This window comes from Tursiops truncatus, chromosome 8 (genome assembly GCF_011762595.2).
Source record: "Tursiops truncatus isolate mTurTru1 chromosome 8, mTurTru1.mat.Y, whole genome shotgun sequence".
NCBI lineage: Eukaryota > Metazoa > Chordata > Mammalia > Artiodactyla > Delphinidae > Tursiops > Tursiops truncatus.
Window position 1 is genome coordinate 11,305,476 of NC_047041.1, and position 72,089 is coordinate 11,377,564.

Below are 72,089 nucleotides of genomic sequence, written 5' to 3' on the forward strand. Positions count from 1 at the left end.
AAACTGCCGACTTTAATATAAAGTAGAATAATATGAGTACTAAATAAAAATATGGAATCACCCCCTTCCAATTTATCCTACACGTGGCCAAAAGTTATCTTTCTAAAACACTAATCTAATCATGCCTTCCTCCCAAAGAACTTTATTCTCTTCCCATCATATATTGCCTACAGGATAAATTCCACATTCCCTTGTCTGGCATCTGACTTCTGCAGAACTCCACAGGTAGAATCCTCACCCCCAGTAGTGTTGAAACCAGATATACCTGGGTATGAATGCCATATCTATCCCTTACTAAATGTCTGGCCTTTGAACAAATGATTTACCCACTCTCAATTTCAGTGACCATATTTATAACTAGAGGTGTCTTCACAAAGCCTGTAAGGTAAAAGATAATGTACGCAATGCACTTTGCCCAGAGCTTCGCACATACTATTTTGTGAGTGGTAACTATTAGATATCAAATCATTTTGAGCTGCTTATAATTCCCCAAATTCAATGTTATCCAACTATTACTTTTGTTTGGGATAGTCTACTCCACCTCTGCCTCTCATCATTTTCCATTTGGTTAATTTCTACCTGAAATAGCAACCCTTGAGTTTTGGTGCCCCTAGTGAGGAGACTGTCTGGAGATGCTCTCTGTTTAAGAGAAAGAAGAGAGTTTTGTAAGATCTGGAGTACCGAGCTGGAGCGTATGATGTCCTACTGAGGATTCTATTTTGTGTGAGCTCTTAAAAATGCCAGATAATAGAACTTAAAAAAAAAAAAAAAAAGGTAGATGTGTTTATACACCCGCATCTGGAAAGAAAAGGCACAGGGCTCTGCAATGCAAGAATTAAGCTGGTATTTGTATTTGTATTATGGTGATTGGCTTTACCTTCTCGTTTTGCATAATCTCTTTTTCAATGGTGAGGAGTGTAATTTCCCTTCAGTTCATAGAATAGTACTTGGAGAGGACAGAGAGGAAGTCTCTGCATTTTGTGAAAGAGAAAATTACCGGCACCCCTTTTGTTCCCTTAGGCAGGATTTGGATGGATTACTCATACTTAAAAAGGAAGGCGGCTTTTAACCTTAAAAAAAAAAAAAGAAAGAAAGAAAAGAAAAAAGAAAAACTCCTTGCATTAACACAGTGCATTGACATGTTACTAAATCTAAGGAATTTTGAAGGATAAATTCCCAGACTTTATCCAAAACATGAAACAAATTCTTCAAACACAAACTGCCAAGCTCATCAACTTGTTCAGATCCCTGCAACTTTGGTCTCACCAAACTGCTCGCTTAGCTCCTTGATTGGCTGCTTTAACCCTTCCAGGCTGATTGGGTGCTGGGCAGGGGGTGGCCTGGAGGGACTGTTCAACAAGCTCAGAGCATTGGCCCCTCTTGGAAGATCAGACTTCTGGAATCGATTTGGGTCCAGAATTGCATTACCCAAGGAATGTGGAGTATGCACAGTCCTTGACGGCTTGTGAACCACACTTCCTGAAGCTGGCCACCAGCCAGAGCTGAGGCCATCAGCATCTTAAAAATGAATTCTTTCTGAGACAAAGAACAATCCACCCGATTTCTGAAATCACTGAAGTAGAAAACTTGCCTGTAAGTAACCTAAAACCTGGTTGACGTTTAGACTCCTTTGTGTTTCTAGTCGATGAGGGGATCAAATGTCACCCCAAAATGTCTTTTCCTTTCTATAGGCAGGCATTGTAAGGCACTGAATAGCCTGGGATTGTATCTTGCTGAAACTTAACTGCTCTACTCAGAAGACTGTTTCTCTGTCAAAAATATTGCCCACCAACTGCTCAAAAGACAGGACAGAAAGGACTAGATGTGGTAAGGAAAGATAAAGAGGTGGGATGATTCTCCCTCTCCAAGAACTTAAAGTCTAGGGGCAAGAGGAGACAAATATCTGTGAAGGATGCTCCAAGATCCAAAAAAAGCAATAGTTTGGAGGGATGTCCTGCAGAGTTCTTTTAGGAGAGCGTGAGTTGCAGAGACATGACTAGAAATAAAGAGGACATTCCAGCTGTTGAGAAAAGATGGGGACACAGGCTCAGAAGCAGGAGTCAGCAAAATTGGCTCTGGGTGTGCCTGGCTGAGTGGAGAAATCCTAGCCCAGGATTATGGCAAGATACGCATAGGATGGGGGGAGGTGGGGGGTGGAAAGAGAGACAGTGGGGGCTTAATTGTGCTTTATTTTTGCAAGATTATAATTATCATGTGGTTATTTTCTTACTCTCTACTTAGGCAAGGAGTATTTTCACCTGATGTCTTTCCAATGATCTTATTTCATTTCTCTCTCATGTTTGGATCATTTCCTTCAAAGTCAAAGTTATGTGCTGAAAATGTGCTGTTGACCCATAAAAATCACTTTGGCTCTCAAATTCTACAATATAGGCCACCACACTAAGCAGCTGTCCTTTATCCAAGGAGAGAAGTATATCTTTTGAACCAGGTGATGCACACATGGGTCAGACTTCTGTCCCCATAGTTGAGTAATTGATTAACACTCTGCAGGCATATCTGACAGTTTTATTCTCCCACTACCAAATCCTGGCAGCTTAGATGATAATAATAGTGACGCTTTACTGTCAATGGACATTTTCACATATATTTTCTACTGAATTCCCCTTTCTATTTTTGAAGAGGTCTAAGAAAAATCTACCTGAAAGGTAAATAGCTTATATTCTGTAGTGTCAGAATTACACACCTATTCAGCCAGTTCCTCGTCAAATCAATAAAAAAAGTAACATACTCAAAGCATATTAATTGAGATTCTATTGAGGCCAATCTTTCCAAGTAAACCCCTAATATTGATCCCAATGAATTGGATCACATCTTTCACGAGTGTTTTTTTCAATTTCTGCTTTTCAAAATACCACAAGAATTGTGATTTTTGACCCTGCTTCTAGACAGAGTTTAACCCATGAAATTAAGTTAGCTTGAGTATAAATTCTTTGAGGATATGGAAAATGTCTAGCACTGTCCTTTGGTGAACAAAGTAAGGAATAAGTGAGTGAGTGAATGAATGAATTTTTTAATGAAACTCTTTTTCATTAGTCAGGGATGGGCCAAATAATATGAAATGGCTGGAGACGGTAGTAAACAAAACTGGTTAAATCACTCAGTGTCTTAAGGTGGTATTAACCAGAGTGTCATAAAAAATCATCAGTCTACTTCATCAGAAATCGAGGTAATTGTAATTGTTATCATTATGGACTACTAACTAGTCCATCATGACAAAATGTAATTGTTATCATTATGGACTACTAGTTAGCCAACTGATTCGACTAACTTTCCACTGAGCAGTATATTCCAGGACTTTCAAAAGACCCCAACGTTTCACAATGTATGAAATGGGGAGCCGGCAGGAAAGGCCCCTTAAAGATAATCTGATCTAGTCCATGTGTTTAGAAGGAAAAAACAAAGGTCCAAGGAAGTGCTATAACTTGCCCAATGTCACACATTTACTACAGAGCATGAAGGGTCTCCTCCTTCCAACCCAAATAATGCTCCTTCAGCTGTTCCCGGGCTCCATGCTGTGAACCCGTGGGAAGGAAGAAGAGCCAGGCCAAGGGGAACCAAGGAACCCAGGATGCAGGACCCAAAAGGTCTTCTGAGGAAGGGCTGAGGTGGTCGTAAGTATTCAAGAGCAGTTGAGCCGTTACTGAGGGATGTTAAACTAGGGTGCAGAGAGCCAGGAGACCCTATCCAAGTGAAGTAAAATGCAAGAAAAGCTTTGTTGGTGAAAACATGGGGAGGGAACGTTGCTGAAATCCAATCAGTAACCTCCACTGCTGCAAGGATCTGCCCAAATGCAGCAACATGAGAGGAATTTGAGTTTCTTCTGCAGTTGTCTGGGAGAAGGATAAACTGGCTCATAAGAGCTCATAGCTAACATTATTGAGTGAGACGCCATGATTTCCAGTGATGCCAGAGCAAAAATAAAACTGAGGACCACAAAGAAATGACAGGGTGCTCAGATCCAAGCAGAACAAAAGGGCAGAGAATTGCCAGGAGTTGTTTTAAAAGAAAAATATCTTCACCCTGATGTCAAGGATAGAAAATCACAAAGAAAAGAATAGAGATTGTGTTAAGATTTATCTTGACATGTTACTGTGGCAGATAAAGGCAAGGAAGCAAAGAGCGCTATGAAGAAGAGGATTAAACAGTTTTCATAGCATGAAAAAATGGGGCTGAAGTGGAATGTGAGGGAAAGGTTTTCAATATCAGGCCAGAGTTTGGGAGAGAGAATGTCTCATTCCCCCACAGGGAGGAAGCAGCATTCCAAGGGGTAGGGTCAGTGGAACCCTGGGATGAGAAGTATTTCTCCCCATGATTGCCTCACCCAAACCGCTGGATGGAAATATTAAAACTCAGATTGTGCCTACAGACATAGCAGCAGAATGTAATAACCCAAAGGAGGGAAATAAGGCAAGGTGAAATGAACTGAATCAGGCAGATGGGCCCTCTTGCTACAACCATACAGTGGTGGAATTAGCGAGGGTCAAAACTATGTAGTCATTCTGGGGCCAGGGCTGAACAATTTGGCCGAAATGGCTCAGTAACACTTTGGTTACCATGTGTTTAGATGCAGCTTTGGTAAATTATCTGGATGTTTGGGCTACCTGAGGTCAAATATTTGGAGAATTAGAAAAATCAAAGTAATTGACAAGATTATTTTCTCTTTGGATTTCTGCCCAATGCTTTGGTATCATCATCCTTAGAGTCAAGGGGAAAAAGCATGATGAATGTAAATATACAGTTAAAAAAAAAAAAGCAAAGTTATGTTACTGTTTGTCTGGGTTTTTTTTTTTATTGCAGTACGCGGCCTCTCACTGTTGTGGCCTCTCCTGTTGCAGAGCACAGACTCCGGACGCACAGGCTCAGCGGCCATGGCTCACGGGCCCTGCTACTCCGCAGCATGTGGGATCTTCCTGGACCAGGGCACGAACCCGTGTCCCCTGCATCGGCAGGCGGACTCTCAAGCACTGCGCCACCAGGGAAGCCCTGGGGTTTTTTTTTAGCTTGATGTTACAGTATGAGTCAAAGTTATGTCTATCTGTCACAGGTAGAAGGAAGGCATTACATGAGAAATCTCCTTAAAGTAACCTTAGTGCATCTCATCTAACTGATTGATCGGAAACGGGCATATTGAGGCAGATGAATTATCCAGAGGGGATGATTTCGGCTTTATTCTTTGTGTGGGATGTGGTTGAGAGCTTAGAATTTGAAGTCAAATATACTTCAAGTCATAGTGCTCTTGTGTGTCCAAAGGCAAATTGTTTAACCTCCCTGAACCTCAGTCTATACATCTTTAAAAATGGGGCAAAAATGGCAGAACTTTATAAGATTATCATGAGCATTCACTGAGAACACACATATGGAGCATAATATAATACGGTGCCTGGGACACCGTAGGTGCTCAGTAAATGCTAGCTGTGACGTTAACAAGGTTGGACTGAATTGAGGAAGGGAACTAAGACATCTAGATGGATTTTTTTAATTTGTTTTTAACTCTGGAGTATTCTGCAGAAGACGTTTCCATCTCATACAGAACTGAGCTACATAACTTGGAAAGACCACTGCAGTTCTAAAGTTCTAAGTGTTTATTATTTCATCAGTAAATATCTGAAGTCATCACTCACCTTTCCTATCAGTTGTCCAATTATCATTAATTTGTTAATAGAGGACCGCCAACAAGTGCTGAGCAAGTGTGGGGCCACTGTGGGCATGACAGTGAAGAAGAGACTGATGAAGCATGCTCACTGTATACAGGTCAACAAATGCATAAATCAGGACACACTGAGTCATCATCTCATACGTGCATACAAGATAATGACTGTGCTCGGCACGTTGCAGTGCACTATCTGACTTAAATCTCATAACCCTGAAATAGGTACACTCATTATCCCCACTTCACAGAAAGGGAAGCTTAGGTTTGAAGAGGTTTTCAAATTTACCGGGGGTTATATAGCTAGGAAGTAGCATAAACCCAGATTATCAAACCCTTGTTTATGCCACTACCTGCCTCTCACACTTCCACCTCCTGCCTTTTGAGAGAATAAATATCACACTGATTTTTTTTTAAATCTGTGCAGTGTTATGAACCATTTTTGTAAGGTGGAAATCAGCAAGTACTATGAATGAAGTAATGGACTGGAAAACTAGATTCTTATCATAACCTGAGCACTAAGTAGTGGACAAGCCATTTACAAGCTCTGGTCCTGTGTGTCCTCTGCTTTAAAATACAGTTGTAATGTTTTACCTGTAGAATCCATTTCATCTCCACAAATTTGCTTAGACTAAGAGCCGGTCTCATGGATTAAAAGCATCCATTTTCCTGACTGTCATAAAATGTCTAGAGGATGACTCTTTGGTATTGACTCAGAAGGACCATTAAAACAGAGCATTATCTCATTAATTTTTTTTAAAATTGTGGTATAGTTGTTTTACAATGTTCTGTTAGTTTCTACTATAGAGCCAAATGGAGTTCCCTGTGCTATACAGCAGGTTCTTATTAGTTATCTATTTTATACATATTAGTGTATATATGTCAATCCCAATCTCCCAGTTCATCCCTCCACGTTTCCCCCTTTGGTGTCCATATGTTTGTTCTCTACATCTATGTCACTGTTTCTGCCTTGCAAACCAGTTCATCTGTACCATTTTTCTAGATTCCACATATATGCATTAATATACGATATTTGTTTTTCTGACTTACTTCACTCTGTATGACAGTCTCTATGTCCATCCACGTTTCTACAAATGACCCAATTTCATTCCTTTTTATGGCTGAGTGATATTCCATTGTATATATGTACCAGAGCTTCTTTATCCATTCGTCTGTCAATGGACATTTAGGTTGCTTCCACGACCTGGCTATTGTAAATAGTGCTGCAATGAACATTGGGGTGTATGTGTCTTTTTGAATTATCATTTTCTCTGGTTATATGCCCAGTAGTGGGATTGCTGGGTCATATGGTTATACTATTTTTAGTTTTTTAAGGAACCTCCATACTGTTCTCCATAGTGGCTGTATCAATTTGCATTCCCACGAACAGTGCAAGAGGGTTCTCTTTTCTCCACATATTCTCCAGCATTTATTATTTGTAGATTTTCTGATGATGCCCATTCTGACCAGTGTGAGGTGATACCTCACTGTAGCTTTGATTTGCATTTCTCTGATAATTAGTGATGTAGAGCAGCTTTTCATGTGCCTCCTGGCCATCTGTGTGTCTTCTTTGGAGAAATGTCTGTTTAGGTCTTCTGCCCATTGTCTGATTGGGTTGTTTGTTTTTTGATATTGAGCTGCATGAGCTGTTTATATATTTTGGAGATTAATCTATTGTCTGTTGGTACATTTGCAAATATTTTCTCCCATTTTGAGGGTTGTCTTTTTGTCTTGTTTATAGTTTCCTTTGCTGTGCAAAAGCTTTTAAGTTTTATTAGGTCCCATTTGTTTATTTTTGTTTTTATTTCCATTACTCTAGGAGGTGGGTCAAAAAAGATCTTGCTGTGATTTATGTCAAAGAGTGTTCTGCCTGTGTTTTCCCTCTAAGAGTTTTATAGTGTCTGGCCTTACATTCAGGTCTTTGACCCATTTTGAGTTTATTTTTGTGTATGGTGTTAGGGAGTGTTCTAATTTCATTCTTTCACATGTAGCTGTCCAGTTTTCCCAGCATCACTTATTGAAGAGGCTCTCTTTTCTCCACTGTATATTCTTGCCTCCTTTGTCATAGATTAGGTGACCTTAGGTGCTGCATGGGTTTATCTCTGAGCTTTCTATCCTGTTCCATTGGTCTAAATGTTTGTTTTTGTGCCAGTACCATATTGCCTTGATTACTGTAGCTTTGTAGTATAGTCTGAAGTCAGGGAGCCTGATCCCTCCTGCTCCACTTTTTCCCTCAAGATTGCTTTCGCTATTTGGGGACTTTTGTGTCTCCATACAAACTTTAAGATTTTTTGTTCTAGTTCTGTGAAAAATGCCATTGGTAATTTGATAGGGACTGCATTGAATCTGTAGATTGCTTTGAGTAGTATAGTCATTTTCACAATATTGATTCTTCCAATCCAAGAACATGGTATATCTCTCCATCTGTTCGTGTCATCTTTGATCTCTTTCATCAGTGTCTTAGAGTTTTCTGACTCCTGGTCTTTTACCTCCTTAGGTAGGTTTATTCCTAGGTATTTTATTCTTTTTGTTGAAATGGTGGGTGGGATTGCTTCCTTAATTTCTTTTTCTGATCTTTTGTTGTTAGAGTATAGGAATGCAAGAGATTTCTGTGCATTAATTTTGTATTCTGCAACTTTACTCAAATTCATTGAACAGCTCTAGTAGTTTTCTGGTGGCATCGTTAGGATTGTTTATGTATATCATGTCATCAGCAAACAGTGACAATTTTACTTCTTTTCCAATTTTATTTCTTTTTCTTCTCTGATTGCCATGGCTAGGACATCCAAAACTATGTTGAATAATAGTGGTGATAGTGGACATCCTTGTTTTGTTCCTGATCTTAGAAGAAATGCTTGCAGTTTTTCACCATTGAGAATGATGTTTGCTCTGGGTTTGTCTTATATGGCCTTTATTATGTTGAGGTAGGTTCCCTCTATGCCCACTTTCTGAAGAGTTTTTGTCATAAATCGGTGTTGAATTTTGTCAAAAGCTTTTTCTGCATCTATTGAGATGATCATATGGTTTTTATCCTTCAATTTGTTATTATGGTGTATCATTGATTTGTGTATACTATAGAAAACTTGCATTCCTGGGATAAATCCCACTTGATCATGGTGTATGATTCTTTTAATGTATTGTTGGATTCTGTTTGCTAGTATTTTGCTGAGGATTTTTGCATCTATATTCATCAGTGATACTGGTCTGTAATTTTCTTTTTTTTGTAGTATCCTTGTCTGATTTTCTATCAGGGTGATGGTGGCCTTGTAGAATGAGTTTGGGAGTGTTCTTTCCTCTGCAAATTTTTGGAAGAGTTTAAGAAGGATGGGTTAGCTCTTCTCTAAATGTTTGATAGATTTCACCTGTGACGCCATCTGGTCCTGGACTTTTGTTTGCTGGGAGATTTTTAATCACAGTTTCACTTTCATTACTTGTGATTGGTCTGTTCATATTTTCTATTTCTTCCTGGTTCAGTCTTGGAAGGTTATACCTTTCTAAGAATTTGTGCATTTCTTCCAGCTTGTCCATTTTACTGGCATAGATTTGCTTGTACTAGTCTCTTATGATGCTTTGTATTTCTGCAGTATCCATCATAACTTCTCCTTTTTCATTTCTAATTTTAATGATTTGAGTCCTCTCCTCCTTTTCCTTGATGAATCTGGCTAAAGGTTTATCAATTTTGTTTATCTTCTCAAAGAACCAGCTTTTAGTTTTACTGATATTTGCTATTGTTTTCTTTGTTTCTATTTCATTTATTTCTGCTCTGATCTTGATGATTTCTTTCCTTCTACTAACTTCGGGTTTTCTTTGTTCTCCTTTCTCTCGTTCCTTTAGGTGTAAGGTTAGATTGTTTATTTGAGGTTTTTCTTGTTTTTTGAGATAGGCTTGTATTGCTATAAACTTCCCTCTTAGAACTGCTTTTGCTGCATCCCATAGGTTTTGGGTCATCATGTTTTTGTTGTCATTTGTCTCTAGTTATTTTTTGATTTCCTCTTTGACTTCTTCAGTGATCTCTTGGTTATTTAGTAGCATATTGTTTAGCCTCCGTGTGTTTGTGTTTTTTACATTTTTTTCCTGTAATTTATTTCTAATCTCATAAAGTTGTGGTCAGAAAAGATGCTTGATATGATTTCAATTTTCTTAATTTTACTGAGGCTTGATTCGTGACCCAAGATGTGATCTATCCTGGAGAATGTTCCGGGTGTACTTGAGAAGAAAGTGTAATCTGCTGTTTTTGGATGGAATGTCCTATAAATATGAATTAAATCTATCTGGTCTATTGTGTCATTTAAAGTTTGTGTTTCCTTAGTAATTTTCCGTCTGGATGATCTGTCCATTGGTGTAAGTGAGGTGTTAAAGTCCCCCACTATTATTGTGTTACTGTTGATTTCCTCTTTTATAGCTGTTAGCAGTTGCCTTATGTATTGAGGTGCTCCTATGTTGGATTCATATATGTTTATAATTGTTATGTCCTCTTCTTGGATTGATCCCTTGATATTATGCAGTGTCCTTCCTTGTCTCTTGTAACATTCTTTATTTTAAAGTCTATTTTATCTGATATGAGTATTGCTACTACAGCTTTCTTTTGATTTCCATTTGCATGGAGTATATTTTTCCATTCCCTCACTTTCAGTCTGTATGTGTCCCTAGGTCTGAAGTGGGTCTCTTGTAGACAGCATATATATGGGTCTTGTTTTTATATTCATTCAGCGAGCCTGTGTCTTTTGGTTGGAGCATTTAATCCATTCACATTTAAGGTGATTATCAATATGTATGTTCCTATTAACATTTTCGTAATTGTTTTGGGTTTGTTTTTGTACGTCCTTTTCTTCTCTTGTGTTTCCCCTTAGAGAATTTCTTTTAGCATTTGTTGTAGAGCTGGTATTGTGGTGCTGAATTCTCTTCACTTTTGCTTGTCTGTAAAGCTTTTGATTTCTCCATCAAATCTGAATGAGATCCTTGCCAGGTAGAGTATTCTTGGTTGTACGTCCTTCCCTTTCATCACTTTAAATATATCATGCCACTCCCTTCTGGCTTGTAGAGTTTCTGCTGAGGAATCAGTTGTTAACCTTATGGGAATTCCTTTGCATGTTATTTGTCATTTTTCCCTTGTTGCTTTTAATAATTTTTGTCTTTAATTTTTGTCAGTTTGATTACTGTGTGTCGGCATGTTTCTCCTTGGGTTTATCCTCCCTGGGACTCTCTCTGCTTCCTGGACTTGGGTGGCTATTTCCTTTCCCATGTTAGGGAAGTTGTCGAGTATAATCTCTTCAAATATTTTCTCTCTCTCTTCTCCTTCTGGGACCCGTACAGTGTGAATGTTGGTGCATTTAATGTTGTCCCAGTGGTCTCTTAGGCTGTCTTCACTTCTTTTCATTCTTTTTTTCTTTATTCTATTCCATGGCAGTGATTTCCTCCATTCTGTCTTCCAGGTCACTTATCCATTCTTCTTCCTCAGTTATTCTGCTATTGATTCCTTTTAGTGTATTTTTCATTTCAGTTATTGTATTGCTCATCTCTGTTTGTTTGTTCTTTAATTTTTCTAGGTCTTTGTCAAACACTTCTTGCATCTTCTTGATCTTTGCCTCCATTCTTTTTCCGAGGTCCTGCATCATCTTCACTATCATTACTCTGAATTCTTTTTTCTGGAAGGTTGCCTATCTTCACTTCATTTAGTTGTTTTTCTGAGGTTTTATCTTGTTCCTTCATCTGGGACATAGTTCTCTGTCTTTTCATTTTGTCTATCTTTCTGCGATTGTGGTTTTCGTTCTGCAAGCTGCAGGGTTGTAGTTCTTCTTGCTTCTGCAAGAAGAATTTAATGTACCAAGATCTGACACATTTCTTTTTCTCCTTGAAGCCTTGGCTTCTGGAATTTTATCCACTGTTTAGACTTGCAACACCTCTTCTCAATTCTCATTATCTCTTCCCAGTCTCACTGTGTAATCAGAGTACAGTTAAAGGAGCAATTCCATGACACAGTTCATCAGCTTTGTCTGGCCAAGGCTGAAGACTCACTTCAAGACCAAAGGCATTATGAAGTTGCTGACTACTCTACCTATGAGTGCTAGTCCTTGCTGTTCCTGAGAAACCATAGCATAATACCATTAATGGTGACACATATGATCCAGCAATCCCACTCCTGGGCATATATCTGGAGAAAACCATAATCTGAAAAGATACATGCACCACAATGTTCATTGCAGCACTATCTACAGTAGCCAAGACATGGAAGCATCCTAAATGTCCATCAACAGAGGAATGGATAAAGAAGTTTTGGTACATATATACAATGGAATATTACTCAGCCATAAAAAAGGAATGAAATCATGCCATTTGCAGCAACATGGGTGGACCTAGAGATTATCATACCAAGTGAAGTAAGTTAGTCAAAGACAAATATTATATATCACTTATATGTGGAATCTAAAAAAGTGATACAAATGAACTTATTTATAAAACAGAAACAGACTCACAGACTCTGAAAACAAACTTATTGTTACCAAATGGGGAAGGTTGGGGGTAGGGATAAATTAGGCATTTGAGATTAGCATATACATACTCCTATATATAAAATAATCAACAAGGACCTACCGTATAGCACAGGGACCTCTACTCAATATTCTGTAAGAACTCATATGGGAAAAGAATCTGAAAAAAAATGGATATATGTATAACTGAATCATTTTGCTATACAGCTGAAACTAATACAACATTGAAATCAACTGTACTCCAAAATAAAATAAAAATTAACTTAAAAAAAAATAGTGACCAAATCATTTGAGATTATTAAGGAGAAAAAACCCTTATTCCCAAAGTAGTCACAGGAGGAGGGAGAAGAGAGGAGTTTCTCCTAGTCAGTAATTATTGATCTCCTCCCACCAAAAAAAAAATTTTTTTTTTTTTTTTAGTGGTTTGGGAAGTGTTAACTTCCAACCCTTAGGAATGGAGCAGGGGTGTACAAAGTAATCAGCCCAGTGGCATTATTTTTATTTCCATAAAAGTCACAGCTTTCAAATTCCCCCCAATGGAAAATTCTCTGAATGTGACTTTTGAATACACATTAATGTTGACAAGTTGGACTGCGTGGCCTGTTGTTAGGTTAAAGCTGATGAACTGGCCCATCCCTTACACTGTCAGTGCAAAAAAGACTAACACTTATTCTTAGTATGAGGCAATTTTATGACTCTGGTAAGTGACTACGTGGAAGACCAAAATATATCACATTTTTCCCCCAAATTTTGATAATACCAAATGACTTCCCCAAGGGGTTTTCAAAGAAGGAAAACAGCGATGCCACAGATACTGCATAGAGTAAATCTGAAAGCCAATATTTCAACCATTGCCACCTCTTAGGAAGTTTACTCATTACTTTTAAAGCTATTACTGACCACTTATTTTGTGCCAGGTGATACAAAGATAGTGAATGTTATTCTTGCCTCAAGGCATTCACAGTGTGAGGAAGGAGATGGTGAAGTAATCAGACAATTCTAATTTAGAGTTGAGTACTTTCCCCACTACAACCCAATGCTCCCCCAAAGTGTTGGACAAATTCTAACTTTAGGCATCAGCTCACACCAGCTTCTAGAACAGCTGGATCTACAACTGGAAACCACAAGATTAGGGGTGAAGCTTTGTTCAGACATCTCTGTAACAGCTACTCTGGCCATCACAGGCCCCAAAAGAAGGCTAGAGCTGTGCTGGAGAGTCTGCTGCCAAAGCTTCTTGCTGACTCCATCTGTGTCATCAGCACTAACATCACACCTCCTCAGCATCTCAGGGCAGAGCCCAGTTCTGACATTTTCACACTCAGAGCCAGTCAGAAGCAGAAACTAATGTTTGTGTTGCTGACATGTCATTCTCTTTTATCCTCTGACATCAGCCAGTCCCTGTGTCTCTCCTCCAGCCCCCCTTAGTGTGGATCACAAGACACTTGAAAAACAAGACAGGAAGTAACCCTCACGTCATGGAGTCCATCCACAGGAGATGAGAAATTTGCAGGGACATATTAGGTGTGCTTATTGTCCTCATCCCATTCTTTCTGCTTTCAAATTTCTACTCCTGTCAGACCATGAATTTGATTCTTCCACATCCTTTACCCTGATGAAGAGAAGCCTGGAGAAGCTGACTTAGCTGCTCCTTTCAAGGACACTTCAGCCTTTGCCTTCAACCTGCTAGCCCTTCGGTCAGGATATCACTACTTTGCTTCCTTGTGTCCCATTAGAAGTTTCCCCTCACAGTTTCCTTCTCAAAAATAATCACCTCAGATCCCTGAAAGGCACTTTAGACCCTTGGGAATGTTTGAATGCTGAGTGCAAAGATGCAAATCACAAGAGTCTCTTTAGAAGACATTCAAGAAAAGGCATCTTCCAACTTCAAAGTATACAAAATGTTGTTCTTCCTCTTCAAGTTAAAATGCTTTCATACTTTACCAAATATGTATACAATTTCTGTGACTATTATAAAAAGAGCTCAAGTTTTATATCTATTTTGAATGCCAGTTTTAAAAATCTTCTTAACATAAAAGTAAAAATGATCAATGATCCTACCGTTCAGAGATAGTCAACATTTGCTCAAATTCTGTTTTCTTCCTATTGCCCTTTAATTGGCAGCTAGAAACTCATACTGAGGAAAAGAGGAATCAAGTACCCCAGGTTCCAAAAGAAAGCTAAAATTATTTGGAGTCAAGTACTTCCTCAGAGTTGTCTGCCCCAATCATGTCACATGCATACATACACACAACAACATGCTGTATAGACTAGTGGGTGTATAAAATGATTACTAAAAGGAAGAAAGACTTGGGTTAGGATTGAAAGAATTGACTAGAAATAAATATGGTTCACGAGCCTCACAGGGAGTGTGTGTCATTTTTTCTCCCTTTCCTTTGGGACAGAAGACCTAGTTCCCCCACCATGCCGGTAGGGGAAGCTCCAATGGCATGGATAGAGGAAGAAGGAAAAAAACAGTGCTTTGGGCTAAAACTTTGCTGTTGCTGGGGCAGGGAGGATTGGAGATGAGCATTAAATTGGAAATTAAATTGAAATTTTAAAACAAATTAAATTCACTGGATGGGACTGCATTTACTAGTAACTGAAAATGAACAGAAGTAGTATCTGTCCAAGATATTGTTAAGAGGCAAAAAAGAGACATTTGAACATTTTCAGATGAAGGGTTTTAATGCTCTTGAGGGAGCTTCTGCACATAGAAAAGATTAATTTTGGTTTAAAATTTTTGACTGATATTCAATTTATTTAACTTATAAACTCAAACACCTCATTAAGTTCAAATTATAAATCTTATGGAATCATTTGCATGTCATAAGTTTTAACAATAATTTTTAAGTGTCTATAAATAATGTTTGCTCCCATTTATTAATATGTTTGCTCCCATTTATGAATATAGTTAATTAGACACTTTAACTATGTTAAGCTAAGTTTGTAGCTGTAATATATTATGATTCCTTTCTAATACTCAGTTGTATGACTCCACAAACAGAACCTTTATGAGTACTAAATAATTCTTATACACCTTAAATAATTCTTATAATTTAAAAAGATGGTGCCCCTAAAATCTTCTTATATAGCCTAATACTTTGCATAACATCTCAACTTAAACCTGCAAGTCTAAATTAATTACTCAATTATATTGTTTAAATTGAAGTTATAAGGCAATTAATCTAAGAGAAAAGTTCTATAAAACATTTTAAAGTATATGGAATGTATTATATATGCAGATTCTTGTTATTATAAAATTATTAATATTATGGATTTTAGCCTCTTAAATATTTCGATACTTCATTTAACATTTTCCTAGGATTAAAAGATGGACCATCATTCAAGGAAGACAGTTATTTGAGGTTGCCTCCCCATGAAGCAAGACACTTTCCACCATAGCTAACTGGAGTTCCTTACAACCAGAGATCCTGGCCAGGTAGAAATTCTGGAGCCCTGGACGTCTACTGAGAACAATTCTTCTCACACACCCCAGCTATAACACAGAACCCCCTCTTTTGAAATATTATGAAAAGTTTTTCATTCTTTGACTACTCTCAGAAAAGCACATCTTTCTTTTAGACTGAAGAGTTGATTAGAATTTTCATTTTTCTTGCTCTTAATTTGTGAATATGTATTTTTCATCAAAATCTAAAGAACTTTGTGCTTGATGGCGCCCTCCAGATAAGTAAACATATTTTCTATTTATTTAATGACTATGAAGAGTTAAAATCTTTCTAATTGTAGATTTGTTCATTTCTCCTAGTAGTTCTGTCCATTTTTACTTCATATATTTGTAAGACTATGTTATTAGGCACATGTGAATTGAAATTTGTTATATATTCATGGTGAATTTAAGCTCTAACAATGCCAAAGAGATGTTCTTTATCTCTGTTATTACCTTCTAAATTAAAGTATATTTTGTTGATATTAACAAAGCTATATATTTCCTACTTCTGATTTGCATTTACATGATTTACATGGTATTTCTCTTTCCAAGGTTTTAATTTAATCTTTTTTATATCATTCATTTTAGATGCTCCTCTTGTAAACAAGTGTACATTTCAATTAGTTTTAATTTGGAGAATTTAACTTGTTTCCATTTAATGTAGTCACTGATATATTTGGATTTAAACCTAACATCTTATTTTTGCTTTATTTTGCTTATTTTGTCCTTCTTGTTCTTATTTCTCTCACTCTCCTTCGTAATATTTTTTAGTAGATTACATTTTATCATTTCATTTCTTTCCCGTGTTTGGAAGTTACATACTAGATTTCTTTCCTACAAGTAGATAAGCTAACAATTAAAAATCTAAAACTAATACCTCTACCCTCCTCCTGGGCAATAGAAAGGTCTGTGGACATTATAACTTTTTTCCTCAAATGTATATACTGATGTTGTAATGTTTTAAAATCTATGATTTTTTTTTGTCATGAGTCAATATTATTTTTGTTTTACACAAATTAATTTACATTTACCACATATTTACTTTTTCTTTACTCTTCTTTCTTGCATTTTAGAAATTCTATCTAAAATCAATTTCCTTTCTGCATGAAGAATACATTTTAGAATATCCTTTAGAGAAGGTGTGCCAGTGACAAAGTCAGTTTTTGTTATTTGAAAATATCTTTATTTACTTCCATCTTGAAAGATACTTTTCCTGAATAAAGTATACACAGTTGGTAGCTACTGCATAAAATTGAGAATAATATTCCACTACCTTCTGGCTTCCATTTTTGCTACTGAGAAGTCAACTTCAGACTAACTCTGAAGATCATATATCTTTTTTCTCTGTTTTTAAGATTTTTCTCTTTGTTTCTGATGTTGTGCAGTTTTACTATGATGTGTGTAGGTGTAGGAGTTTTTTATTTATTCTGTTGAGATTCATTGGGCCTTTTAAAACTGTGACTTCGTTTTTTCAGATGTTCTAAAAAATTCTCAGCAATTATCTCTTTAAATATTGCCTCTCTCCCATTTTCTCTCTTCTCCTTTTTTGGAGAGACATTAAAGTTCTTAGCCCTTCTTACTCTGTCCTAAATGTCTCTTACTCTTTCTTCTGTGTTTTCTATCTTTTTGTTGCCTAATATTGCATATTGTATAATTTCTTCTGGCCTATCTTCCAGTTTGCTAATTATTCTTTCTTCAGTTGTGGCTAATCTGTTGCTCAACCATTGAGATTTTAATTTAAGTTATGGCATTTGTATTTCTAGGAGTTTTCTACTTGGTTTTCCATCAAATTTGTGATATCATTTTTTTATGGTATCCTATTGCTTGAAGCCATTCCAAACTTATCTTGTTTCTTGAAGTATATAAAACATGGCTCTTTTATAGGTTGTGTCTGATATTCCAATATCTCAATCTTTACATGAATTTTCCCAACTTGTTTTATTTCTGTTGGTTCTTATTCATGTCAGTTTGGTGTTTTGTTTGTTTGTTGGCTTAGTTATCTCTGACAGCCTGCTAGTCTTTGTACTTGAAAAAAATTTTGTAGGAATGATCTCAGGCCTTCTCCATAGAATATCTGCATTTTCTTCTGCCAGGTGGCCAGGAGTACCACCAGCCCAGGATCACCATATATTGTCTTCTGTGAGACTCCTCGCTTTTTGGGCTCTGGGTTTTATTTCTATACCCCACACCTCACATCAAAATAATAGTTTACATGAGCAAGGACACCCTTGGGGCAAAAGAAACCTCCATATTCAGCTTCTCTTTTTGGATTATCGATATTTAAAATTTTTTTTCATGGAAGAGTTGGTCTGCGTAACCTAGAAACAAAGACCTTTGAGTTTATTGTGATTTTTGCTTTTTTCAGTAATTACTTAGATCATACAACTCTTGAAGATATTTTCAAATATAGCCAATTGAAATCGACTTGTCACATGGCTTTAGCTGACTTAAAGCCCCAGATTATGAAGACTTTCTTCAGATATAATAAACTATAAACTATAATTGAAGGTAATAAATGGAGAAAAATGAAAGCATTTGTAGTTGTGTACCACCAAATACTACAGATGAGACAAAATGCTCCTAAAAATATATTAAATCAGGAGCATTTGTCTCATAAATTTACTTTGAACTATTTATTTTTAATGTCTCCAAGGTATCTAATTACATAACTAAACCACAATTATTTGATTATTCAGCTTTTGTCAACCATTATATTTTCCAATTTTTCACTATAACACCTAACACTGTGTTGTATTTGTACATAAATCTCTGTGAAAATCTCTGATGTTTTTTCAATACAAATACTTTGAAATGAGATTACTTGATCAAAGAAGGTGAGCATATATGCCTCTCAATAAGCACTGCCAAATCACCCTTCAGTGAGGTGACTATAATTTTCACCTGCCAGCAACAAGACCTGAGTTTCTGTTTAAATAGTCCTTACCAACATTGATTATTATCACTGAAAAAAATATATTCACTTACTTATTGGAAAGATGAAAAAAAAATATTTTGTTGTTTTAATACCAATTTCTTTTATTATTATGTACTTGAACTTTCTGTCTAAGCTTATTAGCCATTGGAATTTCTTTAATAAATTATCTGTTCACTTCTTATGCTATTTCTAACTTTGAATGCTTATCATGTTCCTTACTACATTAACTTTACTAGTTAACTTACTGCAGTGCTTTATAAATTAAGTATATTGACCCATTGGCTTTCACATAATTTGCAAATACTTTTATACTTTGTCTTTCAGATTGATTTACAGTGCTTTTTCACATACAGATTTTTGTAGTTAAATATCCTAATTTTTTCCTTTATGGTTTCAATAATGATCATTGTCAGAACATTCATTGTATAATTTATTACATCAATAATTTTTGAAGACCAAGAATAAACAAAACAATCTTGAAAAAAGAACAAAGCTGGAGGACCTACACTTCTTGATTCCAAAGCATACTACAAAGCTACAGTAATCAAGACAGTGTGGTAATGGCATAAAGATAGACATATACATCAATGGAATAGAACTGAGAAGCTGGAAGTACACCCTTACAGTGAAGGCCAATTGATTTTAGACAAAGATGCTGAGATTTAAATGGGGAAATAATTGTCTTTTCAACAAATGGTTTTGAAAGAAATTAATATCTACATATAAAAGAATAAAATTGGACCTCTTCCTTACACCATACACAAAATTAACTCAAAATAGAGCTTAGACATGAATATGAGAACTGAAACTATAAAACTCTTTTTAAAAAGAGAGTAAATCTTCATGACCTTGGGTTAGGCAATGACTTTTTCAGAACAACACCAAAAGCACAGACAGCAAAAGAAAAAAAACTAGATAAAGTTAGACTTGATCAAAATTAAAAAGAAACCTTTGTGCTGCAAATGAAATCATCAAGAAAGTGAAAAGACAAACCCACAGAATGGGAGAAAATATTTGCAAGTCAGATATTTGATAAGGGACTACCACTGCATAACCACTAGGATGGCTAAATCAGAAAGACAGATAAGAATGTGAATGAAATTGGAGCTCTCATCCATTTCTAGGCAGAATTTAAAATGGGAAGGATACAACCTAAATGGGAAAATAATTTGAAAAAGAATATACACATGTATATGTATAGCTGAATCACTTTGCTATACACTGGAAACTAATACAACATTGTTAATCAAATATACTCCAATATAAAATAAAAAGTTAAAAAAAAACGGGAAGGATGCTTTAGTCTAGAAAACTCAAAAGATGTTAAACATACGGTTACCATATGACCCAGCACTTCCACTCCTAGGTATATACTCAAGAAAGAAAAACATATGCCTACACAATGACATATATGAATATCAAAGCAGCATAAACAAAAAGTAGAAACAACCCAAATGTCCATCAACTGATAGATGGATAAACAAACTGTAGTATATCCATACAATGAAGTATTATTTGAGAGTAAAAGGAAATGAAGTACTGATACATGCTGCAACATGAATGAGCTTTAAAAACATTATGCTAAGTGAAAAAAAACAGACACACAAAATATATATTATGTGAGTCCATTTATATTAAATTCCCAGAATAGGCAAATTTATAGAGACAGAAAGTTGATTAATGATTGCCAGAGGATAGTGGGAGGTGAAATGGGGAGTGACCACTAATGGGCATGGAGTTTCTTTTTGGAGTGATGAAAAAGTTTAAAATTAGATTCTGGCGATGGTTGCAGAACTCAGTGAGTATACTAAAAACCATTGAATTCTACACTTCAAATAGTATGGTATGTGAATTGTATTTCAATAAAACTGTTAAAAATAAATGTTGGAAAGTAATTTGATAAACTTCTAAATCTATCCAAGATAGAAACAAACCTTTGCAAAGTGAGACTTAATTAACAAAATAAACATATCAAACCAAGATCATATTTCAATCTACTTAATGATGAAATACTGGAGGCACTCTCATTAAAAGGATAAAAAAAAGTGCACTAGAATCTGATATATTTCTGGAATATAGAACCAATGAAATAAAGCATGAAAAAGTAATGAAGTATATATTTTGACATTCTTTTTTGATGGATACAAGTTTAATTTACTATAATCAACTGAATTTCTATATACCATCAACAATCAGAAAATGATAGTTTAAAAATAGCATTAAAATAGCATCAAAAAACTCAAAACACATGAAATAGGGAAAATAGGTAACCTTACAGTTGAGAAGACTGGCAGATACTACTTCAACCAAGTGGGCAAAATTAACATTACCAGCAAAGGGAAAAATGGACATTATGTACCTCTTGATATGGTGCACAAAGAGAGAGACAAAGTTACTTTCATGGTTTTTTCTTCCCCAAATGCATAACCTACATCCAACCATGAGGAAATATCAGACAAAACCAAATCAGGGATGTTATTATCTATATATAAATTTTAATTAAAAAAAGAAATAATATAAATTCTACCCAAGTTCTTCCAAAAACAGAAGCAATGGAAATACTCTCCAACCCATGAGCCATGGCCGCTGAACCTGCGCGTCCGGAGCCTGTGCTCCACAATGGGAGAGGCCACAACAGTGAGAGGCCCGCGTACTGCAAAATAATATATATATATATATATATAAAGGATAATACATCATGATCAAGAGAGATTTATCTTAGAAATCCAAGACTGGCTCAATATTCAAATATAAATCTATGTAATTCACTATATCAATAGACTAAAAGGGAAAATACATGATAACCTTAAAATATGTACAAAAGGCACTTAACAAAATGCAACATTCTTTCATGATAAAAATTTTCAACAAACTAAGAAGAGAAGGAAACTTTCTTAGCCTGATTGATAAAAGATGTTTAGCAAAAAACAAAAACAAAAAAACCTTAAAGGTAACAGACTGAATGCTTTCCTCCTAAGCTTTGGAACAAGGCAAGGATATCCTCTACCACTACTCCTATTCAACATCATACTGAAGGTCATAGCCAGTCAATAAGGTAAAAAAAGATAAATAAAGAAAGAAAAGGTACATAATATTGGAAGGTAGGAACTATTTCTATTCACAGATGATATTTAAAAACTACTAGAATCAATATGTGATTTAGGAAGGTTTCAGGTTAATATTTTAAAAAAGCAATTTTATGTCTACATACTAGTAATAGATAATTGGTAATTGAATATTTTCAAAAGACCACTTACAAAATCAGCCAAAAAAACACCATATAATACTTGGGTATAAGTGTTTCTAAAAATATGTTCTAACTCTGTTTGCTGAACACTGAAAAACACTGTGAAAGAAATCAAATATCTAAATAAATGGAGATGTGTATCATATTCATGCATTGGAAGACCTATATTGTTAAGATTTCAATTCTCCCCAGTCATCTATAGATTCAACACACTCCCATACATCTTCAGGACATCATTTCCTTTCATTGATCAGGGAGAATGTTCACTGCAGTAATTCTTAACCTTTTTGGGGTTATATATCCTTCTAGTAAAGGATAAAAAATTTAAAGCAGAAAGGAAATAGGGAGGGTATTCTTAATGCCAGAAGACATGAGCAGGGATAACAATATGAACCATAGAGATCTGTTTAAGGAATATCAGAACTGAGCGCTTGGAGATCAACTTGCCCAATACCCTACTATTAGAAAAAAGAAAGTTGAGACAAAGAGAGCTGATGCAACTTTCTAAAAGTCATGCAGCCTCAGCATCTGTGGTACGGCCCCCCCCAGAAAGTAGTCTCCTGACTACTTATCCAATGACTTTTCCAAGGACAATAAATTACATATTTATTAAAAAATTATTTCTACCTGCATAAAATACCTTGAAGCCTGGAATCATGACTCTTTGTCACCCTGCAGCACTTGTATGCAGTAGAAAAACTATACAGTTATACTAAACTGAGTTCAAAGAAATGTATAATGAATTAGCCTATACTCAGAAATTTATACTTGCCTATTTTAAGGTGGGGTTAGTGGAATTCACTAGAAGTCTGTTTGGCCCAAGATTATCTGGATTATCTGGAACCAAGAACTTACCTGGAACCAAGAAAGTTCTCCACATCACCAATGGTAATGGATGAAAAAGGAAAAAAAAGTAATTCAGACTCACTGCTACCAAGGCATAAATCAGAGAAAATCAAGTTGAGATTTTCTTATTAGTTAAGACTCAAGGCAAGAGTCTTCAAAAAGCCTTTAAAAAAAAAGAAAAAGAACCAAGTATCCCACCTCAATTTCAGAGAATTATTGGGGAGGTGTGTGTCATTTACCACCTTAATGCTTATTGAATGGTGCCAATTCAGAAGACCAGCCCTACCAGAAACTAGTACCCCTATTAAGCTCTGTCAATAAGAGGAGAGAACCTGATGAAAGAAGCTGTTCAGGGTCATCGCAGGGCTTGTGAAGAGGAGCTATTCCCTGCCTCATTTTAGAGGAATTTTTTCCCCATACCCAAGAGCGAATCACTTTGTAAAGTCTAAGGGTGTTGGTAAAATAAGACAGGTATTTAATAATTCCATTGCTGGACATCTGCTTCACCAAAAAGATGTCTTTTGGGGTCCTGGATGTAGTAGAAACAAGAACTATGGAGAGATGTCAAGGCGGGAGACTACCAGTGATGAGTGGAGACAGGATTGACATCCTTTCTCAGTTTTGAAGAGATTCAGAAAATAATCCTACATGCCTGAAGGCCATAGGGATTTGAAGAAATTAAGTGCTACAATCTCTCTTCAACTGACACAGCAGGTTGAGGACAGCAGACCTTCAGAGAAGTGAAGCATGGTACCACCTCCTGGGAGTCAGCAGGAAGATACGGCCAAGTCTTACGGGACATCACCAATGACTAGGAAGGAGTTCCTCATCAGTAAGGCAGGTGAGAGCAACCATCCATGTACTTAGAGTTCACAGGCAAAGAGCTACAACAGCCATCAGGACCACCCAAGGGCAAGACCGCAAAATTGTCCAGTTAAAAAGGAAAGTTGTCTTCTTTTTCTCTTTCTGCTATCCCAACACCTGAGAAACTATTGCCAGGAGGAGGGAGAGGGTAGAGCTACCTGAGAGCCAGGCCACACAACCCTCGCCCTCACTCCAAGACAGTGAAGTCCCAGCACTGGGTGGAGGGGAAAAGACCACTTTGGAGAGAATATGAGATGGAAGTTTTAAGATGAAAGTACTGGATTTCAGAAACAGATATCAAACCATTTAAACAGTCAAAAGCAGAAGTGGTTATAGAAGGGCCAAATAATATTAAGTGGGTTACTATCCAGGATGAAAAGAAAATTCAACATTATACAGAGGTCATTTATAGAAAATTCAAACCCTTTTAAATGTACATCTCCAACAAAATGCAATCCATCAATAAATTAGTTACATATATTAATGTATTATATATGAATGTAACCCTAAAAGATTGTTAGTTTTAACCTTCCCTAAACTCTCCATCTACCTGGTTCTTAAATAAAAATTGACCAGGGAGAAAAAAATATCTGGTCTCTCAAATGCTTTCATTGATCCCAGCCTCAGCTATGACTATACCTTCATTGATCCCAGCCTCAGCTATGACTATACCTTCATTGATCCCAGCCTCAGCTATGACTAATCTCACATAAAACTTTTCATCTGGCTTCAAATGGTGCAAGTTTTATGCCTTTGACTCACCTTTCCATTTACAACCTCATTTAGCCCTTAGACCCAACATTTGACACCACTTCCCTGGATATGACCTTTTGGTTTTTTTCTTCAACTATGATTCATATTTTCCCTCCAGCTGCAGAGCCATCAGTCACCCGGGGTCAGCACCTCACCTGATTTGCCTTGACATCTGGGCTTGCAGGCTAGAGTGCAACTTGTTTGCCAAAGCTCCCATTAGTTTTATCTAGTCCAGATCTAAGGAGTCACACCATGCCAGAACATAAAGAGGGCTCCTTCACCAGAGAGACATGTTTCTTGTTGTTTTTGTTTTTAGATCTTTACTGTTTGATACTCTCTCCAGCATTCAGATATTCCTGTACCTAAGGAGTCATTAGTCAGAAGGTATCACAAAGGTTTAGCCTCATTAGGACCAAGCTCTATCCAACATTGATAGCTAACAGAAACACACTCCAGTAGAAACCCTGAGTTTCACAGTTAATCAGAAAAGTCATTCAAGTTGATGATTTATAGAGACTTATCAAAAAGTACCATAAACATTAATTCTAACTAAAAGCAAATAGAAATGTAAATTTATTTACCAATCTTATAATATAGGAGCACAACTTTTTCTTTGAGTATAGATCGGCTGATGAATGTTCTGCCTAGTTTTTATTGCATAAATAACACACCGTGCATGTGGTGGGGGAGGGCGTATATAAGAACCTTCCCCTCAATTTTGCTGTGAGCTTTAATTAAACTGCTCTTTAAAAATAAAGTCTTAATTTTTAAAGTGTATTATTTATGCAATAAATAGTTGGAATCATACAGTATTTAACCTTTTCGATTGGCTTCTTTCACTTTGTAATATGCAGTTAGAGTTCCTCCACGTCTTTTCATGGCTTGAGAGCTCATTTTCTTTTTAGTGCTGAATAATATTCCGTTGTTAGGGAGTAACACGTTTATTTACCTACTCACCTACTGAAGAACATCTCAGTTACTTCCAAGTTTTGGCAATTACAAATCAAGTTGCAATAAACATCCATGTGCAGGTTTTTGTGTGGACACAAAGTTCTCAATTCCTTTGGGTAAATACCAAGGATCTCAGTTATTAGATGGTATGGTAGGAGTATGTTTAGTTTTATAAAACAAACAAAACACTGCTATACCATTTGGTATTCCCACCAGCTACATATGAGAGTTCCTTTTGCTCCACATTTTGACTACCATTTATTGTCGTCAGCGTTCTGGATTTTGGCCATCCAAACAGGCGTGTAGTGGTATCTCATTATTATTTTAATTTGCATTTCCATGATGATATATGACGTGGAGCATCTTTTCATATGGTTATTTGTCATCTGTATATCTTCTTTGGTGAGGTGTCTAGTAAGGTCTTTGATCCAGTTTTTAATCAGGTTTTTGGTTTTCTTATTGTTGAGTTTTGTATATTTTGGGTAATAGGCCTTTATCATATATGTCTTTTGAAAAAATTTTCTTTGTCTGTGGCTTGCCTTCTCTTTCTCTTGACATTATCTTTCACAGAGAAGACATTTTTAATTTTAATAAAGCCCAGATTATTTTTTCTTTCACGGATTGTGCCTTTGGTGTTGTATCTAAAAAGTCATTGACATACCCAAGGTCAGATAGGTTTTCACCTATGTTATCTTCCATGAGTTTTATAGTTTTCATTTTACATTTAGGTCTGTGATCCATTTTGAGTTAATTTTTGTGAAGGGTATCAGGTCTGTGTCTAGATTTGTTTTTTCCATGTGAATGCCCAGTTGTTCCAGCTCCCTTCTGTTGAAAAGACTATCTTTGCTCCTTTGTATCACCTTTGCTTTGTCAAAATTCAGTTGACTATATTTACATGGGCCTATTTGCGGGATCTGAATTTTATTTCATTGATCTATTTATCTGTTCTTTCCTCAATACCACACTGTCTTGATTACTGTAGCTTTCTAGTAGGTCTTGAAGTCTGGTAGTGTCAGTCCTCCAACTTTGTTCTTCTCCTTCGGTATTGTGTTTGCTTTTCTGGGTTTTGTCTCTCTCTAAATGTACATTGTTGATATTCACAGCATAACTTGCTGGGATTTTGATTGGGATTGCATTGAATCTATAGATCAAGTTGGGAAAAACTGACATCTTGACAATTAGCTGATTTCAAATGTTGAGCCAGTCTTGAATACCTGGGATAAATTCCACTTGTTCATGATATATAAATCTTTCAATACATTGTTAGATTTAATTTGCTAATGTTTTGCTGAGAATTTTTGCACCTATGTTCATGAGATCTATTAGTCTATAGTTTTTTGTCTTCTTGTTATGTCTGGTTTTGTTGCTAAGGTAATGCTGGCCTTATAGAGTGAGTTAGGAAATATTTCCTCTACTTTGATCCTTTGAAAGAGGTTTTAGAGAAGTTGTATCATTTCTTCTTGATGTTTGGTAGAATTCACCAGTGAACCCATCTGGGCCTGGGCTTTCTGTTTTGGAAGGTTATTAAGCATTAATTTAATTTTTTTTGATAAAGCTTATGCAGATTGTCTATTTCTTCTTATATGAGTTCTGGCAAATTGTGTTTTTCAAGAACTTGGTCCATTTCATCTAGGTTAGCACATTTGTGAGATTTATGAGCATAGAGTTGTTCATAGTATTTCTTTATTATTCATTTAATATCCATAGGATCTTTAGTGATGTTCCTCTTTCATTTCTGATATTATTAAGTTGTGTCCTCTCTGTTTTTTCTTAGTTAGCCTGGCTAGCAGCTTACCAATTTTATTGATCTTTCCAAAAAAGCAGCTTTTGGTTTAGTTGAATTTATCTATTGATTTCTTGTTTTCAATTTGATTGCTGCTCTAATTCTTATTATTCCCTTTCTTTTCTTTACTTTGGATTTAATTTGCTCTTCTTTTTCTAGTTTTAAGGTGGAAACTTAGATTATTGATTTTAGATTTTTCTTCTTTTCTAAATATATACATCCACATATTAGAATGCTATCACTTTCCCACTAAATACTGCTGTCACTGCATCCTTATCAAAACACATTTTGATAAGTAGTATTTTTATTTTCACTTAGTTCAAAATATGTTAAAATTTCTCTTTGAGATTTCTTCTTTGACCCATGTGTTGTTTAATATCCACATATTTGGGTATTTTCCAGTTATCTTTCTGTTTCTAGTTTAATTCCATTCTGGTCTGAGACCAGACATTGTACTGGGTTGGCCAAAACGTTTGTTCCAGTTTTTCTGTAACATGAAAATCCCGACTGAACTTTTTGGCCAACCCAATATGATTTCTATTCTTTTAAATTTATTAAGGTGCATTTTATAGCTCAGGATGTAGTCTATCTTGGTGAATGTTCCATGTGAATATGAGAAGGATGTGTGATCTGCTGTTGCTGGTTGAAAAACAATAGACTTTTAAAGCATCATCCACAATCTCATTTTTATTTCTTTAAAGTGAAGGCGAACTTAAAGTTGTTTGTAAAGAAAGCTAAATGCAGAATTCTAGATTTTTTATCAAAATTGCTATAGCTGTCTCACCCATATGTAATCAATAGAAATCGTTTAAAATAATCTGTCTTTATTGAGTCTTCTGAAAATATTTCAATTCTGCTTTCAGATAAATAGTACTTTTTCACATTCATAGTCCACTGCTTTGTATAATATCAAATTAAATTTTATAATTATAACTCCAAGTACAACTGGAATAAATAGGTTTGGGAATAAATTCAGCTGTCTCTTACAAACAATAAATGCTGGAGAGGGTGTGGAGAAAAGGGAACCCTCCTGCACTGTTTGTGGGAATGTAAATTGATACAGCCACTATGGAGAACAGTATGGAGGTTCCTTAAAAAACTACAAATAGAACTACCATATGACCCAGCAATGCCACTACTGGGCATATACCCTGAGAAAACCATAATTCAAAAAGAGTCATGTACCACAATGTTCATTGCAACTCTATTTACAATAGCCAGGACATGGAAGCAACCAAGACATGGAAGCAACCTAAGTGTCCATCAACAGATGAATGGATAAAGAAGATGTGGCACATATATACAATGGAATATTACTCAGCCATAAAAAGAAACGAAAGTGAGTTATTTGTAGTGAGGTGGATGGACCTAGAGTCTGTCATACAGAGTGAAGTAAGTCAGAAAGAGAAAAACAAATACTGTATGCTAACACATACATATGGAATCTAAAAAAAAAAAAAATGGTTCTGAAGAACCTAGAGGCAGGACAGGAATAAAGATACAGATGTAGAGAATGAACTTGAGGACACAGGGAGGGGGAAGGGTAAGCTGGCATGAAGTGAGAGAGTGGCATGGACATATATACATTACCAAATGTAAAATAGATAGCTAGTGGGAAGCAGCCACATAGCACAGGGAGATCAGCTCGGTGCTTTGTGACCTCCTAGAGAGGTGAGATAGGGAGGGTGGGAGGGAGACGCAAGAGGGAGGAGATATGGGGATATATGTATATGCATAACTGATTCACTTTGTTATAAAACAGAAACTAACACAACATTGTAAAGCAATTATACTCCAATAAAGATGTTAAAAAGAAAAAAACAAGTAAAAATAGAACTACTATATAATACAGCAATCCCACTCCTGGGCATAAATCTAGAGAAAACCATAATGTGAAAAGATACATGCACCACAATGTTCACTGCAGCACTATTTATAATAGCCAAGACATGGAAACAACCTAAATGTCCATCGACAGAGGAATGGATAAAAAAGATGTGGGACATATACACAGTGCAGTATTACTCAGCCATAAAAAAGAAGGAAATATTGCCATTTGCAGCAATATGGATGGACCTAGAGATTATCATACTAAGTGAAGTCAGACACAGAAAGACAAATATCATATGATATCACTCATATGTGGAATCCAATTTTTAAAAAAAGATGCAAATGAACTTATTTACGAAACAGAAACAGACTTACAGATATTGAAAACAAACATATGGTTACCAAAGGGGAAATGTTGTGGAGGGAGGGATAAGTCAGGAGCTTGGGATGAATATACACACACTACTATGTATAAGATTGATAACCACCAAGGACCTACTGTATAGTACAAGGAACTCTACCTCAATATTTTGTGATAACCCATATGAGAAAAGAATCTAAAAAAGAATGAATATGTGTATATGTATAACTGAATTACTCTGCTGTATACCTGAAACTAACAAACGTAAATCAACTATATTCCAACAAAATTAAAATATTTTTAAAAATAAATAAATTCAACTGACTCTTAGTGAACACATAATTTTTCTGAGCAAAACTGCATAGGCTTACTAGAAAGTAGACTACTAGTTACAAGTACTCACTGTGCTTTGGGCATCAGTTAGAATGTCTTACAGAGAGAATGAAGAACGTTCATTAACCCAACAAGTCAATTAAGTAAAAGAGCTCTTACTATACACAGTAACATTAATAGTGATACTTTATAAAATTCTCTATGCTAAATGATATGCTATCATATGCATTACCAGACACACACATACAACACTCTTGGCATATCCTTTTTTCTCAAATGTTTACTCAGCGTAACAAACAACACTCAAACCAGATCGTGAATGGTTGTTTTTAGAGTTATTTCTATTCTTTTTACTTCACTTTAAATTTATTAGGATTAGGGTGTCTTTATAGCTTTGATCTTTCTCAAAACAATTTCCTGGAACTATGCCTCACTTCAAAAAGTGAGACAATTTAAGGTTTCTACTAATTATAAGGAAATAAGAACTGATGTGGCCAAAAAAAAAAGATAGTGTATTAAGAATAAAGATATGTTTAAGGAATTGTACATTTAACTTCTTAAAATCAAGGAAGTCTTCATGGAAGATGAGTGAGCTCTCTATATTAAACTTTGAGTAACATAAGTCATTTATTATTTCAATAACAAGGGGGAAGGTGAGAAGAAAAGGCAGTTCCTCCAAAGTGAATGGTCTAAATAGAATACAGGTAAGTATTAGAATGTTTTAAAATAGAGGGTTTGTGGAAAGGCAACGAGGTTAAGAAACTCAGAGAGATGGTTTAGAATCGTGCTGTAGAGCAAAACTCCAACAGTCCAGGAGGAAAATAGGGAGAACCCAAAGGCCCATTCCTGAGAGACAGATAAGTAACTCTCTCCAGAAGCCACCAACGTGGATTTTATTGGGTTTAGATTTTCTGAAGCAAACTGAGAAAGATTTATCTTTTCTGAGTCTAGTGGTTTTACGTTTTTGAAACCAAAGCCTCAAAGACAGAAAAACAGAATCGTCAGGCAGTTGGGGCCACCCAAGCAAAGGCGTGACGCCTCCAGGCCATTTATTCTGGTCATGTTTTGGGGTGTAAGACAATTGTTTGGAACGAAAACTTGGGATTCCACACCAAATGTAATGTAATATAGAAATTATTGTTAAGGGGATTTTGTTTTTATAGTGATCAAGGTCTCCAATCATTAAAAGCGTGATCAAGTGATATAATTTAGGGATTCTTTTGGCATAATTTCTCAGTGGACTATGTGGATGTACTGTCCTTCTCTTCATAGGATATTTTAGAATTTAGTTTACTATAAAATATGAACTCTAAAGTTAATAAACAGGGTGGCATGTGGTACCACGGATTAAATATTTACCGGTAAAATACACAGCGATGAAAAGGATTTTCAAACAGGCCATAAATCAAGTGCTCTGAGCTCTGTATTAAATATTATTTTTACCAGGGAAAAAAATAAAACTTAGCCCAAGGAAAAAAGTTAACCCATTGTTGTAGCTTCCTGGGGCTGAACTTGTGAGGAGCACCAGATATTCGTTTTCAAAACCAGGTAAATGGCAGAGAGATTTTATGAAATGATTCACTTATTTGGTGAAATGAAGAATGCTAACCTCCCATCCTTCACTCAGCCATAGTTGGTTCTTTCACAGGCCTCTTCCATCTAGCCTCTCCTGTTCCACCCCCCTTGTTTACCATCAGGAGTTCAATTGCACAGTGGTTAAGAGCACGTGTCCTACAGCCCATCTGTCTAGGTTCAAATTCTGACTCTGACAGTTCCTAGCTGTGTTACTTAATCTCTCTGTTCTTCAATGTACTCATCCACAAAATGAATAAATATATATATGGTACACGGGCCTCTCACGGTTGTGGCCTCTCCCATTGCGGAGCACAGGCTCCGGACGCGCAGGCTCAGCGGCCATGGCTCACGGGCCCAGCCGCTCCGCGGCATGTGGGATCTTCCCGGACCGGGGCACGAACCTGCATCGGCAGGCGGACTCTCAACCACTGCGCCACCAGGGAAGCCCCAGCTTAATTCTTTAATGAGCTTTTTTTTTTTAAAATCAATGCAAACCTTCCCTAAGTGTGTATACCCTCTTAGGCTTTTACCTCTTTTAATATCTAATTGCTTATTATGCACTATTTCAAACTGGTTCAGGCTCCTAGAGAGAGAGAGAGACTTTTTTTTCAAACTGCTTTCAGCTAGATATGCCTCTGGAAAAAGCAATATATCCATAGTGCGTGCCCACCAATTTTGCATTTATGGGGAGCCTTGTATGTGCATTCCACTGAAAACTGAACACAGCTTCCATCCTCTGGCTTCCGTGGTGAGGGAGGGAGGTGCAAAGTGTAAAGCACGTTCCCTGTGTGTTGGCTAACCCTTGGTCTGAATAGATCTGCTCTTGATAAACTTTTAGTTAAGATGGATGGATGAATAAATGGATGGATCAACATGAGAGCTGAGTGGGGGGAAAAGTCCTGCAGAACAAAAGAGAAGAGTTTGCCTCTGGAAATGATTTATTACACAAAGCAGAAGTAACTTTGGGAAGATATCTGCTTCACATTATGTGTAAGGCATAGGAAAAGACTATAAAACAAGGAGTGGAGATGAAAATCTAACGGGCAAGATGCTGGTTCGGAATATTAAGTCAAGGGAATCATTGTGGTAAGGAAGTGAGGACACAGAGAGAGGAGAGAGAAGGAGATGGAGAAACGGATACTGTGATACCACTCTGCATTTTAATTCTATTTCCTTTAAGCTGAGTGCTCATGGAGAGCAGCTAAGCGATTTTCTGCAGTCTGAGACTTATGTTCCTAATTAGACTCATTTACGCAACAACATTAAGAACATGCAACCAGTGGAGGCAAGAGAAAGAAATGGGGAGCAGTCGAAGGTCAATGCTTTGCCTGGGTAAATAAAGATAATAAGAATGGCTGCGTGTGATGCTCTCCTGTTTCCTTTATCACTGTGGAGACAAGAAACCCTACTCAACGGAATCTCAGGATCAGAGATCTTGATCAAGAATGTGTTAGACATGCTCCTGCTTCAGGATAGGGAAGCCTTCTTTTAAGTCGTATCCAAAAGATAATTTTCCTTCTAGGTCTCCAGAGAGGGAGATTCTGGTTTTAAAAACAAGTTCTGCAAACTATTCTGCCAATCATATTTCTACCTGAAATCCTATATTCCGCAGAGAGGTTTTCCCAAGAAGTGAAAACAGGGTACAGACTGGTGGCAAGATCTCTTGTAAAAATCACTGGATGGAAAGTCATAAGACCTGAATTGTACTTCCATCCTTTTCTGTTAATTTTTTCAGGGATTCTGTCCACATCACCAAACTTCTGAGGCTTGGTTTCCAGAGCCTGAAAAGGACAAGTATAAACCTTCTCACCCAAAACAAAAGTGGGAACCACAAACCAGTCACCAGGACTTTATAAGGCACAAAGCACTTTTGGTGTATATATAATTTCTTATGAAGATGATAGATTTGAATGGTAAATAGTAAAAATTTTCAATATTAACAGTGGAAGTTCAAGTGAGGATAGAAATTATGCAAATATGCTAGTTTGTTTCCCTCTTCAGCGCCACTTCCCACATTCTCATCCAGTGCCTCCTGCAAATTAAACTCCTATAAATGTTCAACCTTCTAACTTAATTTCAGAGTTTCCTGGATTCTTTTATGCATCCTGCATACATATCTACATGTTTCTGTTTGACCATATTAATACACGTTCCAAAGAGTTTTCCCCCAGGGGGCATAACCCACGGTCCTGTAATGACAACAGAAGTCCACAGAACCCATTGCTGAAAATGATGACCTCGATGATGAAAATGGTAACACTTTACTGAAGGTGGTAACACAGAGAGATGGAATCCTGTCATTTATTTCCCAAGGGAGGTAGCTCTCCAGCAGCCTTTGTGACCTGATTTTCCAGATCTGCCATGAGGTTCCACTTAAACACACAACAGACACACACAAAGCCTCGGCGATTGCCAAATTATATTATTTTAACTGGCAAACGAAATCTGAAAGCCTTAGGCAAAAGTTTTCACAAAGCGCATTGGGGGAAACGCCAGCTTCGATGATGGTAGAAGTTTTGATTAAGGGTTTGCCCACATCTTAAATAGTCACCCTCCTTACCACCCAGAATGGTTTTTCCTTGGATGGAATTATTACTCAATGGAAAGACAAACACTGAAATTCGGAGAAGTTTTCTATGCATTGGTATTAAACCGTAAGAAATAAACCAAGAAAATGAAGAGGGAGGGGAAGCGGCTCCTTGCCTGCGGCTTCTCCTCGGTTCTACTTGATGCCATTTTATGTGCTCTCCCCTCGGCTGGGGGAGACTCCCTACCGTCACTCTGACTCCTGGTAAGTTCCTCATCCATTTTCACATATCTCTTCTCTATGAAACCTGTTCCAGCTTCCTCACCACGGTCCTTTCACCACAGCCTGCATGTCCAACCCTATCGCATAACACTGTTCATCTCACGAGGCAAGAGCGCGAGCCCTGGAGTTAAGATCCCAGGCTTCAAATCCAGGCTTACTTGGGAAGGTTACTTAACCTCGTGCCTCATCTGTAAATTGGGAAATTAACAACTGCCTCCTTGGGGTGTGTTGAAGAATAAAAAGACAATCTACGTCCAGGGCTTTGTGCAGTGTGTGGGACAAAATAACCAGGCAATACAGTGCTTACTTTCATCACACTTTTTTTTATTCGGGTATATTTTGTTCACCTTTGTATCCCCAGCACCTAACATGGTACCTAGCAGAGCATGGGCACTTAAAGTATTTTTTTCTTTCTTTTAACAAATGAATGAATACGTACAGCGCTTCACACTTTAAAAAGAATTTTCGCATATGTGGTCTCACCAGCACCTCCCACTAACCCTCAGAGAGAAGCAAGACGGGCACAGGACCTCTCCCTGGGAGAAACACTTTTCTCTGTCTCCATGTACAACTGTCAATCATGGGGCACCTTGTGAGCTCAAGGATGATCACAGGACCAGACTGGACTAAATAAATCATTGCTGGTGATGTTGCCGTTTGAAGAAAACACAGGGGGTGCAAAACAGATGGAATGATTCCAGTCATTGGAATTACTGTGGGAAAATTTACCCACACCTGGAACTGACATTCCAGAAGCTGCCCTTATCCAGTCTTCCCTTCTCTTGAGTTTCGGTTCTTTCTAACCAATGTTATTGAGTCAAAGGATGTAGGAGATAGAGCCCTGAACTGGGTATCACTAGCCCTGAGCTCTAGGTCTACCTCTGCCATTAGTAATGGTGGGCAAATCTCTTCATCTCTTTTAGTCTGAGTTTCAAAATCAATTAAATGGGAACAACACTCCCTGTTCTGCTTATGTCGTTGGGTTGTTGAAGGCACCAATGAGAGGATTTGGGCTATGAGATTTTGAAAACTGCAAAGCAAATACAAAGCATTAGTATTCTCCATTTCCAGAGCAGTAGACCATTTCCTTGGTATAGAAGATTAAAAAATTAGGTTGGACCCAGCACACTTTTTCAGGAAGGGGGACCCCTCCCAGGGACCGAGAGTGGGCTCTTGTCTATCACTTGGAAATGAATTGTCTGAGGAGAAACACATGCTGACAAAACAAAAGGCTTTATCGGGAAGGGGTGCCCAGACGGAAAGTAGCAGAGTAAGGGAACCCAGGACACCTGCTCTGCCACGTGGCTCACAGTCTCAGGTTTGACGGTAATGGGGTTTGTTTCCGGGTTGTCTCTGGCCAGTCATCTTGTTTGGCTTATATTTGGTCTGACTCAGCGTCCTTCCTGATGATGCACGCATCTCTCAGCCAAGATGGATTCCAATGCGAAGGATTCTGGGAGGTTGGCAGGACATATTATGGGCTGGCATCTCCTCCCTCCCTTTGGCCCCTCCCAAATTATTCCAGCTGGCAGTAGCTTGTTAGTTCCATGTTCCTTATCAGGACGTCCTGTTGTGAGATAACTCATGCAAGCGGTCATTATCATGCCTGGCGCAGACGGGTGATTTTGGTCATTGGTTCCCTAACTCTTCCATATGCCCAATACCTAGTAAGTACAGATTCTCTCTCACTCTTTCCATGTCCTCACCTTGTTTCCTGAACCTTTTTGCCTTAGACCCACCTCACAGTCTCCTTTCTGACCTATTGCTGATCTCCTTGGCCCCTAACCCCTAAACACACTTCCTGTCTGTAGCCTGAAATGCTCTCCGCACCTTGGCTGACATTTGATACTGCTCCTCCAGCACTGCTGGCTTTGAACCATCAGAGTGTCAGGATCTTTGGCTTTTCTGGGTACTTTGTATGTGGCAAGGGTGGGTATACAGACCCAAGGCTCAAGCCAGGTCATAAGGTCAATGGGGAGCTGCTTCTTTGGTCATTTTGTGACCACTTTATCTTCCTTGCTCAGAACATGGTTTTTGGGGTTTTTTTTGTTTTTGTTTTTGTTTTTGCGGTACGCGGGCCTCTCACTGTTGTGGCCTCTCCCGTTGCGGAGCACAGGCTCCGGACGCGCAGGCTCAGCGGCCATGGCTCACGGGCCCAGCCTCTCCGCGGCACGTGGGATCTTCCCGGACCGGGGCACGAACCCATGTCCCCTGTATCGGCAGGCGGACTCTCAACCACTGCGCCACCAGGGAAGCCCCAGAACATGTTTTTTAAAAGCATTTTCTGTTACCCAATGATAAGTCTCAATGACGAAGTTCAAAAGCCAAGCTTGGGGATAATTTGTGCTGGGAAGGGTTATTACCTTTCTCTAGCTATATTAGTTTTTGTATTGATGAGGAAACTCCCTTGAGGTCAAATCGCTGGGCTCTGTTCCCAGAGCTCAAGCCACTCATTTTCCTCTAGAAAAACTGAATGGAGAGAAAACAAATGGAGATTCCCTTCTCGTGCCTGGGGGCAAATATTTCACTGGCCATGGGGGAAGTGCTTCCTACACCCCCTGCCAAACATTCTTTTGGAACTTGCTTTGGCTTCAAGAGTTTTGCCCCATTTCTTTTGGAGCCCACAAAAGGCATCTTCTAGGTCTTGAGAGAGACAATTTGCAAGTCAGACGGAGTCCAACGGTGAGGTGGTCTCAGGAGGATAAAATCATGGGAAATTACGAAAATACAGAACGAGGGCTGAGGGAAACCTGCTCTGGTTCCCAGGGGATTTGGTTCTGTAAGTTCTACTGATGGGTTCGGTTCCCTCAGGTAAATGAGGAAGGCAGCAGAAGCCCCGGACAAGCCAATGCAAGCAGCAGCTCCTCCCAGCCCGCAAGCCTTCCCTCCTGTGGCCTCAGGCCTGCGAGCCAGAGTTCACTTCTCCGGGATCCCCTTACAGTCCAGCCCTCCAGCTGTCTGCAGCTGCGTGCCTTCCAGCAACTCACAGCTGGCTTTGCAAAGAGAAACGGCCTCTCTCTAAGGCAGTTTACCAGAAGAGATTGCTTCAGATGTGCCATGTGTTAAAACACGATTCTAAAAGCACCATTAAACGCAATGAATTGTGATGTTACATAGAAAAGGTGCACTCTGACCAGTGCCTCACCCGCAGTAGGTGCTGGCCCAGTAAGTGGCAGGTTTTTCCTTCATTTCATTTTTTAAATTATTTTTATTTATTTATTTATTTTGGCTGTGCTGCGAGGCTTGCAGGATCTGAGTTCCCCAACCAGGGATTGAACTCTGGACCCTCGGCAGTGAAAGTGCAGAATTCCAACTACTGGACTGCCAGGGAACTCCTTTCCTTCATTTCCTTGTCTCTTCTCCTTTTTAGTCATGCTGAGATGCAGAAGAGCTGGAAATACCATAAAAGCATCTTCCCTGGTGGTGGGGGGGGGGGGTGTGGGGGGGGGTGCTGCAAACAGTTCATCCCATGTGCTCATTGGTGCTTGTGTGGTGTGTACACACGTGGGGGCCTGAGTGTGTGGACACTCGGGCACAGTGCCACTGAAGTTCTGTGTGCGCAGGCGTAAAGCACACCTTAGTTTCCTAATATTGATCAGACCTATTCTACACTTGAAGGTCAAGACCCTGTAGGAGAAGAAAGGGTTTAGGGACTTTTCCTCCTGAAAGCAGCCTGAAGTTGAGTTTCAAGCTTTTATGAGGTAGATCGGGTTGGGTTCAAGATAATAACCCAGTTAGAAGTCCTGGTGCAAACAATAGCTCACTCGGTATTCTCTTTCCATTTAAATCAGAAGCTTTGCTTTCATGGCTGTTCTTATTGATATACTTTTCAACTCTCTTCTGGTTGCTTTGAGTATGAAGCTCACCACACCCAGGGGAATCTCTGCATAGACAACAGGGCTTCTTGTTGTTGTTGTTTAAAATGCTTTAAAGGCCATCAACTTCCAATCTGCCTGTTTGTGAAGGTTAAGTTCATGTCTATGTGAGGCTGTTTGTTCAGTGCTCCATAACTCTGACAGTGGTGTGAAATTTTGAAACATGCATTTATATTATACTAGTTCCTTCTACTCCTTTCCCCCATTTACTCATCCTCCTGGGACATCAAGCTATGGTTCTTTACCCTTTCTTTCTCTCTGTCCCTTCCCTCCTTCCTTCCTCTTTCCCTTCTTGCTTCCTTTTCTCCTTCCTTCTTTCCTTCCTTTCTCCCTCCCTTTCTTCTTCTCCCTTCCTGCCTCCTCTTTCTTACTCTCCTTTCTTTATTTCCTGAGCACTGGCTTCTGTCTCTAGGCCCAGCCTCCCTTCGGCCAGGTTATGTAACCACCAGGCAGCCTGCTCTCCGTCCCTCCACGAAACACCGCCTTCCAAACTGTGTTTTCCCTCTGATTTAACTCTTCAAAAGTAGCAGGGCTTAGGGGGACTGGGAGACCCAGGCATGAGGGAAGATTGAGACAAAAGAGCTCGTTTGCAGAGTCACAGGTATCCCAACAGTAAATCTCCCCAAAGCCCTTTTCAAATCTGGAATGATTTTCATGCAGCTGAAGAAGGTCAGGCCGCTGAGCTGTTCCTTCCTCCTTCCCTGATGCTCTCCCCTCTCCCCGCTCCTGCCCCAACCTCTCTTCCCCGCAGAGCAGAGAAACGGAGCACACAGTCACGTAAAAGAAAGAAATGGATAAAGTAGGAAAGGAGTTGAAAACCTAAGGGGAAAACAATACAACGTCTTGCAATTTGGGAGTCAGGTACAGAACCCAGAAGCAATATGGTTAATATCCTCCCCGCCTTGCAAACCCTTAGTCTTTCTGAGCCCCTGGGCGCTGGCCCACTCTCCACTTGGGCTGGGAATTCTGTTATCCCTGGTCCATCCCCTGTGCAGGCAGATTTCACCTACAGTCCTTTATTGCCCTGGTGGGGAGGGGGAATCACGGGGACTCAGGGGAGGCAGGGCAGACCCTGGGGACTGTCAGACACACAACACCACTCTCTGTACCACAGCTAGGATGTTAGCCCCTTCATTCTCAAGTCTGCCCAAAGTCGCAGAGTTGAAACGTCTGAATTTAACACCACTTCCCTCACCACTCTCTCAGCCAAATGTCCTTGGCTTTTCAACAGGCCTAACCTCTATCGAATCTTGATGTTTTGCATTCTTTTTCTCTTACATATTTAACCCTCAACTTGCCCTTCTCTGACTAAAGCTTCTATTACACAAATGCCTTACTTCCTGGGAAGAGAGCCTCCCTTCCTTCCTTCCTTCTTTCCTTCCTTCCTTCTTTCTTCCCTCTCTTCCATCTTTTCTTTTTACTTATTTCAGCTTTTCAGGAGGAGGGAGGGAAAGCAATGAAGGAGCCCTTGGAAACGCTGCCCAGGGACATGGCATTCCAGGAGTGTTTCCAATGTGAGTGGTGAGATGTGGGGAGGTGGCACAGGGGCTGGCTTAGCCACTCTGTCCGGAGAACAGAATTCTCTTTCCCTACGACGCCCCAATTCCTTTTTGCTGTATCTGTTGAAGTAGCCTCAGAAAGCTACGATCTGATCCTTGTCCCCAGGCTTGTCCCAGGCTCTGGCACTGAACACAGTCTTCAAGTGTTGCCCCTTGAGTAGCAAAATGGGCTTATTGTCGAGTTGGCCCCTTGTGCCCTTATAAATGACCTTCTGGAGACCTTCTCTTGGCCAGTGTCTACCATGGCCAAGTCACTTCATTTACTGCCAGCTAGGACTGGTGTAAATTTTTTAAAGTTTAGATGCTTTTCATAGCTTTGCCAGCCTCGGTTTCTTTCCCCTAGGAAGTCCAATGGACTTGCCGAAGGGCACAGTCTTAGTGAAGAGCAGAGCAGCAGTAAAGACTGACCCATGCACCACTGTTGTTTTCACACACAGGCTGTGTCTCAATGAAGACAGCGAATCAATAACTAAGTGAACCAGCAAATATGACATACCTAGGTATCTTTCCCAGAACCAGCCTTTTGTGAAATCATAAAATTGATCCAATCATTTTTTGGGGTTTTTGGTTTGTCTGTTTTTGTTTTGTCATTATAAAGCTCAGTTTACTCTTTTTTTTTTTTTTTTTTTGCAGTACACGGGCCTCTCACTGTTGTGGCCTCTCCCGTTGCGGAGCACAGGCTCCGGACGCGCAGGCCCAGCGGCCATGGCCCACGGGTGCAGCCGCCCCGCGGCACGCGGGATCCTCCCGGACCGGGGCACGAACCCGCGCCCCCCGCATCAGCAGGTGGACTCCCAACCACTGCGCCACCAGGGAAGCCCCACGCTGAGCTTACTCTTAAACCGCAAACTGATCTTTCTCGACCTCCTTCTTGAGCAAGAAGCCCTTTCATGGGGTTTCTCTGTAACGAGTGTTACATTCCATCCTCTATGCATGCTATCAACAGTGATTATTCCTGTGCTTATTAAGAACTTTCTATGCATCATGCCAGGTACTGAGGGCTTTATATAGATTAGCTTATTTAATCTCCAAATAATCCTATGAAGTGGGTACTCTACTACTTAATTTTTCAGATGTGGAAAGTGAGGCCCAAGTAGGTTATGTCATTTACCTAATGGCTATACTTGTTCACCTGTGACTTCAAGCACCTTGTGGGAAGCACAACATTCTCTTCTTTAACTTTCCATCCACCGCAAAGTATATGTCATCAGCTCTGCATATGGTAGGTGCCAGGTTAATACGTATGAATATCCACTTCCCAAGAGGAAAAATTTTAAACCAAAGACCAAGAGAAAATCAAGGCAGGTTGTACTATGGTTCCTTCCAAGCTGACTGTGTTTAGATCCCCAGAAACCACTCCCAGACTTGAACAGAGTGGCAGTGATTCTGTAAGCAGCTGACAGTGAACTCTGGTGTCTCACACTTCAGATCTCAGTGCCACAATTGGGAATTCCAAACCCATGGCTATGTACTATAAATACAGACATTTATATCCTCTGTCAGCTAAAAATGTCACCTTTCTCATGACTCAAATTATGAACCTCTTGAGTCTGTGAGGAAGAAGTATCTGAATGCGGTTAGTATATCTACAGGAGCCTTCAAGTCAAGCAAATTTTGAGTGTTTACTTTGTTCCAGGTCCCAGCACACCAATGCCATGTTAGATAGCTTCTTATGTCTAGAAACCCAGATTTCATTGGCATTAAGTCTATCTGTATTCTTGAAGTTTCTCTCTCTTTCCATCCCCCACTTCACTGGTTAGAACAATATGACCAAAAAAGAAAATTACAGGCCAATATCACTGATGAACATAGACACAAAAATACTCAACAAAATACTAGCAAACCAAATCCAACAATACATTAAAAGGCTCATATACCATGAGCAAGTGGAATTTATCCCAGGGATACAAGGATTCTTCAATATCCGCAAATCAATCAGTGTGATATGCCACATTAACTGAAGAATAAAAACCATATGATCATCTCATTAGATGCAGAAAAAGCTTTTGATGAAATTCAACACCCTTTATGATAAAAACTCCCCAAGAAGTGGGCATAGAGGGAACTTACCTCAAAATAATAAAGGCCATATATGACAAACCCACAGCTAAGATCATATTCAACAGTGAAAAGCTGAAAGCATTTCCTCCAAGGTCAGGAAGAAGACAAGGATGTCCACTCTCACCACTTTTATGCAATATAGTTTTGGAAGTCCTAGCCATGGCAATAAAAGAAGAAAAAGAGGGCTTCCCTGGTGGTGCAGTGGTTGAGAGTCCGCCTGCTGATGCAGGGGACACAGGTTCATGCCCCGGTCCGGGAAGATCCCACATGCCACGGAGCAGCTAGGCCCATGAGCCATGGCCGCTGAGCCTGCACGTCCGGAGCCTGTGCTCCGCAACGGGAGAGGCCACAACAGTGAGAGGCCCGTGTACTGCAAAAAAAAAAAAAAAAAAAAAAAAAGAAGAAGAAGAAGAAAAAGAAAAAGAAATAAAAGGAATCCAAATTGGAAAAGAAGAAATAAAACTGTCACTGTTTGCAGATGACGTGATACTGCACATAGAAAATTATAAAGATGCTATCAGAAAATTACTAGAGCTCATCAGTGAATTCAGTAAAGTTGAAGGATACAAAATTAATGTACAGAAATCTCTTGCATTCTTATAGACTAACAACGAAAGATCAGAAAGAGAAATTAAGAAAACAATCCCATTTACCACCACATCAAAAAGAAAAAAATACCTAGGAATAAACCTACCTGAGGTAAAAACCTGTACTCTGAAAACTATAAAACACTGATGAAAGAACTCAAAGATGACACAAAGGGATGGAAAGATATACCATGTTCTTGGATTAGAAGAATCAATAGTGTCAAAATGACTATACTACCCAAGTCAATCTACAGATTCAGTGCAATCCCTATCAAACTACGAATGGCATTTTTCACAGAACTAGAGCAAAACAAAATTTACATTTGAAAAGAAAGACAAAAGACCTCAAATAGCCAAAGCAATCCTGAGAAAGAAAAATGGAGCTGGAGAAATCAGGCTCCCTGACTTCAGAATATACTACAAAGCTACCATAATCAAAACAGTATGGTACTGGCATGAAAACAGTAATATAGATCAATGGAACAGGATAGAAAGCCCAGAAATAAACCCACACACCTGTGGTCAATTAATCTATGACAAAGGAGGCAAGAATATACAATTGAGAAAAGAGCAGTATCTTCAATAAGTGGTGCTGAGAAAACTGGAAGCTACATGTAAAAAAATGAAATCAGAACACTCTCTAACACCATACACAAAAGTAAACTCGTAATGGATCAAAGACCTAAACGTAAAGCTGAATAATATGAAACTCTTAGAGGAAAACATAGGCATAACACTCTTTGATATAATCGCAGTAAGATCTGTTTTGATCCACCTCCTAGAGTACTGAAAATAAAACCAAAAATAAACAAATGGGACGTAATTAAACTTAAAAGCTTTTTCACAGCAAAGAAATCATAAACAAAATGAGAAGACAATCCACAGAATGGGAGAAAATATTTTCAAACGAAGCAAACGACAAGGGATTAATCTCCAAAATATACGAATGGCTCATGCAGCTCTATGTCAAAAAACAACAACAACAAAAACAAAAACAAACAACCCAATCAAAAAAATGGGCAGAAGATCTAAACAGACATTTCTTCAAAGAAGACATACAGATGGCCAAAAGCACATAAAAAGATGCTCAACATCACTAATTATCAGAGAAATACAAATCAAAACTACAGTGAGGTATCACCTCACACCAGTCAGAATGGCCATCATTAAAAAGCATGCATACAAACAATAAATGCTTGAGAAGGTGTGGAGAAAAGGGAACCCTCCTTCACCGTAGGTAAGAATGTAAATTGGTACAACCACTATTGATAATAATATGGAAGTTCCTTAAAAAACTAAGAATAGAGCTACCATATGATCCAGGAATTCCACTCTTGGGCATATATCTGGAGAAAACCATAATTTGAAAAGATACATGCATCCCAATGTTCATTGCATCACTATTTACCAGTAAAATAGCCAAGCCATGGATACAGCCTAAATGTCCATTGACAGAGGAATAGATAAAGATGTGGTGCATATACACAATGGAATATTAATCAGCCATAAAAAGAAGGAAATATTGCCACTTGCAGCAACATTGATGGACCTAGAGATTATCATACTAAGTGAAGTCAGAGAAAGACAAATATCACATGATATCACTCATATGTGGAATCTAATTTTTTAAAAATGATACAAATGAACTTATTTACAAAAAAGAAATACACTCACAGATTTGGAAAACAAACTTATGGTTACCAAAGGGGATACTTGTGGGGGGTATAAATTAGGACCTTGGGATTAACATATACGCACTATTATATGTAAAACAGATAACCAACAAGGACCTACTCTATAGTATCTATAGCATAGGGAACTATAGCACAGGGAACTCTACTCAATATTTTGTAATAACCTATATGGGTTAAAAAAATCTGAAAAAGAATGAATATATGTACATGTATAACTGAGTCACTTTGCTGTACACCTGAAACTAATAACATTGTAAATCAACTGTACTCCAATTAAAAAAAAATAATAATATGACCAAAGAAAACACAGGGTCTAGCCAACACTCAGTGCTTCAGAGTTGAGTGGAGATCATGCTATTTTGGTCCCTGTTTTACCAGTTCGTTGGAAATTGTTAGTATATTCCTGAATTATGTCTCAGATGTCTGTTGTTGGCTCCATTTCCAGCTCAGGCTCAAAGGCAGTCCCAAGCCTAGTTCTCTAGATCAGGTGAAGGTACTTGCTGCAACCCACAGTGACAGTGGTTTTACCCCTAGATGTAGTTTATTGCAAGCTGAATAACTCCAGAGCAATCTGTTGTCAGTGTCTACCAACTGCCAGGGTTGGGTGCTAAGAACCCGAAAGGGCAGAGGAAAGAGGAAAGGCCTCTCTGGCAACACTCAGTTATTCCAAGAGAGACTCTTCTAAGAAATAATCAATACCAAGAGTGCCCTTTACTGGAACAAGAACCAGAAGACACAGAGGAAAGAAGAGACAAGGTGTCCTAACACACAGGAAGCTTCAAGACTAAGATGGTGGCCTGAGAAATAGGATGCACCTCCATAAAAAGACATAGGACACAAAGAAAACATGATTTTAAATAAATAAATTGAAAATTATATGCATAATTTGTCTCTCCTCTGCTCCCAGAGATGAAATCAGGCCATGAGCTCAAGTATGGAGCCAGAGAGGTGAGTGGGCCAAGCACATCATTTAATCCCCTTGGTAAACCGTCTGGACTCTTCAGTTTGAACAACTCATATGAATGTACAACAGGGAAGAAAACAAACAAAATATTTCCTTCAAAGCGGTGACTATAATTTCACTGTCGTCCAGAGCATTCTTCTAATAAGGTCACAGTGCTATGATGCTGCATTCTCTGACCTCCCCTATCCAGACTCCAGGGCTTTTTTCCATATTCACATGGAACCTCTCTGTCATCCTTCCTTTCAACCGCTATTTATTCTGAACCTCTGGACTCCAGAAAGCTGACATTTGGGATGCAGAGTGATCTAGACCTTCATGAGTGGTTGGTTCCCATTCAATCCCAATTGAAATGTGACTTATGCCTGCTCTCATCCCTATTGGTGGCCTGCTTCCCTGCTCACCCAACCAATGGCAAAGAGGGAGATACCGTAAGTAGGTATCAAAATGGAATCTCAAGGGAAAGATGCAATGACCTTGAAGAGGAGGCCACACAAATAAGAAACTGAAACAGCTGTGATGCCAACCTAGCAAAAATGATATCAAAGGAAAGGCTGATCAAAGAGCAATCCAAGGGCTCTGAGATAAAGATGCAGAGGGGAGCATTAAAATCCCTCCTCCAGCCATGCTGGTGGATTTTACTTCCACTGAAGCACAAAGAAGACCTTTTAAAAGACCAGAACTGGAGCATGAGAACCCTGGTTAGGAGCTCAGACTCTGCCTGATTCCCAGTACTGCCTCTCACCAGCTAGGTGATCTTATAATTTGTTGAATTACAGGTTCCTGTCTGTAAAATGGGGATAATCCTACCAACCTCAAAGGAATATTTCCAGGTTTAAATGAGATCATAACACGAGCACTTCTGTAGCACCTGCTATATGCCAGACATCAATAAACACGATATTTATTAAGTAACTTGCCCAAGGTCACACAGCTAGAAAGTGGCCAAGTGGTGACTGGAACCCAGGAAGGCTGGTTCCAGTCTGTGTTCTTATCTACCACACCTCTCGATACAATGCCCATAAATCACTCAGCCTGGTGCCTGGGATGTGATAATCATGTCGTACGTGTCAGCTATCCTTTTATTATTTTTCTTGGCATAAGAAAAAAATGCTTATCAATAGAGACTGAGGGAGGAAAGAGGCTCTGGAATGCAATACCTGGAGCTCTGCGTGCCAGAAGAGTTGTTTGGGGAGAATTCAGAAAGAACTCAAAGAAATGTGACGTAGCTGCTTCCTGCAGCTGTGTCTAGCTCACACAAGGGTTCTTGGTCTAGCACCATCGTCTGTTCTGTTTTCTAAGACTGACTCAGAGCTCTAAGTCTCAATGGAGAGTTGTACATGACCCTCACCTTCTCATTTTATACACGAGTAAATTGAAATCCAAGTTATATCATTTGATTATAGAAGCTTTGTAAATTGGCCACAAAACTAATACTTGAATGAAAGTCTCCTGATGCCCAGATAATGCCGTCTCCCAAACCTACAGCCGATACATATACCAGCTTTTCTAGATTTTAAAACGCCTTGCACATTGTGTGCCTAAGTGCAGTCCTCTTGGCTAAATAAGCGATTTAATTATTGATTTGGTAAATACAATTATGACAATGATTCATCACAGGGAAGACAGTTACGCAACATCTCTCTCCATTTCCTTCTAATGGCCTACAGGGGTGGAGGCGTGGCGCTTAAATCAGAAGGTCCCTAATTACCTACCACAATCCTCTTGGTCTTCAATGGTCCTGAGGTTTGAGGACCTGTTTGCCCGTGCTGAGACCCAAAAGCTCACATCGAATTAGGTCGTTCAAGTGCTCCGGAGGGGACATGAAACACTGAAATTAGGGACCTCCTTCCACTCCCCACAAAAGATCCTTTGCCTTTAAGGACTCCTTTTAAAAGCCAGCAAGTGTTCTCTGATCCTTCTTAATAAAGTGCCCCGGCAGCAGCGCGCCCCTTCCTTGAGATCTGTGCAGTCTCATTAAATTTGATGTGTCACAGAGGGCTTGGTTCCGTGAAAGGGAGGCTATGGGAGAACTGGAGGCTGCCAGCTTTCCTAAGGAAACGTAATTCATTACGGCTTCTCAAAATGGACGCCCCTCTGGCTTCCTGCTCCATTGATTTTTTCCCCCTTTGCAAGTAACAAGTGAAGGGCCAGCTCAGCCTGCAGATTTAACCCTTATTAACAGCCGTTTAAATTAGAGATGTGGTTTGATGGAGAGACAGGAGCCTTCGTAGATCCCCACTCAAAGGAAACCGAGAAGAGAATTAAGGGTGAAAGCACGCTACGCCGGTGATGCGGCACCTACCCCCATCTGAGGAGAGGCTCGCACCGCTGTTAAGTAGTTTACCCAAATAATGTGTGCCTACTTTCCCCTGATTAAATATTCATGACCCACTCCTTCCTCCCCCGTCCCTTTTGAAAGAGTAATGGAGGAAGGAGGATTTGCTGCTCTACAGGAGGACAATGGCAGACCACCAGCCTGCCTGACCACTGCCTCCTCAGCAGGACTGATTCAGAACATCTAGGATGATGACCTACCTGGCTGCAGGCTTCCCTGAGACCTCGGAGTGAAAAGACGGGTGCTCTGGTGCTCCTGCGTGGCCGAAGGAGAAGGAGACCCACCTGGTCTGGGAACAGATCCTGCAGAACAGAGAGCAGATTCCTCATGCAAATGCCAGCTTCACCTGAGTCTCTGGGGACCAGTGTGTGCAGGGGCCACACAAGCTAACCAGGGAGCAAAACTGCAAGGGCAGCGCTGTGATAAAGAGAGGGCGAAGACATCCAGGATGAGGCTGCCCATCCCAGCCTCTCTTCCCGTTTTACGTGCAGCCTCGTAATGCCTCAGATTCCTTAGGCCCCTAACCCTACGTGGCCTTAGGGGTGCCATCGTCATTGTTCCTCTGAATTTGTCCCTTAAGAGAAGAACATGGGGCATTATACCAGGTACAGCAGACAAAGCAAGACCTACCTGCCCACTGGGAAAATGAGCCATGGTAAAAGACCATGTTAGGGAAGGATGGGGACAATGTGTCCCTCAAGCAATAAAGCCCACTCTGTTCATATCTCTGCTCCCCAATTCTGCTAACAACCCTCATCTTCACTCTAAACATAAAGAAAATAACCCCCAGAATCAGGGTCATATCCTTTGGAAAATGGATACACGTATAACAACACAGCTGTAAAAATGAAAAGCATCAAGGTGCCTCTCTCATGTTCATACTCTATAAACTTATTTTTCTGACTTGCAGCATCTAACTCAAGGAATCTAAAGAGAAACATTCTATGACAGAAACAAAATAAGACAGGCCCAAATAAGTCCGGGGCTGACAGCACTGACATTTACATATTACGTGAATGAGGATGTCAGCTCACTTCGTTCTTATTTTACTTTCAACTGAAGTGCGTAGAAGAACTTTCGGGAGTCTAAATTTATCAGAGCAACTCATAGTGCACAAACTTTAGTACACCCTAGTTTTGACTCTACAAAGAGTAATTCTTCCCCCCATCCCGCCCCCCAAGTCCCAAAATAGGACAGAAATATATAGAACACGTGGCAATGCCTCTCCACATCCTCCTCCATTCACCTTGGTGACGTTTAGGCAAGTTTTTCTGGGAGACTCAAAGTGTACACAGAGTTAGTTATAAATAGGGTTTTCTTCAAACTGTTTTGAAACAAAGTTTCAAAGTATTCACAGTGTCAGAGAGAGTTACTGCCAGCTTATGCTCACCATGGCGTGGGGAACATCAGAAATATAGGCTTTCCACGGTTTTTACTAATTGACACCATCAGGGAAGTGCACCAAGATGAAGCATTGGGAAAATAAACTATAAATTTCCAACGTATGTCCAGTCCAGGGGCAGATGAAGGGAGGCGCATGCTGTATGAACTGCCAAGAGCTTTCAGGTTCAGAACAAGGGTCCAAGCAAGACGCAGTCTTGGCAAAAGCTTGTTCCTCTTAATTTCAAATTCGCAAGTATGTGCAGGGAAATGTAATCCCTGTTTGTTTTTTTTTCTGAGACACTTTCCCTTTCTAGAACATCCAAGCCCTGCTCTACAGGCACGTACCACATGAAAAAGGAGCTAGTCACGTGGAGGAAACTTTCCTGCCAAGCAAGGAAGTTACACAGCGGTAAGAAGTTGTGCATTGTGAGGTGGGTACTTCAAGAGGTCTTTTGCTCGTCTACGCCCTGCAGTCCCACAGTGAAATACTTCTCTGGCCCCTAAAAATGTACAGCATGATAAAGATAAAAGTGGGGAGCTTCCCTGGTGGCGCAGTGGTTGAGAATCTGCCCGCTAATGCAGGGGACACGGGGTCGCGCCCTGGTCTGGGAAGATCCCACATGCCGCGGAGCAACTAGGCCCGTGAGCCACAACTACTGAGCCTGCGCATCTGGAGCCTGTGCTCCGCAACAAGAGAGGCCGCGACAGTGAGAGGCCCTCGCGCTGCGATGAAGAGTGGCCCCCGCTTGCCACAACTAGAGAAAGCCCTCGCACAGAAATGAAGACCCAACACTGCCAAAACTAAAAATAAATAAATTAAAAGAAGGCTCAACCTTTAAAAAGAAAAAAAAGTGGGGACTAGGGAAGGAAGAAACAAACGGATACTGCTGAGCACTTAGTATGACCCAGAAGTACTTAAGAAATTTACATGTGTTGTTCATTTCATTTTTGCAACAACTTCTATGAGGTCAATTATCTTTTTCACTTAAAGATGAAGACCCTGAGGACCAGACGGGTTGGGTGGACTTCTCCAAGGTGGTAGGGGCTGAGGGAGGACTAGGGTCACAACGTATCTAATTTTGAAGCCACTCTGTTTCCACTCTACAATAGTGTCGCCAATGGCAAGGGTCTTCAGAAACCACAGAACCAAACACCATGGAGGTCACAAAACAGTGGAAACAAGAATCTTGATTCTTAGCTCAGTCTTATTTCTCATGATAGCAGAGTGTGTTTGCTTCAAAATGTTTGTGTGCTCCATTGAACTTCTAAAATGAGTCTAGCATTCTCCTGTTACAACACTTAACTCAGTATCATATGCAGTCAGGCACAAGCCATACTATACAACAGTGATGACAGTAAAGGTGGACCGTATACATATTTACTTGTGCCCAGTATACTATAAAGATCCTAGGGTTAAAAAAAAAAAAATCCAGGGGCTTCCCTGGTGGCACAGTGGTTGAGAGTCTGCCTGCCGATGCAGGGGACGCGGGTTCGTGCCCCGGTCTGGGAAGATCCCACATGCCGCGGAGCAGCTGGGCTCGTGAGCCATGGCCGCTGAGCCTGCGCGTCCGGAGCCTGTGCTCTGCAGCGGGAGAGACTGCAACAGCGAGAGGCCCGCGTACCGCAAAAAAAAAAAAAAAAAAAAAAAAAAAAATCCATACAGGCAATAGCCTCAGCCTGGCCTCCTAACCCCACTCACAATACCCTCCGCCTACCTTCTACCCAATAACACTATTATCATTAGAAACTAAGAAGACATTGTCAAGGCAAAAACAGACATAAACAGATATTCACATAACACAACAGAGAAGTGGTCTGAATTCCCACAGTGAAGGTAGAACGCCTCGTCGGCAGCCTCCTTCCCTGATCACTAACACAAGTGCAAAACCTTTCCCTGGCCCCAAACTCGGTCTAACTTGTCTCCCTACTTCTAGTCTAAGCACAGAGCCCACCAACCTTATTCCCTTCCCCTGCTTTTCCTTTTAGTCACCCCCACCTACAGCTAAATCACTTTTTCATCCACGCCACGTATTCCGTACCATCTTTTCAACAAGTCTCTTCTTTGGCGTCCTGTGAAATCCTGCTTAATGAGCAAACTCCCACATGGCTGCAAATCCTCACGCCAGCATTCTTTCCACCTCGCTGTCAAATGGAAATGTGGCTTTCCCTTAACTGGAACTAGCTCTCAAACCCCTTTCCCGAAGCTGCTTTCTCTTTCCTGACCGCAACTCAAAAACGGCCACACTTGCTTTCAACCTACCTTGCAGAGCGTTGTCCTGCCGCCATCGCCCAAGAGCTCTTCTCCTTTGCAAGTCTTTCCCCTCACTCCTTAATGTACGCTTCTGACCTTTAATCTGGAGCACGTGCTCTCCAGGAGCACGCTGAGCTTTTATTGATGACTGATGACCTAAGCCTCTCAGCATCTCAACCTCCTCAGCATCAATGACCTTCACCTCCTTTCTGTTTCTCACCACAAAGCAGTGGCTCTCAAAGCATAGGACCACTAGCATCAGCGTCACCTGAAACGTGTTAGAAATGCAAATCTCAGGCCCTGCCTAGACCTGTTGAATCAGAGTTTTCAGGGGTGGGGCTGGCAATCTGTGCTTTAACAAGCCCTCCAGGTGATTCTGATGCTCAAAAGTTTGAGAACCACTAATGCAGAGGAGGGCCCCACCATGGATCATGTATCAATTGGAGATTTTCAACTCTAAGACCTCTGCTTCACCAACTTGTCCTCATGTTTCCTATTCTCTCAGCCTTGTTAATCTAATATTTGCCATGGTCTGAAGACCTAAAGCCTCTTCTGGCCTCACCTTCACCCAATCTGGATCCTGCTCAGCATTTCCAAGACGCCTCTAAGCTTGCAATTGCTACTAAACTGGTTTCCCCTAAATTTGGACATTTGGCACAAGCTATGAAATTGTGCTGATGGAATCCAAGCTAGCTCTCTTACCTGGACCATCGATGCTGGTTTATAACCATAGTATTCATTTCTTTAGGGTTGGTTAATTTGTTCTTTACAATATTTCTAAAATTTATCCACTTTCTTCAATACTGACATTTCCACCTTGTCTTCCACACTTTCAGCCACTTGGCTTGACTCTTACTTTACTTAAAAACAAAGGCACCCAATCAAGTTCCCTCCATTTCTACCCACTGCTCTCCAAATCATCTCAAGAGCTGCTTCTCCCAAAGTAGAAGCGTCCTGCTCTCTTATGCTCTGAATCTTCTCCCTCATGACTCCACCAGAACCTCGCTCCTCAGGAATGCCAGTGGAATGTAGGGCCTCTAAGAAGGAAAGTTCAAGACCATGTCTTGCCAGAGGGCAGAGGAGGTTGTCAGTGATTAATAGTGTCATATGCCAGAAATAGATCCAAGATAATGAAACTGAGGAAAGGTTGTTTTGTTTGGGCCATTACTAGATAACTGGTTTCAAAATTGCTGTTTTAGTAGAGAGGTGAGGACAGAAGACAGATTGCAGGAGGTTAAGAGAATGAAGTAAGGATGTAAGGGTGTGTATGGCCCACTATTAAGAGAAATTTAGCCATGCAGCAAAAAAATGAGAGTAGAAATGTAGCTAAAGAGACTGAGGACTCAATGGACAGTCTTCTCTCCACCATTAGTGAGATCTGTGTTTGTTTTATGCAAAGGGAAAGCAGCCAGTAGAGAGGGACAGAATAAAGACACTGGAAGATGGGTTAATTAAAGGAGAAAAGTCCTGCAAGGGACACAAAAACATGGCGTAGACAGCAAAATCAGAGGGGTCTATTCATCAGGACTCTTGACTGCAAATGACAGTGTATCTTCATCAACTAACTTAGGCTAAAACAGAAATAGACTGGCTCACATGACCAGCAAGAGGAGTGTAACAGGATATAACTGTACCCAGAGGTTTGATGTTTCTGGGACCACTGTCTCACCTCTGCTGCACTGTATGTATCTTCCATACTCTCTCCCATGAAGACAAGCACAGACTACACCCATTCCACAGGCTGCTCCTGCTGTATATGTTCCCAACTTTTCCACCAGAAAATAGAGCATTTCTCCTCAGCTCTGGTCAAATACCATCAAGACGGATCGGGCCAGTCTGACTTTCATGCCCAGTCCTATGGTCAGGGAAAGAGGAAGAAGCCAGAGTGTTCGGATCCACAGTCCTCATGGAAGAAGAGGAACTCTTCACTCTCTCACAGAAGGTATGATGCCTTGACCAACAGGCTGGGAAGAAATGAGGTACAGGAGAGACAGTGCCACTTAGCCAGGGTCAGCCCCAGATAGGAACAAAGGCATCTCTCTGACACTACGTTGGGTGTGAAGGTAGATATATGTGTGTGTGTGTACATTATATATAATATATACATGTATAATGTATGTACATATATAATGCATATATGGGTGTATTTGTATACTTACATATACACATGCATACATATGTATAGTTATACAGTTGAAGAGGCGTGTCACAGGCCAGGTGCTCTGAAAGCAGATGCTGAGACAGTCTGGTTTGCAAGATGTTTATTGGGGATCCACACCTGTGAAAGGCAGGAAGAAGCTGTATTTGTCGGAGGACAATGTAGAACTGTAATGCGGACCTCCTTCAACCCAGAGGAGCGCTCTGGAGTGGGTGTTGCTAGTCAGAGTTGTCTTACATCAATTAGAAATAGCTGGACCAGGGGACTTCCTTGGTGGTCCAGTGGTTAAGAATCCACCTTCCATTGCAGGGGACATGGGTTCGATCACTAGTCGGGGAACTAAGATCCCACATACTGTGGGGCAACTAAGCCTGTGCGCCACAACTACTGAGCCCTCGCACTCTAGAGCCCACGAGCCACAACTAGAGAGAAGCCTGCACGCCGCAACTAGAGAAGGCCGTGTGCCACAACAAAAGATCCCACATGCTGCAGTGAAGATCCCGTGTGCCGCAACTAGGACCTGACACAGCCAAATAAATTTAATTAATTAATTAATTTTAAAAAAAGAAATACCTGGACCAAAGTGCCAGGGCCTTTATACACCTGTGTCGCTCACAGTCACTGGAGGTGGGCTGTCCCAGGGAAGGTATGATCTCAGGGGAGGTCATGCTCTCTATAGCTGAAGCAGAGTCAGAAGTTGCTGACAGCTGAAAGCTGCTCTCTGTATTTCCCAGAACAGGGCAGCGAGCCCTTCTTTAAAGAGGGATCTCGATGGTGCATCTTCATGTGTACCGTGCAAGAGTGGAAGAATAGAAGAGCTTTAGGGCAGTGAAACTACTCTGTATGATACTGCAGTGGAGGGTAGATTTCATTATACATTTCTTCAAACACATAGAACGTACAACACCAAGAGTGAACCCTAATGGTAACTATGGACTTTGCTTTTTTGTTTTTAATTTAGTTTTATTTATTTTTATACATCAGGTTCTTATTAGTTAACTCTTTTATACATACTATTGTATATCTGTCAACCCCAATCTCCCAATTCATCCCACTACCACCCCTGCCCTGCTTTCCCCCCTTGGTGTCCATAGGTTTGTTCTCTACATCTGTGTTTCTATTTCTGCCTTGCAAACTGGTTCATCTGTACCATTTTTCTAGATTCCACATATATGCGTTTAATATACAATATTGGTTTTTCTCTTTCTGACTTACTTCACTCTGTATGAAAGTCTCTAGGTCCATCTACATCTCTGCAAATGATCCAATTTCATTCCTTTTTATGGCTGAGTAATATTCCATTGTGTATATATACCACATCTTCTTTATTCATTCGTCTGTCGATGGGCATTTAGGTTGCTTCCATGAACTGGCTATTGTAAATAGTGCTGCAATGAACAATGAGGTGAATGTGTCTTTTGATTTATGGTTTTCTCAGGGTATATGCCCAGTACTGGGATTGCTGGGTCATATGGTAATTCTATTTTTAGTTTTTTAAGGAACCTCCGTACTGTTCTCCATAGTGGCTGTATCAATTTACATTCCCACGAACAGTGCAAGAGGGTTCCCTTTTCTCCACACCCTCTCCAGCATTTGCTGTTTGTAGATTTTTTGACTATGCCCATTCTAACCGATGTGAAGTGATACCTCATTATGACTCTTAGAGGAAAACATAAGAACGCTGTTTGACATAAATCACAGCAAGATCTTTTTTGGCCCACCTCCTAGAGTAATGGAAATAAAAACAAAAATAAACAAATGGGACCTAATGAAACTTAAAAGCTTTTGCACAGCAAAGGAAACTATAAACAAGATGAAAAGACAACCCTCAGAATGGGAGAAAATATTTGCAAATGAATCAACAGACAACGGATTAATCTCCAAAATATAAAAGCAGTTTATGCAGCTCAGTATTAAAGAAAAACAACCGAATCAAAAAATGGGGAGAAGACCTAAATAGACATTTCTCTAAGGAAGACATACAGTAGCCAAGAGGCACATGAAAAGCTGCTCAACATCACTAATTATTAGAGAAATGCAAATCAAAACTACAAAGAGGTATCACCTCACACCAGTTAGAATGGGCATCATCAGAAAATCTACAAACAATAAACGCTGGAGAAGGTGTGGAGAAAAGGGAACCCTCTTGCACTGTTGGTGGGAATGTAAATTGATACAGCCACTATGGAGAACAGTATGGAGATTCCTTAAAAAACTACCTTATGATCCAGCAATGCCACCCCTGGGCATATATCCGGAGAAAACCATACTTCAAAAAGACACATGCACCACAATGTTCATTGCAGCACTATTTACAATAGCCGGGACATGGAAGCAACCTAAATGTCCATTGACAGAGGAATGGGTAAAGAAGACGTGATACAATGGAATATTAGCCTTAAAAAAGAATGAAATAATGCCATGTGCAGCAACATGGATTGCTAGAGATTGTCATACTGAGTGAAGTCAGACAGAGGAAGACAAATATCATATGATATCGCTTATATGCCGAATCTAAAAAATGGGTACAAATGAACTTATCTACAAAACAGAAATAGAGTCACAGAGGTAGAAAACAAATTTACGGTTACCAGGAGGAAAGGGTGGGTGGGGGAGGGATAAATTAGGAGATTGGGATTGACATATACACACTACTATATATAAAATAGATAACTAACAAGGACCTACTGTATAGCACAGGGAACTCTACTCAGTACTTGGTGATGACCTATATGGAAAAGAATGTAAAAAAGAGTGGATATAGGTATGTGTATAACTGGTTCACTTTGCTGTAAACCTGAAACTAACACTACATTGTAAATCGACTATACTCCAATAAAAATTAAAAAAGAAAAGGCTGCTCGGCGGCTCTGCCTGAGCGTGTGCAAGAGTAGAAAGAGAAAATGAAATTAAGTTCACTTACGAGAAGTTGAAACTTAGGGCCAATATGGTCTGCTGCACCATCCATGGGATTGAATTATGTGTCCACTGCCATTAAGAATGAAGGGTTTATCATTTCCTAATTACTTAAACACATTATAAAAGAAATGTGTGTAAGGACGCTGTTTGATTCCTAGACAGGCCTCTGAAATATACCATGTTCAGAGGAATTTTAAATAATTTTTTAATGGTCCAGGCCCTATACAGATCACATAGAAAACCTGACCTCTGACCACTGTTGTAAATCAAAAATGATTAATTTAACCTTTCTCTCCTTCTATGTAATGATCCATGGCAGATACGGTTCTGACCACTCCTGTTCTGAGCACTTGTTAGCTCTACTCAGTCAGTAAACATTTACTGAATACCCCACTATATGCTAGATGTTAGGCTGGGCCCAGTAGAAACAATGGTTATTAACGCGATGTCGCTTATCTTCAAGAAAACCTCGGTTTTGTATGTGAGATAGGCCCATCATCGGCAATCGCAATAAAGGGTGCCAAGTATTAAGATTATGTTCGTAGTATGCGTTCAACTAGTCAGTCATATCATACTACTATATCAGGAGAGATGGAAGAGAAGGTACATTAACTGAATGCCTACTGTTTGCTCTATATTTTATATAGGTCATCTCATTTACTCTTCACAAGAGTTCTACACAGTAGATATCACTTGCCCCACGCTCTATGGCTCAAGGAAGAAAGTCACTTACCCAGGGCTAGGTGTTTAAAAAGCCTGGACCAGGATCTCTCTCTCCAAAGCCCAGCTATTTTCCCAATAACCTAAAGCCTCCTGGGGTGCTACATTTATCTGTATATGTCTGTCTCTTAGAATGGACTGTATTCATTTTAGGGTGAGAATCTTACCTACCTCATTATTTTCCGCCTATGCCAAAGTATACTGATTAGTTGGTCAACAAATATGCATTTCATAACCAAAATGTAGTACAAGTTTCACAAAACGATGTTCCCTAGAAGAACATAATTGGCATTGAGTTATTATTTGTAAGAAAAAAATGAATGAAAGAGAGACTGTATGAATGAATCAATGAAGGCATGAATGAAGGCTGAACTTGCTTTTGGCTCAGGGCACTTGCGTTTGCTGGTTCCTGGTTGGGGACTGTTTTCCCCCACATTTTTACATGACTTGCTTCCTCAACACTCTCTTCAGTTCCCAGCTCAAGTGTCACCTTATCAGCACCACCTTCACTGGCCACCCTATGTAAATAGCAACTACCCCTCCAGCTGTCACCTCCACCTCCTGACCTGCTCCAGTTTTTTTCACAGCACTTTACCACCCCCTGACATACAGTATATTTGCCAGTTCATTCATCCTGTCCCTCCACGGGAACCCGCACCCCACGTGAGCAGAAGCCTGTTCTGCCCTGTATGCTGCTGCAGCCCCTGTGTTGTAAGTGCTCAATTAATATCTGTTCCAGGAATGAACTTGACTGTTAAACACAGTCATAGAGATCAAATTCCTTCCTTACCTTTTCTCTTGTTTTGCCTGGAAAAATTAAATAATTTTATCAACGCTTTAAACAGTGCTGTGTTCCAAAAGTATCATCCTTCTGTGAAAAAGCTCTGAGGTTGTCTTTTCTTTTATGTCTTTTTCATGTGCACAGAGGATGGGGTTTTGTTGGGATACGTCACTGCTTTTTCCCATCTGCAGAAGTTGGAGATAAAACAGCGTGTCCAATCTCTCCTAGTGAGCTGAAAGGTTAAAAGAAGTGCTTTCTACCCCCTAAGAGGAAGGTGTTTTGACTCTCTCCACTTCTACTTTCCTCCTCATGACTCGATTTTGGTGGTGGTTTGGAAGTTAAGTGAAAGATTGTTTTAGCCACTATAATATTGGAAGAGCGAAAAGAAACTCTGAAGGTTAATATTTACTAGCAGAACAAAAGAGTTGCAAACAGCTCAACTGGAGTTCTCCATGTCTCCTGCAGATAACTCACAATCAAAATTCTTTCACTGTAAAGGAGGGCCCTTCACTATCTTATACAGGCTCTTTTTTTGTCTTAGATAATTAGAGAAAGTACTCGTTTCAAGATAGCACTGAAACATAATACCGTAATAATATTCATTGCAATGGAATTTTACCTTTATGATAATATTATCTAGTGGCAACCAATCTCATTCGCCAATTCTCTGTGTCTCTAATTACTTGGAGAAACATTCTAACATTGTGATATTTTAAGGGTAGGTCCTATGTGACTAGGGTGTTAACAGACTTTAATGCAGAACCTTCGGGATTAAAATAAACGATGAGCTACTGAGGGCACACTCAAAGCTGAAACAGTAATAATACTTTATATGACACTCCACTTTTCTCACTTTTTCGTCACCACCGTCTCTGCATTAGAAAAAAGTCAGAATTGGAAATTTTCCCCAAATTACAGGAGAGATTCCAAGATCAATAACATCTTACATTCACACAGCTAGAGAAGATACGGCCAAGACTCGAGCCCGGGTCTTTGGGCTCCTATGACCTCCTCAACTGGCTCTCAACAGCCCAGAAAAATGGAAACTGTGCCATGCGCTATAGGCTCTCCCCTTCAGGATCTAATTGCTGGATCTCCAAGTCAATAACATATCACAGTTTGGACCATACTGAAAAAAGGAAGAATTTGTGGAGACAATTCAAGATGAGAGCAAAACTGGCAACTGTGACCCAGCCCAGGCCTGTGACTTCGGGGGAGAAAGCCCTGAATCACATACTGAACAGAGGGAAGAAGTCCCCAGATGAGCTAGCTGCCAGAGCAGGCTGATTTGGGGTCCGGCCAAGCATTTACTCTGAAACCCTCATGGATTATTCAGTAGTAAATCATTGTTTCTCTTCTTAAATTCTTTCTCCGCAAAGAGGAGTTATTTCCTTTATGATTAATAGTTCCCCGAAACTATTCATGTGGGTGCATTTCTTTATCGCCTCTCTCACCTCTCTCTCTCCCTGCCCCCCTCCTCCCCCCTTTCCACATCCCACCTCCCTCTTTTCCCCTATTTCACTCTTTTTTATCACAGCTTTTAAATCCTCATTCTTGCCTGGGATGTTACTTTTTATTACTGCGTTAAAAATTACCACAAAGTTGGCATCTTAAAACAACACAAATTTATCATCTCGAAGCTTCTACATGTCTGAAGACTGGGCAGAGCATAAATTCTCTGCGCAGGGTCTCATTGGGCTGAAATCAAGGTGCCAGCTAGGGCTTCAGTTCTCATCTGAGTCCTCTTCCAAGATCACTGTTTTTTTGGAAGAATCTGTGTCCTTGAGGCCATTGGACGGAGATGCCCCTTTTCCTGCTACCTGTCAGCCCAGAACTGCTTTCCCTGGCAGTTCCTTGTCATCTGCCCCCACTATCCATTCACAACACAGTGTTTGCTTCCTTCCAGAGCAGCTGGAGTCTGTCTTTCTGACCTCCTCTTGTACAACCAGCTGGAGAAAGCTCTTTGCTTTTTAAAGGACCAATGTGATTGGGTCAGGTCATCCACTGTGCCATGTAGCATAACCTAGTCACTGGAGTAAAGTCCATCAGAGTCCTAGTCCCAGCACCGATGCAGGGCATGCGTACAAGGAGCATGGGAAGTCTTGGGGACCATCTTAGAATTGCGCCTACCGTATTTAGCTTCGTACTCCATCTGTGTAGCATGTTGTACACATCAAAATGTTTTCTTTTTCTTTCCAGGACACGATTCTGCCCTCCTATTTGAACCACTCTTCATTTGTCCTCTGAGAAGCCAGTTTCTTGAATCTCCCTTTCTCCTTCCACACTTCCCAAGCTTAGAGGGTATGATATTGTATTACTTATATTACTTCTCTCTCCTCCATAGGACTTAGCACCGTGTCTTACCAGCGAAGATGTTCATTATGTGTTTGCGGGATGAGATTGGACTGGTTCGAATCATTGCATGTCTTTGAGAAATTAGGCATTTAGCTAGCAGACTATTTTTTTTTTTACATCTTTATTGGAGTATAATTGCTTTACAATGGTGTGTTAGTTTCTGCTGTATAACAAAGTGAATCAGCTATACATATACATACATCCCCATATAGACTGCTTTATTGCACTTCCAGGCCTCAAGGACCGCGCAACAGTCATCTGAACCTCTGTCAGTCAGCTCGCTGGACTGACACTGCAGTTACCTGTCTAGGTTGCTAGGAGAGAGCTCCCAACCAACTGACGATTCTATGATTTCATCGAATGCAAGGGGCGGTCAAGAATGATCAGGGGGAAAAAGGCCTCTTTATAAAGAGTGCATTAAACTCTCTACCTCTTTTCCATTTCATGCTCACTCATTGTATTTTTTTTAATGTACTTTAAAAATCTTTTTGAAAGCAACGTCTTTTCTATTCAAGTGGAATAATATGATTCACCCTGCACTGCCCATGGTCCCTACTGTGCTTCCAGGGGATATAGCAAAGGGCTACTTTCCTTTACAGCCTTTGATTTGTTCTTTCTACATCCTGTAATTTCCATCCACACCCAACAGCCAAGTGCTGTGTGGGGCTAATTAAACACTATAATTATCCATGAGTTATGGCCCAGAAGCAGAGAGAAAATCTAACACATGTCTGATTGTAATATCAGGTAAATACTCAAGATATGTGACTGGTGAAATGCAAAATATTCTGTTCATTTAATATTCATGATGAATAGTGAATTAGTCTAATCACATTAGCTATTCTATTCATTTATTAGGTGAGAGTGATTAGATGTGAATAGCTGTGGAAAAAAACCCTCTCGAGTTGCAAAAATTAGACGTCTATAGTTTTATTATGTTTATTTTCAACTGAGGGTAATTGTCTATAGATTTCTCTGAGACTAGTCTACACCCCTCCCTTATCTTTGCCCCTTGAAAAACTGAGTGCAGATTACAAGGGTAGAGAGAGCAGATGAGACAATGCAGATCTGGCATACAAATGCTCACATAGATTGTACAAACATCTGAAAATACTGCATATCAACATTGCACTTGCAAGGATATAACCATACTATTTTTTCTTTTATTTTTTTATTGTGGTATAATTTACATACAATAAAATGCATAAATCTGGCCACTATGGAAAACAGTATGGAGGTTGCTCAAACAGCAAAAATAGAACCACCATGTGATCCAGCAAATCCACTCCTGGGTATACATGTATCCAAATAAAATGAAAACACTAATTCGAAAAGATATGTGCACCCCAGTGTCCACAGAAGCATTATTTATAAGAGCTAAGATACGGAAGCAACAAGTGTCCTCAACAGATGAATGGATAAAGAAGATGTAAAAAAAAAAAAAATAGAAATGAGAAGAAAACCAAAAACAGAGGTGATATATGTATACATATAGCTGATTCACTTTGCTGTACAGTATAAACTAACACAATATTGTAAAGCAGCTATACCCCAATAAAAATTTTAAAAAAAAGAAACTAGAAAAAAATACACACACACACAATGGAATGTCACTCAGCCATTAAAAAAATGAAATTCTGCCATTTGCAACAATATGGATGGGTATTGAGCTTAGTGAAATAAGTCAGAGAAAGACAAATAGTGTCTGTTATCACTTATATGTGGAATCTAAAAAATAAGACAAACAAATATAACAAGACAGAAACAGACTCACAGTTACAGAAAACAAACTAGTGGTTACCAGTGGGGAGAGGGAAGGGGGAGGGACAAGATAGGGGCGGGAATTAAGAGATGCAAACTACCATGTATAAAATAAATAAGCAACAAGGATATATTGTACAGCACAGGGAAATATACTTTTTTTTTATTCTCAAGAAGAAAAAACCCCACTATATTTATTTAGTTTAACATTTACCCAGATCTAAAGAAAAAGATTTCAAAAGATAACCTAGGACATATACCTACGCATGCACCCCCTGACCCAGATAACCTAAAAGAAAAAAATAAGGGCAAAGTTCTGTCCAACAGATAAATTTATCTTCGATTCTGGAAGATGTTTCCACGTCCTCTCCCTCTTGCGGCCTCTGGGGCCTTCAGAATAGCAGCCTTTCCCCGACCGGCCCTGAGCCTTGGGTTTATTTTTCATGCTCTTTAACATGGGTGTGTTTTTCAGCATGTCAGGCAAAATCAGAAAGCGGATCTTGCTGCCATGGATGTACACCTGCTCCAGCTGTGCCACTCGGCCATCTCTGTACGTGACTGTGATGTCGGACATCCGGCAGTTCATGTTGTCCTCGGCTTCAATGAGCTTCCCTCGATACACCTCACCAGTGTTCATCTCCCATGTCACGATGTGACCCTCAGCCTCATGTAGGACTTTAATCGCATGCCAACAGACATCTCGGCAGGAAGAGAGTTCGGCTCTGGTCTCCTCTTCCTTTCTGGTGGGGAGGTGACTCTCGCGACTGTGAAGGCGTGAGGCGAGTGAATGGCGGGTCCTGCCTAGACATTATTTTGCACTAACTTTAAATGGAGCATAATCTATAAAAATATTGAATCACTGGGTTGTACACCTGAAACTAATATGATATTATAAATCAACTATATTCAATAAAAAATAAAACTTAAGTGTACAGCTCAATGAATTTTTACCTAAATAGATGCCCATATAAGATATAGTTCAAGATCGACATTTCCTAGAAATGTTCCCTTGTTCCCCTTCTCAGCCAATACCCACCGCCTCCCCAGAGGTAACGACTATTCTAACTTCTATCTCCATACACTAGGTTAGCCAGTTCCTAACTTCATCCAAATGGAATCATATAGTCCCATACTTTTTAAAGAACTGTATGTATAAAGTCATTTTAATAGAGGAAAGCAAAACAAAGGGGAAAATCTATTATCCCACCACCACCACCACCAAAAGTGAAAAAAAGAAAACCTTCAAGATTAAAACAATTGATATATACATATCATTAAATATTTCAGACACAACAGAAAACGATTTGGGAAAGCCTTCACTTTTCAAGAGTTGTTTATTACTAAGCAAACCCTGCTGGATCTTCCCCATTGGTTCCTTCAGATTCCCCCCTCCATCCCTCTGCAGCCTTCTCTGGGCCCCTGGAGGCTGGCCTTTGTGGGCTACATCAATGACTCCTGGCTACCTTGTGTCTACTTGGGAACTGAAAAGGATAGCACTAGCCATAGATGGGAGGGCAGCAGTGAGTTAGGCGGGCATGTTCATTCCCCTGACTCTCCCTGCTTCACCTCAGGCAGCCTCTCCTAAAGCTAGCTGCTCTCCCCAAGAGTAGGAATGGCCTTTCCCCTTGCCTCTTAGGCCACGCTGGTTACACTTCCCAGCTTGGGCTTGCCCCTGATTGCTTCAGCACCTCTGGCTTGCTTTCCTTCATCCTTCCCATGCCTTTGCAAATAACTCCTTCATTAAACTCTACTCCATTTGAATGTGCTGTCTTCTGCCACTGACTACCATCCACATTAAGTTTTTTTTTTTTTTTTTTTTTTTTGCAGTACGCGGGCCTCTCACTGTTGTGGCCTCTCCCGTTGCGGAGCACAGGCTCCGGACGCGCAGACTCAGCGGCCATGGCTCACGGGCCCAGCCGCTCCACGGCTTGTGGGATCTTCCCGGACCGGGGCATGAACCCACGTCCCCTGCATCGGCAGGCGGACTCTCAACCACTGCGCCACCAGGGAAGTCCCACATTAAGTTTTAAATAGGGTTTTTAGGAAATACTTTTGCATCCATCATGTGCATAGGCTATACAGTGCTTCGTGGGTGATAAACTGTTTCTACAGGTTTGCTTTATTAGCTACCTCCTTCTAATCAAAGGACACTTACATCATTCACATCCCTAATTCATCCAATCTTTAAGCAGAACAAGGAGACTTGTCTTCAGGCATGAGCAGGTAGAACCAACATCGCTACAGTAGAACTGAAGCCCAAGGTGGATGAGAAAATCGTCAGAAAACAACTAACTTATTTTAAGTGTCCAGATCCCTAAAGCCAGGCAAACTGCATCCTGGAGTGTGAAGATACTCAGAGGCACTGTCAGAGCCACCATCTTTTTTAAAGAACTGTGGAGAGAACCAGAGATGTTTACCGTGAAATAGCAAAGACCTGAGAGGAGGGGACAGGACAGCTCTCTAGGGATGAGACCATCTCTGAGGCTCCAGAGGATGGGTTCACAACCAGGTGGTGGAGGTTACAGTGAATGTGGCTCATGGCCTGTCAATTTCACTTCATTCATTCACTTATTCAACAAATAATTACTGAGAATCTACCACCTGCTGGGCACTGTACTCAGCACCAGTATAATAAATATAACAGTAAACAGAGACAAAACTCCTGATGCCATAGCTTGTTTTTATGGGAATAGACAATAAGTAAATAAAGGAATATATAATACGTCAAGATTGATAAGCACCGTAAAAAAAGTAAATCCAGGTAAAGAGGGTATAAGGAGGTGAAGGAGGACGCTCCCTTTTATATAGTGTGGTCAGGTTCAGATGTCTGAGAAGGTCTCTTCTCTGAACGATCAACTTAGATATCTGGGTGGTGGGGTGGAGGTAGGAATTCATGTGGATACACAGGAGAAAAATGGTCCAAGTGGAAAGAACAGCATCTACAAAGGTCCTGAGGTGGGTGCATATTTCACCATGTTTGGGGAATAGCAAGGAGATGATGACTGAAGTCAGACCATCGTACCCAGCGGTGAATAAGGAAATTGGTAGAAACTAAGCTTCCACCTTAATCTGCTGGAGACAGATTGTGTAGGGTCTTGGGCCCTTAATAGTACTTTGCCTTTTACTTTGAGTGAGACAGGAAGCTATTGGAAGACACTGAGCAGAAGAGAGATATGATATGACTGCCTTGTGTAGAATAAACTATAGCTGAGTGGAGGAGGAAGTAAGGAGACAGTTAGGAGGCTGTTAACCCACATGAGAGAGGATGGTGAGCTGGACTAAACTCAGCGTGTCAATAGAATGGTTAGAAGTGGTTGTTAGATTGGATATATATTTGGAAGTAGAGTCAATAGCATTTGACATTGAATTGGAAGTAGGATGTGGTAACAAATGATGTGTCAAAGACGATCTCAAGGTTTTAGAGAAGAGAAAATTATAGCATGTAATTGTCATTTATTGAAATAGGAAAAACTTCACAATAGCAGATTTCAGGGGAAAATAAGAAGTTTAGTTTGGGATGTGATAAATTAGAGACATCAGTTAGACATCCAAGCAGAGTTGTTAGGGAAGCAATTGGCTATATGAGTCTGGCTTTCAGGAGAGAGGGCCAAAATGGATATAGAAACTGGGGAGTTATCAGTATATGAATGGTATTTAAAATCATGGGATTAGATGAATCCCTCTTTCCCACCCCTAAGTTTGTGTAAACTGAGAACTGAGCCCTGTGGCACTCAAAGATTTTGAGGTCATAAGGAGGAGAAGGAACCATACCAAAAAAAAAAAAAAAAAGATTGAGGAGGAACTGCTGGTGAAGTGGGGAGAACCCAGAGGGAGTGGTACCCCAGGGACTAGTGAAGAAAGTGCTTCAAGTGATCAACTGTAGCTAAGGTTGCTTACAGTAGACCAAGCAATATGGTGCCTGAGACATCTATCCAGGGTAAACTCTAGTTCAAAAAGATACATGCACCCCAATGTTCATAGCAGTGCTATTTATAATAGCCAAAGCATGAAAGCAACCTAAATGTCCATCGACAGATGAATGGATAAAAAAGATGTGGTGTGTATACACACGTATATACACATATGTGTACACATATTACTCAGCCATAAAAAAGAATGAAATAATGCCATTTGCAGCAACATGGATGGACCTAGAGATTATACTAAGTGAAGGAAGTCAGACAAATACCATATGATATCACTTATATGTGGAATCTAAAAAAATGATACAAATGAACTTAATTACAAAACAGAAACAGACTCACAGACATAGAAAACAAACTTACGGTTACCAAAGGGGAAATGGGGGGATGAATTGGGAATATGGGATGAACAGATACACACTACTGTATGTATAATAAACAACAAGGACCTACTGTATATCACAGGGAACTATATTCAATATCTTGTAAAAAACCTCCAATGGAAAAGAATCTGAAAAAGAATGTATATATATATATATATATATATATATATATATATATATATATGACTGAATCAGTTTGCTATACACATAAAACACTGTAAATCAACTACACTTCAATTAAAAAAAATAAATTTTTAAAAAGAAATTTCAACATACCTTAAAAAAAAAGATAGTGCCTGAGAATCATCTGTAACTTCTGGCAACGCCAAGTTCTTTTGTGACCTTGACTAGAGCCATAGAGGAGTCATGGGAACAAAGACCCACCTGGAGGGAGTTCAGGAAAGAACTGGAGGGACAAAGAACAAAGAGGAGTCATGGGAACAAAGACGCCCCCTGGAGGGGCCAGAATGTATAGACAACTCTGTCAGTGGGTTTTGCTGTAGTGAAGAAGACAGGGATGGGGTAGTAACTATAGGGGGTGTGGGGTGAAGGAAGATGCTTTGGGTTGGTGGTCTGGCTCAAAGATGGGGACTATTCCACCATGTTTTCAGGTGGCAGGAATGATCCAGTAGAGCAGTGTTACATGTTGATATGGGGGACAGAGGGGAAACTGCTCAGGGCACATCCTTGAGTAGGGTAGAGGATAGGAGTCCTAGTGTACAAGTAGGAGGGGTTCTGTAGAGCCAACCAGAGTCATTCTTAGCTTATCTGCTTTATATTTTGCAGTTCCACAGAGACTTTCACCAGCGGAAACATGAGTGTTTAACAACTGATGTAAAAAAAAAATTGATAACTATTTGCTTTAGTTATCTCTCACATGTTTTTCTGAGTCATTTTACCCCCATCTTACTAATAAGGAAGGCTCATAAAAGTTATATGACTTGGGATTAACATATACACACTACTGTATATAAAATAGATGATCAACAGGGACCTACTGTATAGTACAGGGAACTCTACTCAATATTCTGTAATAACCTATATGGGAAAAGAAGCTAAAATAGAATGGATATATGTATATGTATAACTGAATCACTTTGGTGTACACCTGAAACACAACATTGTTAATCAACTATACCCCAATATAAATAAAAATTAAATTAAAAATAACAACAAAAGTTATATGACTTCATCAAGTTCTCAAAGCTTATATGAAAACCAGGTCTCAAGCTAGTTCTGGCTGATTCCAAAGACCATAAATGTTCCACGACATCGGAGCCTAGAATTCCCCCAGAAGGTCCACCAGCTAACGAGAAAGGGACAACATCATCTTAAGATGCCAGGCAAAGAAAAGCACAACTATGTAAACCTAGAGAATCCCACACACAAGCATTGAGGAAGCAAGAGTAAGTTACAAGCCTGGCCCCGATGCAGTGAAGCCTTTGGGGAAGATGTGGTTCACCTGATAGATGGTAAAGGCAGAGAGTGATGGAGGCGTCAGCATTTGACAACATGATAGGAAGATCCTGAGAGGAGCTGGTCTCCAACGTAGGGCTGTTGAATCCCGTGTGGATGGGAGGGAGCAAATGTTGCCACTTGAAAGTGGGGCGGTGGAAGTTGAGAAAAGCATTGTGGGGCTTCTTTGGGTTTCCAGTCACTTCAGTGAACACTTATGAAGCCCCTACTATGTACACAGCACAGGAGTTCATGTTCAGGAAATGAAGAAGAGCAGTCCTCCTTCCAGAAGTTACACAATGAACAATTCGAATTCACCTAAGATTTCTAAATACCTGTATCAGTCAGTGTTCCCCAGAGAAGCAGAATCAATAATACATAAATAGAGATATAGATGATATATATAGATATAGATCAGATAAATTTATTTCAAGGAATTATAGGGCAGGCCAACAGTCTAGAAACTCGGGCAGAAGTGGATGCTGCAGTCTTGAGGCAGAATTTTTTTTCTTCTCTGGGAAACCTCAGTTTTTTTTCTTAAGACCTTCAGCTGATTGGATGAGGCCCACCCACGTTATCCATGGCAATCTAGTTAATCAACTGTAGCTGGTAACCACATTTACAAAATACGCATCGGGTCAACACCTGGATCAGTGCTTGATTAAATAAGTGGGTACTCTGGCCCAGCCGAGCTGATACACAGCGCTAAGCATCACAGTATCCTATCCGTTCCCAGTTTATTCCATAGAGGCCAAAAGCAGGTACTTTAGAGACTTTTGCCTTTTAGAATTGCTGTTGCTTGATCAGGTGTTGAGCTGTAGACCAGTGAGGGGTCAGAGAAGGAGCTGTCTCCAAGCCTTGGTACTGTTAAGGGTGGTTTATAAAGGTTCTAATTCATTGTAATTAATTTTCATTGTGCAGAGGCAGAAGGCTGGCGGAATGAAAGGGGGTAATTTCACAAGTCAAAATAACAAATAAGTAAATACAAATAGTCCCCACTTCCCAGGAGCATATCACCATCTCCAGGTCTCACCACCTGTTGCTCCCCGACCCGGCGCGCGCGCACACACGAGAGATTCACCACAGGGCGGGCTGGGGAAGAGACGCCCTCCTTGGTTGCGCTTGTTGCAAACAATGAAACGTTGCACGGAGCCTCTTTGTTCATCTCCAGGCTCGGAGCCCTGGAGAACCAAGCAGTGCAGGCACGTATGCCGGATATTAAGTCTCATTTCAAAGCCGCTGAGCCGACGGCGTAACCTGACGGGTGACGTGCGAGCGGCTGCGTGCTGGAAGTGGCAGGCTGGGATCCGCTTTGAGCATCCGCGTGGAGGGACAGGAGATGCAGAGGAAGACGAGGCTCTGGGCTGTGGGGTATTTTCTTTTTCGGAGGGTGAGGCAGGAAAGGAGGACTTGACTTTCTCTGGCCTGAAATCCTGTGTTGGGGTTTCAGGAGTCTTGAGTAATGACTGGTGTAGGTTTCTCATGGAGGACTCATTTATCTAGGTGCCAGTGGGTGAGCCTGGCTTCCCAAGCTTGAAAATTTAGATTTATTGGGTGCCAGAAATTGGACTGGACACCATTTAATAGGCCCATGCACCATGAAGGTGAGGGTGGGAGGATAAGTGTCAAGAGGGCAGAATGGTTGGGGAAGGGGCTCAGTGTGAAGAGAAACAGCAAAATCTGATTAGTGCCGTAGAATGCTGGCCGCGGCGGGCAGGAAATACAAGACTCTGGAGAAACCGGTGGTTTCTGAACAGAGCCGAAATCAGATAAACCTTCGGGAAGAGAGAGATGGTGGAGAGGAAATAATTAGTCTCTTGGAACTTAAGGAAGGGACTTGTTGGAGGGGGTGGGGGGGAGAGAGAGAGAGAGAGAGAGAGAGAGGGAGGGATGGAGAGACAGACTCCTGAAATCTACAGAAGGCAGAACTGCCTTCAGAAGAGGCAGATCGATAAGAAAGCCATTTGCTGGTTACAAAAAAAAAATGCATATATCTTGTTCAGCCTCTTGCTCTGAAATAGAAGAAAAGCTTTGGGATTTATGGAATGTGGATTTACATAGAGAGGCCCTGGAATATATAAATACTCGGCTGACTTCTAATGTCAGCGAGAGAAAGGCCGAGGGAGGCACGTTTGCAGGAGGGAAAGAGCAGAGGGAAGTGAAATCCAAACCCTGGACTCCGTGCCTCATTCCCCAAGTGCACATGGGGAATTCATATCCCTTCTCCGCGTGCTTCAATTTCTTCATTATTTTTATCTGTTTTCTCCCTGGGGCTGGGGAAGCAGTGTAAAAATGATTTCTCAGGCTTTGAGACATTTAAACAGAAAACTGTGTAATGCAACGCAGCTGATCTGAATCTCTCTACTCACAAACATAGATGTTCATTCAATATTTATTGTGTTTCTTCTCAGTGCAAGGCACTGAGTTAGATTCATGGGTGGAGATGTGCATGGTAAGTACTTCATTCATTCAACAAATATCTGGGAGGAAAATCTTCCCGCAAAGCGCTCCCATCTCTGTGGGGATAGGTGGATAGGTAAATTCACATGCACGGCATGCCGGAGACTTGAAGGAGGGCCAACTGAATCAGACAGAAGAATCACAGACACCTTCCTGGAAGAGGTGACTTACACACAGGCTGTGGGCCCCTGGCACTCAGCAGTCTGCTGAAAATCACATTTCTGTCAACAACCCAGATGTTTGGGCTATATGTCAGCCCACATCTAGGCATTTGGAAATGCTTGGATTTCTGGTGATTAGATCCAAATGCCCACCAGCACTTGTAGAAAGGAGAGTATGCATGCACCTTGTAAATAATGCAAGCGTGGCTTGTGTAATAATTGTTTTTATGAGCCATTCTTCTTCCACCAGGATGCAGATCATCAAAATTCTTCACTATTTATTATACATTAGTTTATCACTTGCCCTCAGTTACATGGTGAAATTTATATGTTTGCACATGACCAAGGTGGTAGGCCCCGTGGCCCAAGGCAATTAGAGAAGGCCTTCAAGAAATCAGACTGTGAACAAGGCAGAAGTTTAATAAAATTTGCAACCCACAGCTGTCAAGCTACATGCAGCCCTGTGTTCACGAATATCACGCAAACATCATTACAGAATTGGTCAGGGTAAGAAGCGCTTTGCATCCCATTTTGGTGACAGATTTAAAGACTCTGTCGGGGTGTGTGTGTGTGCACGCATGCGCACATGTGTACATATACCTACAAACATGGGTATATCAGGATGCCTGCATACGTATATGGTGTATTTATATTGACGTCGGGATGTGCTAGAGGGAGGAAAGTGAAACTGCATAGGCAATGCTTCTTTTCAGCCGTCCCTAGTCACTTGGTCTCTTCTTATTTCCCTCTCCCTAATCACCGTCTTATCCCACACAAAGCCCCAGACAGCTCGGAGCTCATGACCCTCACCTCAGTATTCCCCCTCCAGCTCCAGAGAAGCCTATGCTCTGATCCCTAATTCACATAAATGTCCTTCCCGTGAAATATTTTAATTTAAACCACTAGTGTAGCCAAAAGATAAAGTCCAGGTGATGGTAGAACTTTAGGAATGCATTGGCAACAAGTCAAGGGTGGATGTGGGGGTGAGAGGAACAGGAGAGATTTTCCTGATCGGGGGAAACGTACAAGAAAGAAATGATGATTCTAAACACCTGGAGAGGAGCCTCAGCACTTATCCCTGCTACATCCGGCAAAGCACTTGCATCCTCTTACTTGGAGTCAGTCTCTTTTCTGTCTCCCAGAGCCTTTTGCAATCACCTAAATAGATACTTATCAGATCGCACAGTCACTTATTAGTTACTTGTTTCCGGCCATCTCCCCCTCTAGAGGGTGAGCTCTTCGACCGAGGGGACCACGTCTTCCCAGGTTCTAGCATGATGCCTCGCTTGTAGTAAATGCCCCATTTTGAAAGCCTTCCAATGAATTTAACTATTCCGAGTCAGTTTCTCACCTGCAAAATGCAAGTTTCTCCCCTCATCCATCCATGTATTTACTTGCCATTTGCTGGACAACCTGCTAGGTTAAGTGCTGTAGGAAGCATACAAATGCATAATCTAGTAACTTATCTAAAATAACATTCCCTGCCTACCTCCCAGTACCATAAGGAAGAACAAAGAGACCATGTGTATGAACGAGCTTTGGAAACTGTACACGCCACCTGAGGTAAGGGGTGATCTTTATTCTTACTCATTACATGTGTCGTGCTGATGCTCTGGGCCCTCCTGGCCCTGCAAGGGTTATTTTTGCAGATTCCCCATCTCCCCTCTCTGTAGCTCCCAGCAGATGTATTAAGTGTAATCTTGGAACTGTTCCAGGTTCCCTCTTTAAGACTCAGAATGTTCAATATTTCCTGTGCACAGCAGGCTCTCTGGGCTGGCGTGATGCCAGGTGCTGTGAAGAGCTCACTCCCCAAGCATCCCTGGTGTCTGGGTCCCAGCCCCAACTTGTCCAGGCTATTCCATTGAGCCTGCTTGGGAAGCAGGGACAAAACCCCAGCAGAAGCTGCTGCTGCAGCCCCACCAGCTTGTATCCAAGACAACCTGCTGTCCTACAACCTCTGAGGCACCAGCTGAAGAGGGAAGTCCCACTGCCCACAGCCCCTCTGCTTCCTGACTCAGCCTGAGCCCTGCAGGAGGCAAGTGGGGCGTTTGGGCTGTCCCAAGGCACTGGCTTGTTTGATGGTGGAATTAGAACTTTTGAGAGGTCAACAGGAAAATAGGTGAACAGTAGCAAATTGAGTCCCCCAGATGCTTGCTGAGCTAATGTCATGGGACTTAACCCCACCTCACCATGTGGCTGACAAGACCCCATCTGGTTCTGCAGTGAAAACTGCCTTCTTGTGACTGCTCAGGGCTAATGCCTCATCTTTCTTACGGCAGCAGCACAAATGGAGTCCATATCCTTCTCCAAAACTGATGGGGAGGGAGGAGTTCTAAGGGATCCTGGGGAGCACTTCCATGTGGACGCATGATCCCCACCCCTCCTCTTTCCTCCCTCTTTTAAATTAATTTGC

The 72,089-nt window shown here is 40.3% G+C and overlaps 1 long non-coding RNA gene across 1 annotated transcript; it reads left to right on the top strand.

The window, feature by feature from the left end:
• The first annotated feature begins 944 nt into the window (after positions 1-944).
• LOC141279305 (uncharacterized) lies at positions 945-16,247 on the top strand. The gene is made up of 3 exons (XR_012333287.1): positions 945-1,593; positions 3,471-3,632; positions 4,819-16,247. It is a non-coding gene; the product is annotated as an uncharacterized lncRNA (long non-coding RNA).
• The last annotated feature ends 55,842 nt before the right edge of the window (positions 16,248-72,089 follow it).